Genomic DNA, 72089 nt, shown 5'->3' with positions numbered 1-72089 from the left:
CAGTCATATTGTCTGACTGGACTTTCACTGCTTTGCCCCGGATCTGAGGGGCAAAGTGAAGGAGGGCTAGCCGGATAGCTCGCATCTCGCGAAGATTGGAAGAAAGACGCCGCTCCAGAGGAGACCAAGATCCCTGTATTGGGGATCCGTCCAGGTGAGCGCCCCAGCCTACAAGGGATGCGTCTGTAGTCAATATGACCCAAACTGGTTGGGTCATAGACTTCCCTGGTGGTAGCTGAAACCACCATCTGAGGGAATTCCGGGTTTGACCGGACAGGGAGCACAGGGAATCTAGCCCCGCAGGGCTGCCGTTTCATAGGTGTAAGACCTCCGACTGAAGAGGACGGAGGTGCTATAGCACCCAAGGGACTGCATCCGCAGCCGCTGACATGAGTCCCAGCATCTTCATGAGAGTCCGGATAGAGACTCGACGAGGGACATAAAGGACCTTTGCTAGGTCCTGAATCCGCGCTCTCCTTTCTGGAGTCAACCGGAGGGACATCTCCACAGAGTCGACCACGAATCCTAAGTAATGGATTGAAGTCGATGGGCTCACATTCGACTTCTGCCAGTTGATAATCCAGCCTAGGCGGAAGAGAAAAGAGATTGCGACCTGAAGATGGTGGGTAAGGATCGGAACTGAAGAGGCTATGAAAAGCCAATCGTCCAGATAAGGAATAATAGTCAGTCCTTGAAGTCTCAAAGCTGCCACCACCGACACCACCACCTTGGTGAAGATAAGGGGGGCAGAAGAGATTCCGAAGGGAAGCGCGGCGAACTGAAAGTGCCTGCGAACCCCTGATATCTGGACCGCGATCCTGAGGAGTTTCCGGGACGCGGAATGAATCGGAATGTGAAGATACGCATCTTTGAGGTCCAGAGTAGCCATGACATCCCCAGGGTTGAGGATATGGCTGACTGACCTTATGGTTTCCATGCGAAACCTTGTTTTCCTTATAAATCGATTGAGAAATCTCAAGTCGATGATCATCCGGAGATCTCCCGTCTTCCCTTGATACACTCTGATCAACGTCCGTCTGGATACTGTTAAGCTTAGAGCGTAAATAGGCGGCTACCTCCGTGGCCGCAATAGAAGTTGATGCGGAGGCAGCAGCCGCCACGTAACTCCTCCTAAGGGTGCACTCTACCCTCCGATCTAGAGGGTCCTGCAGACTAGACCCATCGTCTGCAGGAACTAGAGTGCGCCGGGACAACTTGGCAATAGCCATGTCCACCTTGGGAACGGAACCCCACGATTCCACCAAGGGTTTAGCCATCGGGTACATCAGTTTGAATTTTCTAGTGAGAACTGGACCCTTCTCAGGCTTTCTCCATTCCGTGCGCATCACGGAGAGAAGGGTCTCATCCGCTCTAAAGACACGCTGTGTCCGTCCGGCGGGATTGGAGGACTCCCCCATGTCAACATCATGGTCCCCCGACCTGATGGACTTAAGTAACTTCTGCGTCTTTTCTGGAGGAAAAAAGCAAGAAGTAGATTCTTCTTCCTCAGAAGAAGACGACCCCGGAGAACAGGGGGTAGGTCTTTCGACCGGTGCGACCACCTCCATGGGAGTCTGAGAGGGTCCTGGTAGCCTCTCATTCAGCAGCCGCACCACTCCCTTAATGGAGTCGTCCACGTATGTCTTCGTCCACTGAAACATTTCCTGCATCGTGGGTTCCGTGGATGCCGTGCGACAACTCTCACATCTAGAGTACGGACAGCTGTCGTCTAAGGGGGTGTTGCATTCGTAACACGCCAGATGCTTCCTCTTGGCCCCAGCTTTACGCTGATCCGGATCCTTAGGGGAAGCCATAGTTCTGTAATTAGAAAGAACACAGGTCATAACACCTACAATTTTACCTGGAGGTGGTGAAACAAGACCTTATGGGGGCCCACCAGCACTAGCAGAAAATAGAGCTGTAAAAAAGGAAACCACAATCCCAAGCCAAGCAATACAAAATATCTCAAGGCACAGGGAACTCTGGAGCTAACTTGTGAAAGCGACGCAACCAGAGCACTGACTGACAGGCTCTGGGCGCTTAAGAGGAGGAAGCCCCGCCCCCTCTGGGCCTCAATCGTAATTAGCCCAGAGGGATAAACAGAGCCTAAACAGGCTCAGCAAGCCCTAAATGTCTCCCCCACCTAATCCTGGATCCCAGGGTGAGAAAGGGAGAAAGCTTTTAATAGAAGCAGTGAGGTTTACCCTCACGGCATCGCTATGAAAAAACCGTAAGTGACGTAGCGCACCTAGTGCGCGTCACTTCCGGAGATGGCGGCGCCCATAGCGCCGCCACATGCGGCGAGAGAACGGACGGGATACCGCAGCACTCGATGGAAGAAGAGGGGAGGGGACACCCCCCTCCCCGACAGTACCCCAGCGGCACCCGACGGCCATAGCGCCGCTCACATGCGGCGAGGGAGGACGGGATACCAAGCTGGATACAAGAAGAGGGGAGGGGACACCCCTCACCCTGACGGTACCCCAAATAGAACGCCGACCAGCCTATAATAAAGGCAATGAGGCCATAGAGGGCAAACTTTAGATTTAAAGAAAAATAGAGCCCCTAGAACTCTTCAGCTCCCTGAGGGGGAGCGACACCGCCAGTCCACCTGTCTAGAGGACAGAAAAAAACACGGTGGGCTGGGGGGTGATCTCCTCCCTTTCAGGGAGCTGAAGATCGTTTATTGGTTCTTGGGCTCATTAAAAATTCCGCCGGTCCTACCAGTCCACAGGGGCAGTTAACCCATCTGTGCTGCTGGTAGGACGTAAGGGAACATAATTTTTTTTCCGTATACGTTCCGTTTTTTGCGTTCTGTATACGGAACCATTCATTTCAATGGATCAGCAAAAAAAAACTGAAGGTACTCCATATGCCTTCCGTTTCCATATTTCCATTTTTTCGTTCCGTTCAAAGATAGAACATGTCCTATTATTGTCTGCATAACTAACAAGGATAGTACTGTTCTATCAGGGGCCAGCTGTTCTGTTCCGCAAAATACGGAATGCACACGGACGTCATCCATATTTTTTGCGGACTGCAAAATGCTGAAAAAGCCATACGGTCGTGTGCAAGAGGCCTTAGTAGTAGATTTTCTGTGGACTTTGGTATATTAGATGGATTATAATAAACTCCTATTAGTATTTTATTATTGTTTTTGCCTCCATGTATTTCTACCCACAGTGACTCCACATGTTCATGTCCCTCACTTATATCTTCTCAGAGTGTGGGCTTTAGGCAGGACTTTACATAAAGGCAACCCAACCCCCCCCCCCTCTTTGGTTTTGGCGATCCTTTCTAAGATTAGATTTATCACATAACCAGATATCAATGGCCAATTATTTGTTTTGTAATGGGTGACCCAATAGGATATAATTCACTACTTAACAACTTTTTTATTTTTTCGTTAACTTAGGGCTTGTTTTTTGTGGGACAACTTGTACTTTCTAATGCCATCTATTAATATTGCATAGAATGTAGTGTGGAAAAAATTCCAAATAAAAAATTGCTACAGCTTTATAAACAGTCTTGCAGAATTCATGTAGAGGACCAGGGGCATAATGATTGCAGTCGCAGAGAGTGCAACTGGCATCGGGCCTGAGCCTGGCAAGAGAAGGGGGTTTGATGCGCTCACAAGTAATGGGGTGCCGCCCAGTCACTGTACTTTATGCCGTGCCCCGTCAGAGCTCACCTGCATCACATGCATCTATTAGGCCCCAGCACTGCCCTACTAGAATTATTCACAAATTAAATGGGTGGGCAGAGCCTGACTAATATCGGTTAGGCTCTGCCCAACCCAAGATGCTGAAAGATGCTGTACTGCATGCGATGCAGGTGAGTTGAGCGCTCTGCGTGAAGTACAGGGGGCAGTGGTGGACATTGCTGGGGGCAGTAAGGGATATTACCTGAGGCAGTGAGGGACATTACTGGGGCCAGTGGAAGGGCACTAATACTATCAGCACTATAGGCACATTAGTGTGTGTGTGGGATAATTACTATTACCAGAGACCAGGGGTGTAAAGATCGTGGTCACAGAGGGTGCGAACGGGTACGGCGTGGTGCAAAGGGGGCCCTGTTCCAAAGTTTGCTCTGGGGCCCATAGAACCACTGTAGTGAACAGAGGTTATTTTCTGCTAATCCCTTCCATTTTTGTCTGATAAATGGCTGAGCAGGCTTCACATTTTTGCCTGTAGAAGGGGAGGCTCCTGCTGCAACCAGTTACAGCCGCACATAGGAACAATGGTTGATTTCCAGGGCAGCAGATTTTTTTATACACTGCTCAAAAAAATAAAGGGAACACAAAAATAACACATCCTAGATCTGAATTAATTAAATATTCTTCTGAAATACTTTGTTCTTTACATAGTTGAATGTGCTTACAACAAAATCACACAAAAATAAAAAAAATGGTAATCAAATTTTTCAACCCATGGAGGTCTGGATTTGGAGCCACACTCAAAATTAAAGTGAAAAAACACACTACAGGCTGATCCAACTTTGATGTAATGTCCTTAAAACAAGTCAAAATGAGGCTCAGTAGTGTGTGTGGCCTCCACGTGCCTGTATGACCTCCCTACAACGCCTGTGCATGCTCCTGATGAGGTGGCGGACGGTCTCCTGAGGGATCTCCTCCCAGACCTGGACTAAAGCATCTGCCAACTCCTGGACAGTCTGTGGTGCAATAGAGCGAGACATGATGTCCCAGATGTGCTCAATTGGATTCAGGTCTGGGGAAAGGGCGGGCCAGTCCATAGCATCAATGCCTTCGTCTTGAAGGAACTGCTGACACACTCCAGCCACATGAGGTCTAGCATTGTCTTGCATTAGGAGGAACCCAGGGCCAACCGCACCAGCATATGGTCTCACAAGGGGTCTGAGGATCTCATCTCGGTACCTAATGGCAGTCAGGCTACCTCTGGTGAGCAGATGGAGGGCTGTGCGGCCCTCCAAAAAAAATGCCACCCCACACCATTACTGAGCCAATGCCAAACCGGTCATGCTGGAGGATGTTGCAGGCAGCAGAACGTTCTCCACGGCGTCTCAAGACTCTGTCACATGTGCTCAGTGTGAACCTGCTTTCATCTGTGAAGAGCACAGGGCGCCAGTGGCGAATTTGCCAATCTTGGTGTTCTCTGGCAAATGCCAAACGTCCTGCACGGTGTTGGGCTGTAAGCACAACCCCCACCTGTGGACGTCGGGCCCTCATATCACCCTCATGGAGTCTGTTTCTGACCGTTTGAGCAGACACATGCACATTTGTGGCCTGCTGGAGGTCATTTTGCAGGGCTCTGGCAGTGCTCCTCCTGTTCCTCCTTGCACAAAGGCGGAGGTAGCGGTCCTGCTGCTGGGTTGTTGGCCTCCTCCACGTCTCCTGATGTACTGGCCTGTCTCCTTGTAGTGCCTCCATGCTCTGGACACTACGCTAACAGACAGCAAACCTTCTTGCCACAGCTCGCATTGATGTGCCATCCTGGATAAGCTGCACTACCTGAGCCACTTGTGTGGGTTGTAGACTCCGTCTCATGCTACCACTAGAGTGAAAGCACCGCCAGCATTCAAAAGTGACCAAAACATCAGCCAGGAAGCATAGGAACTGAGAAGTGGTCTGTAGTCACCACCTGCAGAACCACTCCTTTATTGGGGGTGTCTTGCTAATTGCCTATAATTTCCACCTGTTGTCTATCCCATTTGCACAACAGCATGTGAAATTTATTGTCACTCAGTGTTGCTTCCTATGTGGACAGTTTGATTTCACAGAAGTGTGATTGACTTGGAGTTACATTGTGTTGTTTAAGTGTTCCCTTTATTTTTTTGAGCAGTGTACATTTCTCAGGTTCAATTGCAACATGAGGGAAAATGGGATCAGAGAAAGGATGTGATTATTGGGGGTTTGACCACAGCTGCACATGTACTGAGAACATCACATACAATTCAGCTAAGTCATGTTACCTTCTTGCTCGCTATGGTCCCAAAAGGGCTGTTGATGGAGGGAAATGTAACCAGTCCAGTCAGTCAGTGGCCTCCATTCTCTTACACGAAGTACAGACATGTGCCCAGTCCATTCCCAGGGTAAGTGAATGTAGGCTACTGATGGACAGAACTGGTCACATGATCCTCCATCAGCAGTCCTTTTGGGACTGGAGCACCTCAAGACGACTGGATTAGGCATATTAAACTATCAAACATAACATCTATTACTGACTGCATGTATGTTCTAAGCTCTGCACATGCGGGTCAATGGGTTAAAATAGTTTTTGATGTGGGGGATGTATTGATAAAATGGCCCTTCAGTCAGAACTCAATAATGATATGCAAGGACCAGCTACCAGATATTTATTTTCTTTACATCTTGCTCCTTGGTGACTTTTTAGCTGTGACAGGGCTTAGTCTGAGACACACCCGCTACAACTGCAGCCTGCACCAATAATGAGACAGGGGGTCCTCCCAGGTACATAATGGCACAATACCCGTCACAGTCCTCATACAGAAGGGAGGAGAGCATAATAACTAGGCTGGTATGTTTGTGCGTGTATAGCCTGTTGTCAAGAACACAACAATGAGGGAAGTGTTGTGTTGGGATGTATTTGCCTCCTCAACCCTACTTATTGTTGGTGACAGTTCAGGATGGAATGAAGCATAATTCTGCCCTTAGGCTACTTTCACACTTGCGGCAGAATGATCCAGCAAGCAGTTCTGTCTGCATGAAAACGGACATCATTTATAGACGGATCCGTCTTAAAAATGCATTGCAAGAATGGATCCGTCTCTCCGGCTGTCATCCGGAGAAATGGATCCGTTATATTCTTTTTTCACATTTTTACCGGTCTGCGCATGCGCAGACTGGAAAGACAGATCCGGTATTGCGGTATTTTTAATGCCGGATCCGGCACTAATACATTTCAATGTAAATTAATGCCGGATCCGGCATTCCGGCAACTGATCCAAAATTTTGGACGGAGATAATACCGCAACATGCTGTGGTATTTCCCCCATCCAAAACGCCGTTCAGTGACTGAACTGAAGACATCCTGATGCATCCTGAACTGATTTCTCTCCATTCAGAATGCATGGGGATAAAACTGATCAGTTCTTTTCCAGTATTGAGCCCCTATGACGGAACTCAGTGCCGGAAAAGAAAAACACTAGTGTGAAAGTACCCTTAGGTACCTAGACATCACCCATTGTGGCTGTGACCTCTTCCCGGCCAGTCACCGTAACCCAACGTCTCCATCCACAGAATAAACAGTCTTCGCCTTTCTTGACCCTTCCTCCTTCTTTCTCGTGTCAGGATTGAAGCTCTTCTCTGCAGTCATGTCTTGGCCAATCATAAGGTATTCACCTATACCAAAGTCATCTTTTTCTGGTCAGACTCTGGAATGGCTTCTCCTTCATAGTCCATAGTTTGACCCATGCAACACCTCCTCTTGGGGTATGGTCAATTGTGGAATGGCATCCTTTCAGCAGCGGCATTACTTTCACCAGACACTTCTCTCTTACTAACTGACATTTAAACCATCTCTCACGAACTGAACCATTCCTAGGGTTGATGTGGCAAATACCTAATCGTGTGGGTACCTTACCTGTCCCTAGTGGTTTCTGCTCTTATAACCCCTCTGAGACAAAATACAGGTACATCCTTATCCACATGCAAACAACAAATCAATCCCCCAACACTAATTAAACTTCGTGTACACCCATAGAGACTCATGCAACAAGGCATGTCTCTCTACACCTCCAAAGACACAGGTAGGTCACAGACGCACGTGTCAAAGGGAAACTACTATAGGATGAAAATGTGTGTACACCCATATATTAATGCAGTACGGAGTAAGTTTCCCTGAGTATAGGCTGTCACACATTTGCACCTAGAGTGTCTATGGGGGGTACACAATCGATAAAAATAAATTGCCACACTTTCATAGGTCTGATTCAGAGTGAAGTCCTTGAACCCTGTCTTCATGAATAGATGACTTTCTGACTGGTCTTGTTCTAGTCAGTCCTTTATTTGACCAGTACTTTCGTCCGTTTGTAGAAGACAGTCCAAGGTATGACTGCCAGGATACTAAGGACGATCATGAGGTGGATAAGCAGTTCAAAGAGCAAAGTCCCTTTGAGGTGGTATCCAAAGCAGACTATCGCCAGGACACAGCGGAGTCTTTTTCCATGGCATGAAAAAGTTCCTGTAACCTTGACTCTCGGAGACTTGGCTTCTCTCTGAACCAAAACCAGGAGGGATCCTCTAGACTAGAGTATCTCAAGGGTATCTGGTCGGATTTCCACCTTCTTCTAAGGGCGTATTCGGGTTTCTTCTCTTCTGCTTCATTGTATCCATACCTAGGATGAAGTACCATGCGCTCCTGGGGGAGTCCTCCCCTCATGGTGCAATTAGTTTCATGCTGTCACCAATACCCTTTACCCAAGTGTAGAGGAAGGTATTGGGCTAACCTCACAGGACCCCTCATTATCCCAACACTAGTGTCTGAGCACCCAACCATTAGAGGATTGCATCCTCTGCTTCCAAATCCATCTGTACCAACAAATAAGGATATCCACCCTAATAGGTTAGGATATCCAAGGGGAGCTGTGGACAAAGCACCATCTTGTTCTTGATGGGACTGTATCCTTGTCTTACTCATGCTCATGTGTTCTTAGGCTGATTTTCCCTGTTAACCTGTAGCCAGCAGAATCCATACCATAGCTCACGCCCTGAACTCAACAAAAAAAAAATACAGGCCACACTTGCTGCTACCAATCACTTCGTGTCAAACCTCAATCAGAGCTGTGTTACCAGTCCGGACTTGCCCATTCCACAGAATAACAGCCCTACTGAAAACCTTGAGCAAAACGGTGTTACCTGTCCGGATCTGAGAGCTTGGCTACACAGTATAGCATCACATTGCACTGTGTACCAATGTTATCTGTCCACAAACCAACAACTTCCTCAGTCCACAGTATAACACAGTTCTACTCAAAGGAGACACAAGAATATAAAAAAAAAAAAAAATGCTGCGCCTAGACTCACAGCGAGGAATGCAAACTACAAAAATCAGCAGGGTTAACACATTCGGAAACAAGGACTACCGCCATCAACATAAAAAAACAGAGAGATAAACAAAACACATGACATGGAAATACATGGGGATCAAATTGTGTAAAAAATTGTACAGGGGTGTCGAGCATAGTTTTCTAGTCTAGATTGGCCATTTTGACCCCTCAGCACCTGATGAGGAATATGCCTCTGAGAGGTAACCCCTTTATGGCCACTGTACAATGTGTTACCTGGTTTCTACTACCGGACACATTACAAATACTTGCACAAGGGCAATTCCTTGCAATGTGTCCTTTGTTCCCACACCTGAAACACCTGACCTGGCTTCCTGTCCTTTGTGTTTGGTCATTAATTTCTTTGCAGTGTTTCGCTATATCACCTACGCCAGCACATGCAAAACATCTGATGTCTGCCCTGTATGGCTTAGGTCTGTCCACACTGCAGCCGTGCTCCCGTCTTCTAAATTGTTCCATCCTCAGTGACGCACTCTTCACGATATTCCTTTTTCCTAAAGTCATGGAACAATTTCTGGTTTTCTAGATTGGCCAAATTTGAGCCTATCACAGACTGATCTCCCCATTTTTGCCCTGGAGATTCTGGCCCCGAAAGAAAAAAGAAATGGCTGGCACCATTCTGGAAAAATTGTTAATGATCATCACTGTGCCACTGACTAGCAATACTCCAGAGAGGCATGACTAAGCAACTACCCAGATTTCACTAGCTCTGGAAGCCAGAGCAAGTTGCACTGGTGTCTCGGTCAACCAAGAAAATTCCTCTGAATGTTCATTGCCAGTGCTGTGCCAGTAATTTTAAGCAAGTTTCTACATTGTGGGCACAGATGGCAGAGAATGTGCAATCTACGGCTGACCAAGGCACGCAGATGAGTAGAATACTATATAATATACTATAGAATATAATAGCATGCAAAACATCTTAGAGAAGCGGTCCCCTACTACACAAATCACAGTACATTCAGCTGAAGAAGGCAGATATGTGATAAAGTCCATGACAATGTGTTGCCATGGAATATCAGGACAGGTAGGGGTAGCAACAGGCCTGGTGGTCGGGAGGCATCGGGATGTCGCAGGACAGGTGCAGATGTAAAGGATCTTTTTAATTGAATGAAAGCGGCATTCGCCCCTTTTTTTTTTTAGTAAGAGCGGATATCGGAGACGTTAGGGGGAAGAAGTTCAGAATAAACTGGCAATAGAAATTGGCGAATCCCAGGAATCGCTGTATAGCACGCAGACCCTGGGGGCGAGGCCAGTTCTTTACCGCATTCAGTTTTTCAGGATCCATCTGTAATCCAGCATCTGAGATGATGTATCCGAGAAATGGTACTGTCGTTCTTTCAAAGGGGCATTTCTCGAGTTTGGCATACAGTCTATTTTTCCTCAAGCAATGTAAGACTAGTCGTACATGCCTTCGGTGAGAGGTCAAATCTGGAGAGAATACCAGTATATCATCCAGATACACAATCACGCAGGTATAGATCAGGTCCCAGAAGACATCATTAACTAGCTTTTGGAATACTGCAGGAGCATTGCATAGACTGAAGGACATGACGAGATACTCGTAGTGTCCATCACGAGTGTTAAAAGCGGTCTTCCACTCATCACCTTTTCGAATGCGGACAAGATTTTATGTGCCGCGCAGGTCGAGTTTGATGAAGACTTTAGCCCCCCCGGATTCTGTCAAAGAACGGAAGAGGGTATAGGTTTTTAAACGTGATCTTATTCAGACCTCGATAATCGATACAGGGCCGCAAGGATCCATATTTCTTCTGCACGAAGAAGAATCCGGCCCCGGCTGGTGAAGTGGATTTCCGAATAAACCCCCTCTCAAGATTCTCTTTGATGTGGTCAATCATTGCCTGAGTCTCTGGAAGTGAGAGTGGGTAGACTCAACCACGAGGAGGAGTGGCACCAGGCAGAAGGTCGATCAGACAGTCATAGGGACGATGAGGAGGCAGTGTCTCTGCGTCTTTTTTTTACTAAAGACGTCTGCGTAATTGGCATATTGCTGCGGAAGTCCAGGCAGGTCTACAGGTACTGTAGGCGAGGAAGCCGGTCAGACCTCCGCTAGGCAGGTGGAGCGACAAGATGATCCCCATCGCAGGATCTGACCGGAGATCCAATCCACAATTGGCGAATAAAGACGTAGCCAGGGTAGCCCAAGAATAAATCGGATTCACAGAGACTGGCAGCACATAGAAAGAAATCAACTCCGAGTGCAGAACCCCAATTTGTAACTTAAGGGGCACAGTAACCGTGAGTACTGGTTCAGGAAGCGGTAGTCCATTTACGGAGGCCACAGATAAAGGCCTCTACAGTCGGGTGGTGGGAAGCCAATATTGATGGACCAGCGCTTGTTGAAAGAAGTTACCGGCTGACCCAGAGTCCATGAATGGTGGCACAGATAACTTAACTCCCTTGTGAGAGTCACCGGAAGTGAACGTTTCGGAGAGTACTTCTCCTGGTCTAGGACCACCTCTCCAACTGATCCTAGACAGTAGCATTTCCGGGCCTCTGGGAGCAGTTATGCACAAAATGGCCTTTGCTTCCACAATATAGACATTGATTCTGCGCCTTGCGACGTAGACGTTCTTGGTCAGTCAGACAAAGGCGTTCAATTTGCATGGGCTCCTCAGGTGGGGTGGACACCAGAGGAAGGACCGGCCTCTGAAAGGATGGAGCCAGACGAGGTGGTCTTCGGGTGTATGTGACCTGCTTAGAGCATTCCCTGAAACGAACATCAATCCTAGTAGCCAATGTGATCAGATCATTCAGAGTTGACAGGCGGTCGCGGCCAGCTAATTCGTCCTTAATGCGGTCAGAAAGGCCTTCCCAGAACACCGCCAGTTGAGCCTCATCATTCCATGCGAGTTCGGCTGCTAAGGTACGAAACTGGATGGCGTACAGATGCGAGACCTTGTCTAAGATGCAGCAGTGCTGAGGCAGCGGAGGACGTGCGACACGGCTCTTTAAAAACCATCCGAAGGTAGTCAGGAAAGACTGCAGATTAGTAGTTTCTGGACCTCTACATTTGCAAATAGGGTTCGCCCAGGCAAGGGCCCCATCCGACAGCAGGGACACGATGAAGGCAACCTTGTACCGCTCCGTGGGGAACCTCTGCCCATGTAACTCGAAGTGGATCAGGCACTGATTAAGGAATCCACGACACATTTTTTTTGGATCACCACCGTAGCGAATAGGCAGCGAGAGTTGCACACCAGCGACACTCTCATCCGGTATCACCGGTGAAGTTATAGCAGGGGCAAGAAAGACTTGCAGGAAGAGAAAGTGCATCCAGGCGAGCAGCAACATTCTGCATGAACTGCATCAATACGTCTTGTCGTTCACTCTGGCGTTTTAATTCCTGTAACAGGTCATGAATGACAGCCTTGGGGTGACCAGCGGGGTCCATGGCCTTAGTGTACCATCACGGAACAGCAGATGTGAACCCACTGTGCCACTGACTAGCAATACTCCAGAGGGGCGTGACTAAGCAACTACCCAGATTTCACTAGAGCCTCTGATAGTGACGATAGGTTTGACCGTTGGTAGTTGCCAGGGGCTACTCTGGAGCGTAAACCAGTTAGTGACAGCTGGCCCAGGCAGACCTGCGAAGGTACCAACAGTACAGATGTAGTAAACCAGGCAGGGTCGTGACCAGGAGGAACAAGACAGGAACCGGAGGATGATGCAGAGACAGTCAGAATCAGGGCCGTCTTTAATATTGATTGGACCCTGGGCAAGAATTTACCTGGGCCCCCTGGATCCCACCTTCCCACACCCTAGCAGGCAATCACACCCTCCACCACAATACACATACAACCTCATCAATACAATGCACAGGAATGTGCAGTGTGTGAGTATATCATAGCCAACCCACTGCTTTCCCATAGAGAAGCATTGGGAGGCTATTGCGCATGCGCGGCTTCATAGAGATGCTTTGAAGCAATGCATTTCTATGAGGAGTGTTTAGCGTGAATGCCAGTGTTGCAAATTGTACAACACTGGACTAGGAAGCACCTCTAGTGGTCGTCTGATGAGTGGCCACTAGAGGTTTTCCTTGGCAGTAAATGTAAATACTGCCTTTTTTTCTGAAAAGGCAGTGTTTACATTAAAAAGCTTGCAGAGACATGCTATAGACACCAGAACTACTACGTTCAGCTGTTGTGGTTCTGGTGACTGTAGTGTCCCTTAATATAGAGGGAAAAAAGAATCAGCACAAAAGTATCAACTAATATGGCTGCATCATTATTCTAAAAATTTAAAAAGCACAACTTCTGACACAAATATATATATATATTTTTTTTTACAATATTCAGATAATACTGTACTACTAACCCCTCCATCCACTCCTCCCCCCCCCCCTCACCCACCTTCTCCAACCACCCAGTACCCTTACTCACATAAAACAAGTAATATATATATAATATAGCTTACAGTGAATGACTGTCAATACTGAAGACTCCAGCGGCTCAGGATCAGTGCTCTGGGCAACTGGGCTCAGGCTGGAAGTGGGCATCGCTCTGCAGGAAGGAGACCGGGGCTCGGCTCACCCTAGCGTTGCAGTGCCTCTGTGCAGTGTGGGACTGGGGTACTTAGGGCCCACCAGTGTAACTGATTCTGGGGGCCCACCTTAGGGCTCCTGAACAATAACTTATTTTTTTTTTCCCCATGTCTGTACCGTTCAATTCACATCAATGGGGCTGAAAAAAAAAAAAAAAGACTCAGTGTGCATTCTGTGTCTGTATGTCTTTTCCATCACATTATACACAGCACGTATTCGTGGTTATTACCACTGTGTAATCCATCAGCGGTGGCCGTGCTTGCATACTATAGGTAAAGGTGTTCGCCTATGAGCACTTCCAGCCTTTCCCTATAGTGTGTAAGCACGGCCACCGCTGATGGATTACATGATGGTAATAACCACGGATAAGTGCTGTGTATAATGTGATGGAAAGGAGGCAATATGGAGTATCACAATACATTAGTAAGTGCCTTGTATTAACTGCATGATAAATGCCATTTACTGAAGTGAGACAAACCCTTTAACCCATTTAATGAGGACCTTTTATGGGTCCAGACATTATAAAATAAGTGGCACGTTAGGTAGGCATCAAACAGGGATCTAATAGAGCCTACTATTATTCCTGGGCGCGGCTCCGTTCGCCCGCTGTGCCCCTTTTTACTTATCGCACCTGTTATGCAAATTACTAGCATCGGAACAGGGAGCAGACGCCAGGGTTTCTCAATTTGCGTCTCCTTCTCCCTGGCTGTAGCCATGTCCAATCACAGCCAGAGCGTCACAGCCAGGGAAAAAATACCTTCAGAGACATTACATCATATGTGACTGATATCAGCCGCTCCTCTTATAATGCTCCAGCGCCGATATAACCTCCAGAGGGCAGGGGGAGATGTCAGAAGGTGAGATGGTTGGTGGGCAGGGATCTGTGATGGGGCAAGGGACACAGGGGAACACTAGAGTTTCAGGGGCTCTGTAAGGTCAGGGGGGCACAGAATTGGACTTGAACACAGGTTATAGGGAGCACCTTCAGGACTGACTGCCCCCTACAGTCAGGGCCGTCTTTACCAAGGGGCAAAAGGGGCAGCTGCCCTGGGCCCAGTTGCTCCTGGGGGGCCCAAGGCAGCTGCCTCTTGAGCCCTGCTAGCCACTGCCCCGGGTGTCAGGCTGTCAGCTCTACCAGGATTCCAGGCATCATGATCGTACTGTGTTAAAGTTGTGATTTAGGACCTTAATGACATCATCACCATGTGACCAGTAACCTAGCAATTACTGGTCACATGGCTATGAGGTCATCACAGGTCCTGTGGAGTGTTGCAGAAGTTAAAGAGGACCTTTCACCTATTCTTACCCTATGAACTAAGTATACAGCCATGTGGAGCGGCGCCCGGGGATCTCACTGCACTTACTATTATCCCCAGGCGCCGCTCCGTTCTGCCGCTATGCCCTCCGGTATCTCCGTTCCCTAAGTTATAGTAGGCGGAGATACCAGTCCCTAAGTTATGGTAGGCGGAGTCTGCCCTAGCGCTGGCCAATCGCAGCGCAGAGCTCACAGCCTGTGAGGTTATTTTCTCCCAGGCTGTGAGCTCTGCAATGCGATTGGCCAGCGCTAGGGCAGACTCCGCCTACCATAACTTAGGGAACGGAGATACCGGAGGGCATAGCAGGAGAACGGAGCGGCGCCTGGGGATAATAGTAAGTGCAGTGAGATCCCCGGGCGCCGCTCCACATGGCTGTATACTTAGTTCATAGAGTAAGAATAGGTGAAAGGTCCTCTTTAACTGTGGAGCTTTTTTGTGTGAAGATTACATCAGAAAAAGGTGACAGGGGCTGTTATGTTAATATACTGTAAACTACTGTATAGTGGGGTGCTGTATACTGTGGGGGATGTATACTGTGTGAGACTGTATACTGTGTGGGGGCCTGTATACTGTGTGGTGGGCTCTATACTGTGTGGTGGGCTCTATACTGTGTGGTGGGCTCTATACTGTGTGGTGGGCTCTATACTGTGTGGGACTGTATACTGTGGGGGACTGTATACTGTGGGGGACTGTATACTGTGTGGTGGGCTGTATACTGTGTGGGACTGTATACTGTGTGGTGGGCTGTATACTGTGTGGTAGGCTGTATACTGTGTGGGGGGCTGTATACTGTGTGGGGGGCCTGTATACTGTGTGGGGGGCCTGTATACTGTGTGGGGGGCTGTATAGTGTGGGGGGCTATACTGCTGTACTGTATACTGTGGGGGTCTGTATAATGTATACTGAGGGTGCGGTATAGTGTGGAGTGCTATACTGCTGTACTGTATAGTGTGGGGGGCTGTATCGTGTATTGTTTGGGGTGCTGTATACTGTGAGGTGTTGTATACTGTGGGGTGCTGTATACTGTGGGCTGCTCTACTATATACTGTGGGGTACTGTATAGTGTGGGGTGCTAAACTGCATACTGTGTGGTGCTGTATACTATAGGGTGCTATACTGCATACTGTGGTTGCTGTATACTATAGGGTGCTATACTGCATACTGTGGGGTGCACTGGAACACTAGGGTGAGCTGAGCCCTGGTCTCCTTCCTGCAGAGCGGTGCCCACTTCCAGCCTGAGCCCAGCTGCCCAGAACACTGATCCTGAGCCGCTGGAGTCTTCAGAACTGGAAGTATTTACAGTCATTCACTGTACTCTACCAGATGTGTGGATTTTTTGTGTGTGTGTTGTGGTGGAGGGCGTGATTGCCTGCTAAGGTGTGGGAAAGCGGAATCCAGGGGGCCCAAGTAAATTTTTGCCCAGGGTCCAATCAATATTAAAGACGGCCCTGCCTACAGTAACTTATCCTCCTGCTGCTGTATGTAAGAAGGAAGCAGGGGCCAGCGAGGGGACTTCATACTTGAACTTCCAGCACCACACAGTGACATGAGGCACACTAACGTTACCTGAGGTGAAGTCTCTGCAGGCCAGCTCTCATCTTTTCCTGCAGCCACTGAAGGTCTGGAGGAGTCCCTGCCCCCTCCTCACACGGACTATCACACTGCAGAGAGGAGGGGGAGCTGCCTTCTCTTGGGGTCAGTAAACTTTAATATGGGATGCCCGATGGGGGCAGCTGTGAGTGGCCCCTATTTTGCCTCTTTGCAGCAGCCAGCAGGGTCCCTGACAGCGCTCAGTTACTGACCTGATGGTGACCCTGCTGCGCTGCTGTCTGCTGACATCCTCTTGATGATAATGTGTACCTGTCTGCACTGACTACACAGACATCGCGAGCCGCCTGCCCCCCCCGCACGTTCTCATTATTATGGTGACATTGGTTGGTGAGACTAGCGCAGCAGTCAGTGTCACATAAGCAAGAAGTCCTTCACTATGCGAGCCATGCCGCTCTGCTCCTGCTCGCATAGTGAAGGATAGGATTAGGATCGGGACGGGACAGGGAGCTGCCTTGGGCCCCCCAGGAGCAACTGGGCCCGGGGCAGCTGCCCCTTTTGCCCTGCGTTAAAGACGGCCCTGGTCAGGATGAGCAAAGGGTCAAGGCAGGCAGCACAGGAGCAAGGTCAGACAATCCGTGTCGGCAACAGGAGAGGCGATGCAAGCAGGCTGGGATAGGAGATAAACGAAGTCCAGGAACGAAGCACGAAGTCAGGAACACGAGTGGTAAGCAAGCTCTTTAGCACAATATTAGGACCTTGACACTGAGGCGTCTGGCTAGAGGGCTGAGCTAATAAAGTACCTACAGGAGAGCCAGGATAGGTTAACGAGATCACCTGACACAACTCATCCTCACCCAGGGAGTGATGCTTACTGCCACAACCGAAGCCGAGTTCAAGCAGTGTTCAGGTTGAAGTTGTGGAGCGGAATCTTCAAAGGTAATACTAACCACACAGGCAGAACCCAAAGCTGCAGCATAGACAGGGAAGCACAGACCACGATCACAAATGAGTACAGTGCCCGGAACCGAGGCGGTAAACAGGGGGACAGCGTCGCACATCTACTCATCTGCGTGCCTTGGTCAGCCGTAGATTGCACATTCTCTGCCATCTGTGCCCACAATGCAGAAACTTGCTTCAAATTACTAGCACAGCATTGGCAATGAACATTCAGAGGAATGTTCTTGGTTGACCGAGACACCAGTGCAACATGCTCTGGCTTTCAAATGCTATCCTCAAAGGTGTACAGCAGTTTGGCTAGCATTTGTAAGCCATTTGGTCGCCTTATTCAGTACAGTCCGTTTGTTAATACAGAGCTTGTCATGGCTACAAGCCTGTGCCAACAAAGCAGACCACAGCATTTCTGCTGACTTGTATGTGGTGGGGTTAAAGGATGGAGGTTAAATGTGCTGCAGTGTGGAGAAGTCCATACTCACTTTTTGAGATCTTTTCCAGTGCCGTCTTCTTTTTCATCCTCTGCTTTCTGCTTGGAAAAGGTCCTTTAACTGTAACGCCTTCTCCTGACCAGCCAGACTTTCTTCAGATCAACAGCGACGGTGATAACTCTCAAAACGACTTTACTCAATGAGTTTCTTGATGGTCACCCACAAGTGTTTAGGAAGTGTGTGACGCATACAGAAAATCGTAAAAGATTTAGGTTCTCTGCTGTAGATTTTTCCCTGTGTTGAGCTCTGATTGAAAACCAAGTTACTTGTCCAAACTATCAGGCTCTGGCCACACAGAGAAATACAACAGTGTCCCATGTATAAATGTTATCGCTCTGTGTCTCTCCTGCCTGACTAGTTCACAGAATAAGCGACATTCTCATCAAAGCCAAACACAGAAACAAGATCTTAGCAGTGGGACTGGCTCTTATACATTCACACTTTCAGCACTATCAGCTTTCATAAGAACATTTTACACAGAGTGTATATATGTATATATATATATATATATATATATATATATATATATACACACACACACACATATACACAGTACAAACCAAAAGTTTGGACACACCTTCTCATTCAAAGAGTTTTCTTTATTTTCATGACTATGAAGGCATCAAAACTATGAATTAACACATGTGGAATTATATACATAACAAACAAGTGTGAAACAACTGAAAATATGTCATATTCTAGGTTCTTCAAAGTAGCCACCTTTTGTTTTTATTACTGCTTTGCACACTCTTGGCATTCTCTTGATGAGCTTCAAGAGGTAGTCCCCTGAAATGGTCTTCCAACAGTCTTGAAGGAGTTCCCAGAGATGCTTAGCACTTGTTGGCCCTTTTGCCTTCACTCTGCGGTCCAGCTCACCCCAAACCATCTCGATTGGGTTCAGATCCGGTGACTGTGGAGGCCAGGTCATCTGGCGCAGCACCCAATCACTCTCCTTCATGGTCAAATAGCCCTTACTTTCAAAGTTTTCCCAAATTTTCAGCTGACTGACTGACCTTCATTTCTTAAAGTAATGATGGCCACTCGTTTTTCTTTACTTAGCTGCTTTTTTCTTGCCATAATACAAATTCTAACAGTCTATTCAGTAGGACTATCAGCTGTGTATCCACCTGACTTCTCCTCAACGCAACTGATGGTCCCAACCCCACTTATAAAGCAAGAAATACCACTTATTAAACCTGACAGGGCACACCTGTGAAGTGAAGTCAGGGGACTACCTCTTGAAGCTCATCAAGAGAATGCCAAGAGCGTGCAAAGCAGTAATCAAAGCAAAAGGTGGCTACTTTGAAGAACCTAGAATATGACATATTTTCAGTTGTTTCACACTTGATTGTTATGTATATAATTCCACATGTGTTAATTCATAGTTTTGATGCCGTCAGTGTGAATCTACAATTTTCATAGTCATGAAAATAAAGAAAACTCTTTGAATGAGAAGGTGTGTCCAAACTTTTGGTCTGTACTGTATATACACACTCACATAGATAAGAACACTATATATATATATATATATATATACACATACATATACATACATACATTATGGGGGGTACATCTGTTTCAGCTTGCAGCGCAAAGGTTATTTGTGCTGAAATGTGCAACTTTTCCCCGCTCACGCCAGGTCTAAAAAAAAAGAAAAGGGCATGGCATGAGTGGGGAAGAGTGTAGGCCAGGATGCCCATCTCATTTATTATTTTCTACACCTGTTTTAGGCATAGAAAAATGTCTAAATGTACACCAGGGTACTGTGAAGTCTGGACATTTGCCTGTTTCCCCTATGCAAAGTTATAAACTTACTTTATTTCACTTAAAAGGGTTAACTTGCACTGTTTAATACTAATACTTTTATATGTATGTTGTGATATATATCCTGTTTATTTGCACTGTATTTGCAAGGCTCTATGGGAAGTGTTAATGAATACTGAGGGACTTTAAATGAGAAGCTGGTAATTATCCACAGCTGCTATATGGTTCAAATAAGAGCATGTTTTGGAGGGAAAAAGCCAGAGTTGTCTACCACCAAAACTAGACAGACTGACCTTTTGAATGTCTGGTTTTATCTATGTTATGTCTGGAAAAACTGCTGTGTCATTGCAATTGAGTATTATTGAAGCTCTAATGTAAGTCTATGCCAGACGGGAGTGGTAACTTTGTAATTGTTTGTGCTGAGCTTCTCCACTCCACCCCTCCCACTAGAAGGTTCCAGTCTAGCTAGAAACTGTATATAAGGAGAGCTGTCAAAGCCCCTAGTGTTCTGCAGTTAGGGACCAGTGCTTGGAAGAGGAGACTCTGTCAGACTACTAGAGTGACCAGAAGAAAACACTAAGACGGGGATAATATGTCACAGACCCTGGATCACCAGCCTTTGGCAAGGTTACCAGCCTTCTGAGAGCAAGGGAAAGCTATCTCAGGCCTTTCCTCGGCACCAAACCCATCTTCTGCCAGGAATGAGACTGGAGAAGCCAGCACTATACACACATGGGACGCCGAAGGAGAAAACCTACAGCACAAAGTCCTGAAAGGCGCATCGGCAGCTACAACCAGCGAAACTGACAGACTAACACCCTGTTAATAACAGTGACTGGTATACAACTTAAAGTAAGGCAACAATTTAAATATACTATTAACCCTCTAACCAACGAACTTATTGCATTGAAAGCCATCTGGGGTTCATCAACAGACTCATCACTTTAGAGATTACAGAGTGACACTTTATGACTTATTTATCTATTGGGGGATTTGATTAATGGATAGCAATATATGGTGGAGATGATCGCTGAATGACCATTCATTCTGCCACCCATATATTTGCACATTGACCATTCACAAAAAAACAATCTTACGCCTGATTATAGGCTACCACTGAGGAAATCCACATTTTTCATTGACGCGGCACTACAATTACGGGGGAGATGTGAGAACAAGCTGAGGCATTCTCTCCTCCTGGATTTGCTTCAATAAGGGAACTTGGAATATCTGTAACTTTACCTGCAACTTCATGTGTGACCTCCATTACACTGCTCACTGGTGAAAACTCCTATTGCTCAGTGCCCATCTTCGTGAGTCACGAGCCAATTTCGTGACACTGCCCTTCATGGCTTTGAAAGCCCTACCACCCTTGATCACATTCTCTGGTGGTGACAGGAGACACCATGTTATGGCAGCGGGCATACACTTGTAAGATAATGAAAGTGGCAGCCTGTGTTACAATCAGTAATACACATAGCAAGCTGCTGTCCCTGCTACACTCGTTTATTAAGATAATGACACACCAGGACAAAGTGCTCGCAACGTGTATTACAAACTGTAAGATTATCATTGCCCTGCAATGTGTTTTGGCTCCTGGTCACTTAAAACAGTGCGTCAAAAGTGAGGCAGCCGGCCAACCGGGAATTTTCCTGGAGAAGTAAATTGCCAATCCGCTCCTGAATTAAGGGTCATGTTATGGGTACACTCCACAACCAGTACACCTGGAACTGCAACTACTTTTACGTGTTCATACAGTAAGTTTGCCTTGACATGCAACTCTTGTTCCTAAGCTAGAACTGCTTGTATTGCATTTTTACAGTAGTCATTTTTTTTCCTCTATTGACGTCAACAGGAATGAACTTGTGGGCCAAACTACAGCTTAAAGAAAGCTACCTGTAAATAATACATACAACACTGTATGACTGATTTACATTAAATACCACAAACTCGCAGCAAAAATCACTGGCTGAAGCTTCTTTACACCATCCGAAGACGACCAAGACTTGCCTGGGGGATTTCCATAAGTGTCCAGATGGGAAGAATGTATGCTTCTCTTCTTCACTCATCCATGCAGAGAAAGTCTGCTTTAAGCAGGGAGGGTATATATATACAGGTAAGGATAATGCTAAAGAAATTCTCCCCTTAATTCAGTCAGCATGTAATAAAATAAAAATAAATCCCTTATTGTGTTGGGACCAGACACAGAAAAAGCCTCTTACAATTATTGTAATTACAATTTTTCTTTCAATTTTTGATATGTCATAGGGACATATCAGAAGTGTTGATTGGCAGGGGTCACAGCTCTGAGACCCCTACCGATCACTAGAGCGAGGGGTCAGAAGCACTCAGTCGAGCGCTGTTTCTCCTCACTGCTGAGTGCAAGACTGTGGACGAGCTCAGACTTTTAAAACCAACTGGTTTTAAACCAACTGAGAAGTTGCGCTTGGCTGAGAACTTCTGACCCCCCCCCTAGTGATCGGTGAGGGTCTCAGAGCTAACACTCCTGCTATGTCCCTATGACATATCAAAAATTTAAAGAAAGAAAGTGTAGTTACTCTTTAAAAACTGTACTCTTCCTATTACTTTTCATTAGAACTATTCACAAATACTCAATCCATTGCAATCAATTACAGAAACTTGTGGACGACTAGTTATCATGAACCCCATTTCCACCTTTCATTGAAATATCAAAAATCCAGTTACCCCTTAAGAAGGATGCACTCAAAGTATTTAGGCAGCAATATAAGCCTTAATAAGAAAAATCTGTTGTCTTTAAATTATATACCACTCTAAGCAAATATAACATTTACAATATAATATATAATGATCCGCAGCTATCCTCTCCTGGATGGGAAGGAAAAAGGGATTGTCCAGTTTCAGGATGAGATTGAGCCTGTGTAACGGAACGCCTAGCACCCCGACCGGGTACCTCCGTTGATAGATGCTCCTAGTGCTTTCCGAGGACTCCAAGCACTCCACTTGACACCGTACGCACTGCAGACCCCACGATTTGCCAAAGCTTGGTTGAGGTCTCGCCGTCTCCTACCCACCCTGGACCTACAACAAGGCTCCAGTGGGTGAACCTCTCCTAAAACCAGAGAGCAGGAACAGCTCTTAAAAGAGCTAGTAGTTATAGCCAGGGGAGTATAGCAAATCTCCCAGCGTATAGCAATCCCCCAGTGTTGATCAGTTACCCAAACACCAGCCTCAACATCATGAAGGATAAAACAGGCACACTGAGGGCTCCCCGCCCGTATTTATGCAGGTCCCCATCTGGTGGACACGCCCCTAGGGGACCAGAAGGAAGACTGTGACACAGGACAGATACGTAGCACTCAGGATACACAGACACAACACATCCCCACAATGCATCATGGTTTCCTCCTCTCTGCCCTGGAGACAACCGAGGAGCAATTCAATTATCTCTCAGGACAAAGGGAAATCGCCAATACACATGTGGAGACAACAGGACAGAAATCACCACACAAACACAGACATTTAACATATTCCCAGATAGCTCAAGTCTGAGTGCATATCATTAGGTGAATGGCACTCAGAATACACGAATACAATAAAATTAGCTATCTGGGTACCCTCACATAACAAAATACAATTCCAAAGACAGATTTAAGCTGTGCGGCCGGTCTGTCTTCTCCTTTAAAGTTAGTATGGGCCATAATCCTGAGGCAAGAGGCTGGTAAACAGGCCTCTCCAAAACTCAGTGGCGAGGTTGGTTTTGCCACAGCCTGCAATAAAGAAATGATATGTACCTACCTGTCAAATCCCGCGATGCCGCTCCAGTTCCTCCAGCTGGGATCTGTTTAGCCAGCTGCAGTGGTGACATAATGTGTTGTCGATGTGACATCACTTCTGCAGGCAGGTTAAACTGAATACTACTACTAAACCACTACCTGAAGTGGCGATGTGGGACCTAACATGTAAACAGAGGTTGTTTCTTTATTGCACTCATCCTCAGAGTTGTCCAGTTTCTTCTAGAAATGAGGCAACCTTTAAAACATATTAAACCTCTTAGGATTTTAAGTATAAAGGGGTTATCCAAACCATAAAACATGCCCCCCAATACCCAGCCCCTCATATAGATTATACTTACCCCGCTCCCCGCCACCCCTAATCTCCCCATTGCTCAGATCAAAACATCTGGCGACGGGTGAAGTCGCCAATTGCATGCTGTGATAAGGACGAGCACTCCTAATTTCACCCATGATGCTAGGGAGACTCATCCCCATTGCCGCCTGCTAGAATAGTGAAGGCAGTACCTTCTTGTCAAACAGCTGATCAGCGTGGGTGTCGGACCTCCACCTACCTGATCGCAATGACCTGTGCCGAGTATAGATCAATAGTAAAAAAGCGGACAACCCCTTTAAAAAAAAGAGTAGAAAAGAGGGAGTGGCTGTAAGTAAGGACTCCATGCTAAGTTGGGATGACCAAAGCAGGCTTATTATTATGAATGCAATACTTAAGATACCAACAGGGTAGCAGGCTAAGCCTTAGCAGAACAAGTGATCAAAATAAATCCCAAGAGAATGGTTACATCTTTGCAAATTTATTTTATTTTTGCATATAAAGTGTACAGAAGACTCAGTCAAGAAATTGACTGCACAAAGCTGTTTTAACAATGGTCTCCACTAAGTACTCATCCATAGATGCATATTGGCACTCTATGTGTAGCTCTAGCATCAGGAGAATCTTATTTAAAAGAAATATAAAATGCAGGTCCAAAGTGTAAATGTTAAAATCAGGTGCAGTAACTGATTATTTCTAAAAATAAAATAAAAAATTGGGAGTTCTGTGCAGATTTTTGCAATTGAGCATATTCTCTTAAAACAATGCATGATAAAATCATTAAAGCAGTAATATGGGACTGATGGCCTATCCTTAGGATAGGCTATTCACTTTAGATCAGTGGTGGTCTTGTTCCCCCAGTGTGAGATGGGGTTGTGGAATTCAAGCAAGCACAATTTCCCTTGAGCCGTGATCGGTAACCCACACGCAAGTGAATGGGGTTGAACTGCAACACCAGAAAAGCTCATGGATAAGATTGTCTACGTTTTCCCCTGGCAACCCCTTTATTTTGCTTGCATCCACATGATGGATCATCTTTAATCTAAATTGCTTATTATTGTACCTTAAGTGTGGATTCTTACTGTTAAAAAAATAATAATAATAATAATTGAAAACTCCTAGTTTCTCTGCAGTAACTTGATATTTGTCCTTTAGCTGTGTAGAACGTTCTCAGCAGAAGGCAGCAGGCAAGAAGCAGAACTGGAAATTATTTCCAAATATATTCTGTTCCTCTTCTATTTTCCACTGATTTTAGAATGGAGCACGAAGTATGACCACTGATATGCATAGTACTAAATTACAATATTTTGCCATCAGGGTGAAGTAGATCACTGCTGCCATTTCTTCATAAACATCATGGAGGATGGACAACAAACCGCGAGCACTGGTTGATTGCGCTAGAGAAATTCACGAACAATCTTTCCCTCAAAGAATTAGGAGACACTATTCCTGAGATGTTCTGCAATGGAAGCAAGCTTAGATCATTCTCTTTTACCATCCCAGGCAACTACATGACTTGAGCACATAAACCTCTCAGTGCTTTTTTCTTCTATGGTAGATGAAGAGTATTTCACTGGAATGCTCTGGCTCAGTAACAGTTTTCTCCGTAGCTGAGCCAAATACAGGTTCACAAACCACATTCTACATGTCTTGTTACCGCATGTTTCATGTATGCATAGGCCAGGGCCCAGAGCCTAAATTTGCTCCGGCATTAACTCCTCCTCCATCTGGGCCCATAGCTTGGGCCTGCTGGCTTTGCCACAGCTGGTGAAGTTCCTTAAATTGCTCCACCATCTTATCCTTAAGGTCTGGATGTGAGATCTGGAGCTTTATACTATCTGCAGACCAGGAGGATTCTCCTGTGAAGATTTCAGATAGTAAACGGGCAGCTACAGGAATAACCTGAAGGAAAAAAAAAAGGTGTTACCATAAGACAGTTGCTAATTTATATTCAGTTGAAAGGGGATTACCCACCACCCCCTATTAGGTCATACAATTAACACAGAGGGGGGAGTACCTCCTCAAACCAGAGCAGAGAGCTGCTTAAATGCAGTAAAATTACCACTTGTGGACTTGGGTTGTCCATCTCATTGGCCACTGTGTAATACTACATTAACTCTGCAGCATCTGCTGAAAATCAGCTGATCACCACCGTGGCTCTCATATTAAAAAAGCTAAGGGTATGGCTACATTCATAACAGTAAACATACAATACAAAAAAAATGTATCCCCAGGTAACACTGAAATCCACCAACCACACAGTGGGTATAGCCAGGACCACACTGAATAGGACAAGGCAAACAGGGAGTAATTTATCAAACTGGTATAAAGAAGAACTGGCTTAGTTCTCCATAGCAACCAGATTCCACCTTTTATTTTGGACAGCTCCTTAGGAAAATGAAAGATGGAATCTAATCTTTATACCAGTTTGATAAATGACCCCCATAATTCCTATAATAAAACTCTAAAGGATCCCCTTGAACAAGTGTGTGCACAAATAAATAGTGGCCAGCGGTGTCGGACTGGGGTACCTAGGGCCCACCAGTAAAAAAATTTTTGGGGGCCCACCATACGGATACATTCAAATATAAAAAATAATCTAACAAGTTTTTTATATAAACACCGGCTGGATGAGATGCTGTACATTAAATATATGTATGCAGTGCAGTAAATCTAATGTGTTATGTGCCACTTGTGCAAGGGGTGGGAGACTAGGGGCCCACCGGGGGATTCCCCTGCACCCCTGTGGGCCAGTCAGAGCCTGGTGGCCAGCCTTGTCAGGTACAATTTTTCATATAAAAATTGAAATTTCTCTGGCGTTGGAGGTGAAAGTTGAACGATATGCCCACCCCATCCAGGGACTATGTAACCAGCCCAGCATCCCTCCCTCCATGTCGGTCTTCTTTATACACATAACATCAAACATATCTTAAATAATGGAAGACTAGATTTTATCATTAACGTGTACATTACCTTTTTACCAAACTTTGCATTAATCAGTAGTACAGTGTGTGTACATGAGGAATTACACTATCTGACCATAATATCACTTGTATCTGGCATTTTTAGCAGTTTTCCCTTGTGATGCTAAAGGTCTAGTTTTCAGTTCTCCCAGATCAGTTGGGTGAAGACTAGCTGCCATCCACTGCACACAGAAAGTAAAGCAGTATACTTTCTAACCTTCTCAGCCATGTAGCTTCAGAAATCATCTTTTCTGTGCGAGTCTCACACAGGTCCTGCACACTCCTCTCCCCTCCCCTCTGCATAGGCTTATGAAATATGATCCTCCTGTGGAGCTGCTCCCGTCTTGGACGGAATTAAGAGTACAGCTACACGGCGGCATCGCAGGGTAGGTGTGATCCTATAGAAATGCATGCAATCAATGTGTGGCTCACACGTTTGCTGGATTTTTGCTGACTTGCATGTCAGGGGTCGCAGCAGAGTTGGCTTACCGCAAACATGCAAGCTTTGCCATAGCCGTAAAAGGGGTTGTCTTGCTTCCTTCTGATTTATTTTTCCATCACATTATACACCGCTCATTTCCATGGTTATGACCACCCTGTAATCCAGCAGGAAAAAGTGCAGGCCTCTCTGACGGCTAGGACCATGGGAGTGCATATAGGCCAGCACTTTTTTTCTATGGTATGCAAGCACGGCCACCACTGCTGAATTGCATGGTGTTCGTAACCATGTATAATGTGATGGAAAAACTAATCCAGCCAGCAAAGGAGGCAATACAATACATTAGTAAGTGCCTTGTATTAACTTCATCTACATTATAAATGGCATTTGCCTAAGTAACAACCCCTTTAAGCATTTTTCAAAGTGAAAAGCAATGGGGGGGGGGGGGGGGGGGGGGAGAGGTTAGCAGCTCATACCATGAGAACTAGACATTTCTCATTCATTGATAAGACATATTACAAAGTTTATGGTCATTTATGCAAAGTTGTGTGAAAAGTTAGTGACCAGCTAAGTCCCCAAACATTCCAGGTGAGAAATCTTAAAAGGGTAGCCCACTTATGTATCGATGACCTATCCTCAGCTGATCAGTGGGAGTGTCGGCAGACAGGCCCCCACAGATCAAATATTGATGAGTTATCCTGAGGATAAGTCATCAATATAGGACGAGCAGACAACCCCTTTACGTTGTTTTTAGCTTTGGTCCCATTTAAACAGTAAGAAAACCAGATACCACAGCAAAGACAGCATACCTAAACTATATGCACTATAGATATAGCATAGGAGACATCACCCTTAATTCTGAATGTAATTCTAATCATCTGATGAAACACAGATTTTGATGTGCTTGCCCATGCTTTCTTCCACGTTAAGTACCTGCACAGTGATGAGCTTTTTCTCCTTAGGTTTTCGATCTGGCCATTCCTCCCCAAAGCAGAAAAAGATCTCATATGGAGGCAGTGCATTGGTCTGTCCTTTCTGGCACGCAATGAGCTCTGTGGACCAAAAGAAAGAAAAAAAAACTCAAACACAGAATTATCAACATACATTCTTCTAGCTTTACTACTGGAACGTAACTTTCTTACATTTCAGAGCTAACAAATGGAGTGTTAGCACAGAAATGTTCTAATATATAAATGACATTTTAGTGTATTTAAGGCCGGTTTCACTTGACCACAACAATCCGCCTTTCTGCAGTTCTACCGAAATGAACTTTAAAGAGGACCAGTCTTCAACTTTCTGCTGCCCTCATTGATGGAGGCATAAAGTGGTGACAGATAAGTTTATGAGTGACAGACTGCAGGAATCAACATATCATTGCAACCCGTGCTGAAGAGTCCAGGGCTGCCTGAGAAGAGTCATGGTTATTCATTAGCCTCTGCTCTCACTGCCTACCTGCCGATAATGGCAGCTTCTCCCAAGGAGAAACCGTCAATCACTGGTGGTCTGTGGGAGAGAGGAGCACATAAATAACTGACTTAAAAGGCAATTTCTGTTTAGGATTGCATTTTACTCGTTTCTGGCCAAAAATCATACTTTCAATTGGCCTTTATTAAAGATATTGAGCCATTCTGTCACAAAGGGTTAACTGTGTGACCGGTACTTTCACTTTGTGCAGTCATCTAATAAACTTTATATCTAAACCACTAAGAAGTCATAAACACTTATTTAAGGCTCCTTTCACATCACCGTTTCTCCTTTCCGTTCTCCGGCTCCGTTGAGGAGTAGGAGAACGGAAAGGAGAAACTGATGTGAAAGGAGCCTAAGCCACATTCTTATTAGTAAGATTAGGATTGAGCTTTAAAAGGGGTTGTCTCACTTCAGTAAGTGGCATTTATCATGTAGAGAAAGTTAATACAAGGCACTTACTAATGTATTGTTATTATCCGTATTGTTTCCTTTGCTGGCTGGATTCATTTTTCCATCACATTATACACTGCTCGTTTCCATGGTTACAGGCCACCCTGCAATCCATCAGTGGCGGTCGTGCTTGCACAATATAGGAAAAAACACTAGCCTATGTGTACTCCCACAGTCCTGGCCCCCAGAGAGGCTGACTCTTTTTCCTATAGTGAGCAAGCACGACCACCACTGCTGGATTGCAGGGTGGTCTGTAACCATGGAAACGAGCAGTGTATAATGTGATGGAAAAATGAATCCAGCCAGCAAAGGAGGCAATATGGACAAATCAATGCTTGATTCTCTCATGTGACAAACTGCTGTCCACCCACAAAAAGGAAAAAGTCCTCCAGACTTGACTGCATGAATAATAGTTTTATATCTGTGGGAAAACCCCTTTAATTTCAAACAGTGAAGCGGGTGCAGTCAGATAAAAACCTCCTGAACACTGAAGAGTCATGAAAAGTGGAGTCAGGTGAAGGTAAAGAGTGGATGCTTCTCAGGATGTTTTCTGAATCAGTAGTCACACAGACATTGCTGTTCTCAATTTACTGTATATAAAGAAAGTGACACAGACGTAACAGTCTTATCCAGGGATGACCAACCTGCGGCCCTCCAGCTGTTGCAAAACTACAACCCCCAGCATGCCTGGAAAGCCTACAGCCAAACCTGATTGAGTTGTAGTTTTATAACAGCTGGATGGCCACAGGTTGAACATCCCTCCCAATTTGCTAAGAATTCAGCTTGGATGAACACTTCCATTAAAACTTTTAAAGTTGCGTATTAATCAATATGTGAATATTCTATGCAATTTTTTTATAAAATAAAAATGATTAGATGATTTTTTTGGATACTATTTTTGAAGTCACTCCACGATTCTACTACTTGTCCTGGATCTTTAACTTCCGTTTTGTTTGGACTTATACCACAACAAGTGACCTTTACTATGGTGAGAGACCCTCTCCAGTATAGACCGAAAGCATGACACATTACAGTAATCAGCGCTCTTCTGTGAGCATCTTTATCTAGACTTATCAACAGAACAATAGTGTTGGCACATATCCCAGTTCTACAATCAGGTAACATCTTACACAAATCCTCTAATGGGGCTAAAAATTTGTTAAAAATTATTTTAAAAAGTCTTAAAAAAATAAATAAAAACCAAGCATTAAATATTTTTACATATAAAAATAAAAAACATAAGATATTGCTGTGTCTGAAAATGTCTGAATTATTAAAGGGGTTGTCCAGGTTCAGAGCTGAACCCAGACATAAGCTCCCCTTCACTCATTTTCCAAGTACGAGTGGAGCATAGGAGAATTTCAAGCACAGATGTTCCCCCTTGCCTGCGCTCCATAGCGCAGGATAAGGGCTGTTTATTTACTGACAGTGATGAACCCAGCTTTTTCTCACTATGCTAGGCGGAGGCTTCCCGGTGACGTCACCGGCACTAAATGGGCGGTCTTCAGCCCTTTTGCTACCAGCGCCGTACATGTACAGCGCTGGTAGCGCTGTGCAAGCATGACGCCCGCTCGCGCATGCAGCGGGCGTCATGGCCGTTTCAAACAGCAGACAGCAGAGACCTGCAGCTAATTACCACAACCGGCAATAGTGCGGTAATTAAATCAAGTGAGATCACAGCACCTAAATGCGCATAAAACCCGACTGAAGCCCCCTAAGGCCAATCAAAGACTTTAGTACATGCGCTGAATGCTCAGAGTCTACGAAGAGACTCAGAGCATTCATTCTGCAATTCTTATTTTGGCCACCAGATGGCAGGCCAACATAAGAAATTAGCAAAATGCAAAGAAATTGTAAATTTTCAAATCCATGATAGGTCAAAATGAAAAAATTAAAAAACATTATTTATAAAAAGGTCATTTATGAGCCTTAAAATGATAAAAAAAAAAAAAAAAAAAATTGAATATAAAAAAAAGTTTTAATCACCCCCTTTCCGTATAATAAAAAAAAATAAAACTAAACAATAAATGGAAACATCCTGGGTATCACCACGACCGAAAAACGCCCATACTATTAAAATAAAAAAATACAATACGGTTAATGGCATAACGGAAAAAAGGGTCAAAATGGCTGATTTGCGATTTTTTTCATTGCTTCTAAAAATGAAAAAATGTGATCAAAAAAAGTCACACACAATGGTTTGAATAAAAACGATGGATTGTCCCGCAAAAAATTAGCCCCTAAACAGCTCAGTAGACAGAAGTATAAAAAAAGTTCTAAGGGTCAGAATATGGCAATAAAAAAAATATATAAATTCAACGTTTAAATAAATTTTTACACTATTTAGACATAAAAAAACCTATACATATGGGGTATCATAATCGTACTGACCCAGAGAATGAAGGGCATGGGTCAGTTTTGCCATAAACAAAACGCCATGGGAACAAAACCCGTAAAACAGTGGAGGGATTGCATTTTTTCCCCAATTCCATTTACCACTACATTTTATGCTATAATTAATGGTGTCATTAGAAAGTACAACTTGTCCTGCAAAAAATAAGCCCTCATACAGCTATGTGACTGTAAATATAAACAAGTTATGGCTCACGGAAAATAGGGAAGAAAAATGAAAACGCAAAAACAAAAAAAAAAACTCCAGTAGCCAAAGGGTTAGTGATGCCCTAGGCTGTTTTACAGGCTTAGGATACCCATGTGATGCCCGCTACATCACCTGTAATGAAGAAAAAGCCCAGATGCTCCACCCATACATGGTAAATGGGAGTTTATTTCTCTGTTCAGCTCTGGACCCTAACAACCCCTTTAAAATATCAAAATATTTTTCCTGCGAGGTGAAGAGCATAACAAAAAAATAAAAATACACAATTTCCCATTTTAGGTCACCTCATCCCCAAAACACTGAACAAAAAGCAATCAAAAAGTACCAAAATGCTAACAATAAAAACTACAGCTAACCCTGCAAAAAAAAACAAAAAAACAAAAAAAACCCTGACAGTTCTGTAGAGAATTAAAAAGTTATGGCTGCCAGAAAATGGTGATGCAAAGATTATTTTTTTTTTTAAAGGTTTGTATTTTTTTTTTTAAGTAAGAAAACTGAATAAAAAAGTATGTAAATTCAGCAATGCTTTATTTAGAATAAAGACGTCATGTCATTTTTAGCGCACTTTGCATGCTGTAATAACAAAACTCCCCAAAAATCTTGGGTGCCATTAAAAAATACAAGTTGAATGGCATAGTAGTGCCAAAAGAAAAACAGCAAGAAATTTCTATAAAAATTAAAAAAGACCCCTTTTTGATGAAAGTGTCACTTTAAAGGAGAGTGAAGAGATAAGGGTTACAGACTGAGGTTTTGTGACTGCAGAAGGCAAACTGTTGACATTTTTTAATAAAAGCTGTGCCACAGTAAGAGGTTTCGTCTAGGAACACAGGTATTTTCCTCCCAGCATGTGCTGCTGGGCTGATTTACAGCTAGGTGAGGTCAAATGTCGGTCCGGGTTTTGGCAGCACCTGGCTGTCCTTAAATAGGCAGCTGGGCTCAGAAGCCATGTCTCTGTGTTGGGATCTGGGAGCCTTGTGTCTGGATGAAGGCTTGCTACCTGTTTGGTGTAAAAACAGGTTGATGATGCTATGATCAAAGACTCTGAAGCAGAATTGCCGCATGGTGTGAATTACCACCAAAACCGCAAGGTGACTGTTTGAATATGACTGCTTGTTTTGTCACTTGCCTAAAGTGTGACTAAAACACTGAACTGTTTGATCCAAAGAACTTGTTGTTGCCTCTATACTGCGTCCACTAACCCTGTCTACCAGAGTGAGTCCCCACAATTGGTGGAGGATGCGGACAAGAGCAGTGAGGCTGGCGTGAACGTCAATATTTTTGGTTTCTGCATTTTTCAGGCACGATTGTATGTTGTACATTAAACCAGCTGTATTACAACCAGAGCACCACAACAAAATGGAGGCTGTTGTGAAGGCCCTCATGGAGGCTAATCTGCAGCAGCGAGAGACAAACCTGCAGCAATGTGAGGCTAATAAGCAGCAGCAGATTAACCAGTTGCTGCTACAAAACGTGATGGCTTTGCAGACAGCAGGAGCAACTCAGAGCGTCCACGATGCCCGGAAAGCAGTCCGTGCCGCGATTCCTAAGATAACCTCCGCAGACGACATCGAAACCTACCTGGCGATGTACAAGAAAATGGCCATCAGGGAAAAGCTACCCCGCCCCGTGGGCTGAGGTCGTCTCTCTATTCCTGGCATCAGATTCCCAGCAGGTGTATTTCGACTTGCCGGACGATCAAGCAGCCGACTACCAAAAAGTAAAGGGTGAGATTTTGGCAAGACTGGGTGTGAATGTGTTGGTCCGGGCCCAGCGGATACATCAGTAGGGGTTTAAGCCAGCTGAGCCTGCGAGGACCCAGTATTATGACTTACTCCACCTGCAAAAGTGGCTACAGCCTGATGTGCCGAGTTCCCCAGCTATGCTGGATAGACTATTAGCATATATGTTCTGGAGGTCTTTGCCATAGCCTCTCCAGCACTGGATCGGTCAGGTATCTCCTGGCAATGCCCTTTAGATGGTGGACCTGGTGGAAAGCTATGAAGCTACCAGGAATCTAAAGGAGGGTTCTGTCAGGAGGGGAATCTGCAAACCCCCGAAATCTCCACCCCAGGCCCAGAGATTTGAGCCGATAAAACCCGCCCAGGATGTACCCATGGCGGACTTGGCTCCGATAGTCTGCTGGCGGTGTCAGGAGCCTGGCCATGTAAGGGCTGACTGTCCCCATCCGGTTGAGCCCATGGACACTAACTATGGCTACCATCAGTCACTATATGCCAGGAGGCTGTGTGCAACAGGTACCCCAGAGTCTCTAAATCACTTGTGCCAGGTGGAAGGTGGGAGACACTCCGGCGGAGGATCTACTGGACTCGGAGTCTGGTGACCCTAGTAAGGGCTACCTTGGTGCGGTCCACAGAGTATACTGGCCGGAAAGTCGGGGTGATGTGCATCCACGGAGACTTAAAATAACTACCCCACTGCACTGGTGTCTAACCACGGTGGCCGGTAGATGGTCGCCACAAATCTACATTATGAACTCATAAAGGGGAGAGACTTCTCGGCACTGTGGCCTGCTATGAGAGATGAGAGTGACTGATACCCATGAGACAGGGGTAACCCTAGCAGAGTGGCCTGCGTCAGGTGGGAGACTAGAACCCTGGGAACCTGAGACCGAAGGGCCAGCGGTAGGGGTGACCACCACTTCGGTGGAAGAGGGGGAGACAACCCCGCTAAGTGTGATGGTGGGAGACGTGAAGGACTTGCCGCCGGGTCCTGAATTGGCAGACCTCAATGTCTCCAGGGATAATTTTGGTACCTCCCAAACATCGGGACCCAACCCTATCCCACGCCTGGGAAAATGTGTTAATAGTAGATGGTGAACCACAACAACCTGGGGGCACAGTCAGCGTTTCCCCGTTTTGTGGTTCATCAAGATATGTTGTATAGGGTAAACCAACTACGGGGTGAGCCTATTGAACAGTTGGTGGTCCCCAAGGCTAATCACAAGCTTGTGTTACATCTAGCCCACCAACACGTTCTTGGGGGTCACCTGGGGCTGCAGAAAACTCAGGATCGTATTCTACAGCGGTTTTCCTGGCCCAGCATATTCAAAAAAGTGGAAGAGTTTTGTATGTCTTGCCCAACCTGCCAGATAACTAGCCCCCAGCCACATTTTTGTAGTCCCCTAGTACCTGTCCCGATTATCGAAGTACCGTTTGACCGAATAGCTATGGACCTCATAGGCCCAGTACCGAAGTCCGCCAGAGGGCATCAACACATCTTAGTCATTTCTAGACTACGCCACTCAGTACAACATAGCTAAGGAGTTAATGGAGATGTTTTCTCAAGTAGGACTACCTAAAGAGGTTCTGACAGACCAAGGGACCCCTTTTATGTTCAAGGTGATAAGGGAACTCTAAGTTGCTGCACATAAAACTATGGACGTCAGTTTACAATCCGCAAATGGACGGTCTGGTAGAACGGTTTAACCAAACATTAAAAAATATGTTGAAAAAGGTAGTGTCTAAAGATGGGAAGGACTGGGACCTCCTTCTGCCCTATCTGATGTTCGCAGTGCGAGAGGTACCCCAGGCCTCTACTGGGTTCTCACCCTTCGAACTGCTATATGGCAGACATCCTCGCGGTCTCTTGGACGTGGCCAAAGAGGCGTGGGAACAACAACCCACTCCACATAAAAGTGTCATTGAGTACGTTACCCAGATGCAAGATTAGAGACAGTGTTGCCTCTTGTTAGGGAGGCAGCTCAGCGAGCCCAGAGTCGGGTCTATAAAATCGGCAGGCTCGGGTCCAGATCTTTAACGCGGGTGATCAAGTTTTGGTTCTGGTGCAGACCGTGGACAGCAAGTTCCTGGCTAGGTGGCAGGGACCCTATGAGGTACTTGAGAAAATTGGAGATGTAAAATACAAAATACACCAGCCGGGGCGGCGAAAGCCGGAGCAGGTTTACCATGTGAATATATTCAAACCGTGGAAAGATAGGAAAACCTGTACAGAAGACAGCCCGCGGCCGGGTTTTTTAGGAGAAGAGGTTCCGGCCCCTCTGTCTAAAGCAAGAGAGACGGCTGCCACAGTAAAAATTGTTGACAGCCTCTCCTCTAAACAGACTCAGGAGGCCAGGGAATTCGTTAGTCGGAACACAGATGTGTTCTCGGACCTCCCTGGACGCACTTCCATAATCCAGCATGACATTGTCACTGAGCCTCAGGAAAAAGTCAGATTAAAACCATACCGGGTACCCGAGGCTTGGCGACAAGCCATAACGGAGGAGGTGCAGCTAATGTTGCAGCTAGATGTCATTGAGGAGTCAAAAAGTGAGTGGGCCAGTCCTATAGTATTGATATCCAAGCCGGACAGGACATTGGAGTTTTGTAACAACTTTCGAAACGTTAACGAGGTTTCCAAATTCGATGCATATCCCATGCCCCGGGTGGATGAGCTCTTCGAGAGGTTACGACAAGCCCGGTATTTTTCTGTTTTGGACCTCACGAAAGGGTACTGGCAGGTGCTCTTAACGGAGGCTGCCAAAGAGAAAACTGTCTTCATCACGCCTGAGGGGCTGTATCAATATAATGTCTCACTGTTTGGTCTGCATGGTGCCCCCGCCACTTTTCAGCAACTAATGGACATTGTGCTTTGTCCACATCGTCGGTACGCTTTGGCTTACCTGGACGATATTTTCATCCACAGTACCGACTGGGAAAGTCACCTACCCAAAGTGCAGGCTGTAGTGGACTCCCTTCAGAAAGCTGGCCTAACCGCTAACCCCAAAAAAATGTGCGATAGGGTTAGAAGAGACTAAGTACCTGGGGTATGTCATTGGGCACGGAGTCATCAAACCCCAAGTGAACAAAATAGAGGCAATACAGAATTGGCCCCGACCTGTCACCACTAGGCAAGTAAAGTAATTCCTGGGAATGGTGGGCTATTACATGAGGTTTGTTCCCCACTTTCCTAATCTAGCCGTGTCCTTGACAGGTCTCTTGAAGGGACACAAGTCAATGATGGTTCACTGGGATGATCGGGCAGAAGAGGCTTTTTCCGCTTTGAAGTCGGCCCTGTGCTGGTCCCCGGTTTTGGCGACGCCCTACTTCAAAAAGGGAGTTTATAGTACAGACAGATGCCTCCGAAGTAGGCCTCGGTGCTGTACTGTCTGAGGAAGTCAACGGGGAGTAGCATCCTGTTGTCTTCCTCAGCCGTAAGCTCTCCCCAGCCGAAACCTGGTATAGTGGAGAGACAGTGCCTGGCTATCATGTGGGCACTAGAATCTCCCCGCTATTTATTGGGGAGAAAATTCCACCTGGTGACTGACCACTACCCTCTCACATGGATGAGCCAGGCCAAGGACAGAAATGCCCGGGTCACCCAATGGTTTCTCTCCCTACAAAACTAAGTTTTCGGTGGAACACAGGGCAGGCCGGTTACAGGGAAACGCAGATGCCCTGTCGTGGGTGCACTGTCTGGCGTGTGTTCACCCCTTCAGGGTTGAATAAAGGGGGAGGGGTATGTGACACAGTGAGAGGTTTCGTCTGGGAAAACAGGTATTGCTGCTAGGCCGATTTACAGCCAGGTGAGGTTAAATACTGGACCGGATTTTAAATGCCGGTCTGGGTTTTGGCAACATCTGGCTGTCCTTAAATAGGCAGCTGGGCTCAGAAGCCATGTCTGTGTTGGGATCTGGGAGCCTTGTGTCTTGATGAAGGCATGCTACCTGTTTGGCGTGAAAACAGGTTGGTGCTGCTATCAACAAGGACTCTGAGGCAAAATTGCCGCATGGTGCGAATTACCACCAACACCGCAAGGTGACTTTTTGCTTGATTATGACTGCTTGTTTTGTCACTTGCCTAAAGTATGAATAAAACACTGAACTGTTTGATCCAAAGAACGTGTCGCTGCCTCTATACTGCATCCGCTAATCCTGTCTACCAGAGCGAGTCCCCACAAAGCCTACTAGAAAAATAAAGTACAAAGCAATACAAAATGTCTTATATAGTTGATATGTAGCATCAGGTCTGAATGAAGCAGCAATGCTTAACGGAGGACAATTGATCTGTTGGCACTTAGACAGCACAAGAATTTGAGAGGAATGGGAGGCAGGGATTCTTTCTTTCTACAACAGAAGATGCTGACTTGACCCTTTTCATTCTCCATTAACACATTTTACAATTTTCAAACCGAACTCTCACCATTTAAAAAGGTCTCTAGGCTGAAAACTTTGATTCTTTTCTCTCTTTCTATAGGGTTGGGTCCACCTAGGTTGTTTGCACATGGTCCAGACCAGAACACTTTGCACTGGCACAAACGGATGGCATAGATATCCTGCCCTTGCAGGGTAAGGATAAGCCCTCGGTCCATAACATCCAGAAGATGGTTAGTGTAGAACTTCTGTTTCTCGTTGCTAATTTCATCTGTTCCAGGAAACCGAACTTGTTCCAGAGTAGTAGGACCAAACAGTTCCACTTGCTCTGGTGTTGGCTCAAGGTTACTGTAAAAAAGGCGGCAGCCATGCGGGTTACTAACAGTCATCGCTCCTGCTTGCTTCCCTCTGTATAGGAACTTTATTTCCAAGTCAGTCACTGCGAAAAGAAAGTAAATGAATAATAATAATAATGTATATAAATAATGGAGCGTCACCTAACTTCTTCATGATGTGCAAAGGTACTAAGAGGCTGCAATGTAGAGCGACATTCATCATGGCTTCAGGACTCTTAATGGCCATGTTTCTAAACCACGTATGCACAACATGTGGCCCTTAGTAACAATGCACTATTTCTCTGCCCTGATTTCTTGGTCTACTGTGTCGGACTGCATCTCACCTACGTAATGTGTGCTCATAATAAGAACCCCAAAGTTGTGTGTGTAGTCTCTAAATTGTGCAGCTCAGCTCGCTCAAAGGTTATAAAAGGATGATTGTCTACAGCCCTAGCTGTTTGACACTAGGCATGCATCTGTATTTTAATATTGATAACCTATCCTCAAGATAGGCCATCAACAATAGATCGGTGAGGGCCTGACTCTCGGCACCCCCGCCAAACAGCTGTCTGAACAGGTAGTGGTGCTCCTGTAAGCGCTGTCCGCTCTCCACGGTTTACAGTACCTCATACACTCAGTACGCCATACACACTATCTTAGCAGATGTGCTGAATATTGTAGCATTGTCCTATCCATTTGAATGGAACAGGTCATCAGGGTCATTCAGCCCTTTTAATAAAAATCCTCCAATTACTTACATAATTTATCATCATTAAAAATATGGTAGGACAACCATGTTTGTCAGTTGAAGACTGGGGTTGCCTTGGCCCTCCTGAGAAGGTTATTCTCAGGGCCCATCACCTAGATCATCTGGTGTCAGAATCTGGGCCCGATGGAGGATCCTCTGGTACGCCAGCCTGACCCTGATGTTAGCCGTTCTGTTGATGCCGGTTTTTACTTACATGGCAGCATTTGTGGACTAATAAGTAACTCAGGTATGCCTTGTTCAATGGGGGCTGTCATCACGCCTTGTATAGGAAGTGCAGGATCTTGAGCTGGTTCCATACTCTCTGCAAGAACTAGTTCTGGAGGGGGAAGAACTACTGGTTGTGGCACCATGCCTTGGGGAGATAATTCCACACCAGGGTACCCTCCGGGGGCAGTTGGTTTTACAGCAGCTTCTGTTGAGGTCAGGTTATGCTGTAAGAGGTTTCCACATGAACTAAAAGTGGGCTCAGATTTAGGCCAGATGTAAGGCGGCAGTGGATCTAGACATATAGAAAAAGATTTTAGAATGGAGGTGCTATTGGCATTACAAATGACAAGAGTAATCTGCTTTAAACATGAAAGGGAAGCATAATGAAGAGGTGTTGAATGAACAACAAGATGAACTCGTTGGAATATTATGAATTGTAAAATCACTGACATTGATCATATCTTGTTGTACAGTAGGTAAGCAAGCAGATACTGGAGGCTGCACGAGTTTATAGCTTTATACATCTCTCCAGCTTATATAATGTGTTTGAAATATGGAAAAATAATTCTTAGTATTCAAGCAATTCAGTTTATAAGAGTCAAAGGGAACCTGTCAGCTACAAAATGCACCATAAACTGCAAGCATTACCTTAGGCCGAGTTCACACAAGAGAGTGTCACGCTCCGGACTCGCAGCGCAGCACCCATCCTGAACTTCTAGCACTGATCTACATACTGCTGTCAGTGCTATCCAATACATTCCAGAACTGTGAGGGTTACACAGCATCATAAATCAATATAATGCTATGCGACCCTGGCAGTGCTGGGGGTTCAGGACGGGAGCTGTGTTATACTCACGCTGCCAGTCCGGGGCGTGACACTCGTTTGTGAGAAACCAGCCGCACAGATTTTGTCATCATGTTTCTATAGATGTTTTTGTCTCAGATGTCAAATGCACATGATTGCTGAAAAAGGACTTTAATTCCTCTGGAGGCTGTATGTAAAGGAGGTACTTAAAGTCAAGCTCACCACGTCCCCTATCCACCTCTTTGCATTGGATTGATGGCCTTTGGTATACTTTCAAATGCGATTTTAAGGCCGTCAATCAAATGAAAAGGGTGTGACTAGTTTGCCTTCAAGAATCTCATTTACATACAGCCTGTGGGGGATAAAAGCATCAGACAACCAAGACAAAAACATCTTTAGAAATGTGAGGACATGGTTGATGGCGCAATTTGTAGCTGACAGATTCCCTTTAAATCATCTTTCCTAGTATAAGCTTACATGAACTATCACCGATATATTAATTCCTATTTACTCCTGGACTTACCACCAATGTCCAGCATTGGGAACATGCGATCAATCTGAAAATGTAGAAATAGTACACATCAGTAACTAATACAGCTTTCACTATATATTTTATATACATGGTGACAATGATGACATAATAATTTGCAAAAATGTGAACATATTGCAGCCAACCCTGGAACAAGCAGCCTGCAGAATAAATGTATTCTAGTAACACAATAATAGAACTAATGCAAGGAAACTGATCCGGAAGTGGAGCTCTCCTGCAATGCAAGACCAGCTTCTATGCGGACTGCCCCATACCACAGCCCTGTGCACGTGGACAGCAGTTCTGTCCCTATTCTATTTTCTTACAGTATGGAGGCGAGTCACTCTGCATCACTTGTCTGTGCCTAGAGGATGATGCAGTGGATTGTGGATTCTGTTCCGATATACATCCTTGACATGGAAAAGGACCTAGGAATTTTAATAAACAGCAAACTAAGCTGCAAAAACCAGTGTCAGGCAGCTGCTGCCAAGGCCAATAAGATAATGGGTTGCATCAAAAGGGGCATAGATGCCCGTGATGAGAACATAGTCCTACCACTTTAGAAATCGCTAGTCAGGCCACACATGGAGTACTGTGTACAGTTCTGGGCTCCTGTGAACAAGGCAGACATAGCAGAGCTGGAGAGGGTCCAGAGGAGGGCAACTAAAGTAATAACTGGAATGGGGCAACTACAGTACCCTGAAAGATTATCAAAAATAGGGTTATTCACTTTAGAAAAAAAAGACGACTGAGGGGAGATCTAATTACTATGTATAAATATATCAGGGGTCAGTACAGAGATCTCTCCCATCATCTATTTATCCCCAGGACTGTAACTGACGAGGGGACATCCTCTGCGTCTGGAGGAAAGAAGGTTTGTACACAAACATAGAAGAGGATTCTTTACGGTAAGAGCAGTGAGACTATGGAACTCTCTGCCTGAGGAGGTGGTGATGGTGAGTACAATAAAGGAATTCAAGAGGGGCCTGGATGTATTTCTGGAGTGTAATAATATTACAGGCTATAGCTACTAGAGAGGGGTCGTTGGTCCAGGGAGTTATTCTGATTGCCTGATTGGAGTCGGGAAGGAATTTTTTATTCCCCTAAAGTGGGGAAAATTGGCTTCTACCTCACAGGGTTTTTTTTGTTGCCTTCCTCTGGATCAACTTGCAGGATAACAGTCCGAACTGGATGGACAAATGTCTTTTTTCGGCCTTATGTACTATGTTACTATTGCCAGGGTTGTCTCCTGCCATATTAGGGACAACAGTGGTAGCAGTTTACAGTCTAAAGACAACTGCCATGCTGCCCTAACCACGCTATGCTTCTCCACAGCTTGACCTTCCTTATATGTGCTGAATATGAAATGCATGTATTTATGAACGTCATGTAAACTACATAGGGGCCGTTACCTCTTCCTCTTCATCACATCCATTGTCATCCGCCAAGGGCTCTGTGGAAACAACATTGTCGGAGTAGTTACAGAAATGCAAATAGCAGGAATGAAAGGAATACAAATGTATGCGAATGGCACATTGGACCCGTACCTTCACTTTGTCCGGGGAGATCACATAGCTGGTAGATCTTGAACGGTTGCATGGGAGTTTCTTTGGTGCCATCATACAGAAGTTTGAACTCTCTGCTTTTGTTCAGAGCACAGCGCAGATTTGCCTTCCATTTTGCAGGGTCCGGCTCATCCTTGCCCTCTTGGTATTTTCCAGTTTCCACGGCCCAGGCCTTTATAGGATGAACAAAGAGGGAGAATGGCAATTTAAAGCTGTGAAAGCCATCCACATCTCTCCACAATTCCACATTCAGAAACTTCCATAGAAGTGGAAGATATTGGCTTTGTCACAGGGATTATTACAGGTCAATACCACACAAAACATGGCAAGATCTAGATTTCCTCTACATTCTGTAGGTTCCATGAAGGAGAAGAATGAGCTTCAAGAATAAAGCCATTAATATGATATTGCAACACAAATGGGGTCATTTATCAAACTGGTGTAAAGTAGAACTGGCTTAGTTGCCCATAGCAACCAATCAGATTCCACCTTTCACGAGCAGTCACAAATGAAAGGTGGAATCTGATTGGTTGCCTTGGGCAACTAAGCCAGTTCTTCTTTACACCAGTTTGATAAATGACCCCAAAAGTCTGTGAATGTTGGAGTTATCTGGTTCTTCTAATTAAAGCCAATTTTTATCTTCCAGCACAAACCTTAAATATGGTGTTTTCATCATCGTGTGTTGGTATGTGGCGAGTCGCATGACGCCAGGGGATACGGAACAGCTTGTGGTCCTGATCTTCCCAATGTAACCCTGGGTATTTTCCACTATCCACCTGTGCCACCAACCATGGCTTAAGACGAATTCGTCGAGGGTGCGGGTTCATGTCCACGTGCCACACAATGGGTTATGATATCAGGATGGAAATGGAATGTAATAACCGCATCCTCATATTGTGTCCTAAAAAGCAGTAAAATACAGATTGAGACTGCAGCCATTCATCCAGCCATTAAAACCCCTGAAGTATCCATGATTTTATTTCTTGTATTCTAAATTGATCCAAAATTATGTACGTATAAAATTTCCGAACATATCATTAAAAAGGGATGCAATGCGCTATTTATGGATGCAGGCTTCCCTTTTCACATCAACAAAGACAGACCTGATGCACCTGACCACAGGACAGCTGTGCCCGCGTGGCAGACTGCCAACTGTGGGTCTGCAACACATGCGGTTAGCGATGGCAGCAAATAACATAGGCAAGGACACTGCAGTGATAGGGCACATATATTGAGGCTGCGGTGCTGAGATTAGTTGGGGGGCATGGAAGCTCACAGTCTTAAGGAACACCCGTTGACCTTACATGCAGAGTCATTTATTGTAATACATAGGTACTCAGACGCGTTATAATAAATACATAATATTAAGAAGTCCTTTTGTGGGACGAAGAAATAAAATGTAATATAATAATTTGAAATATATATATATATATATATATATATATATATATATATATATATATATATATATATATATATTATATATACATACCTAAAAAATTAAAAATCATAAAATGAATTATTTCCTGACAATCACATAAACCTACAGGTACACACAAATGTGACCACTTAAAGCAAACTTAACCACTTCAGTACCGGAGGGTGTATCCCCTTTATTACATAATATATTTTGTAGGATTTTTTATTTTTATTTTTTTAAGTCCCCACATTCAGAGGGACAATTTTTTCTATTAATATAAGAGCTTTTCACAGGATGAATTGTATTCTTCTGTAGCACCATTTTTAGGTTACATATAGCTTATAGATTCATTTTTATTAGAGAAACTAATTTTTTATTTATGATATGTCAAAGGGACATAACAGGAGTGTTGATCACCGGGTTCTGGGGCTGCAGCTATCGATTATTTTAGTAATCAAGTATTCTATCAATTAATAGAGTACTCTAATAAATAAAAACTAATTAAAAGAACGTTTTCTATAAAAACTCATCAGGAATGTGGCGAGTTTTAGAGACAGAGTGCCCAAACTGCAACCCAAAGCCCACATATTTCTTGCAAAGTGCCAACACGGCAATGTAACCTGAATACCAATATAGTATATCTTCCATGTACTTTATCATTTAGATATAATATCCTGCCTACATCCAGTGCGCTGCCTGTGCTGTTCATAGCGCGCCCTGCGCTGATGAATGGCAGGAACAGTCTACGGCATATTGGTACACTGTAGACTTTTTCCAGGGCGTGGGTGCCCACAGAGAGGGCTCCGAGTGCCGCCTCTAGCACCCGTGCCATAGGTTCACCACCACTGGTCTACAGTCTCGCATTCAGCAGCGAGGAGATGTTTTACTACTTTAGTACAATAATCGTGCATTTAAAGGGGTTGTCCGAGTTATGGAAGAAAATATATAGCACTGTAAATCTGATGTCAGCAATATATAACTAAGCTAAGCAAGTTTTAGGCAAAAAAAATAATAATTATTTTCCTCATTTCCCCAGTTCTCTTCTTACCCTTTGTTTACCTGCAATAACAACAATATCTGATTTTTTTCTCATGAATATTTGCGCCCCTCCCCCTGTTCTGCAAAGGGAGTGAATACAAGTGCTGCTCTTAGTGAAATGTCTGACTGCTGGGTTACTCAGCAGCATGTTGTATGTGTAGGACTACAAGTCCCAGCTGTACAATGACACCGCTGATACACACAGGATCCTCCCCCTACCTGTTCTTGTGCAATGCTCTGCAGAACTGCGCCAGTCTGTCAGCTCTGTCTGCAGGACGAGGAGGGAAGATCCTGTCTCTCCACAGCAAAGCCTTCAGCACCGAGTCTGTGCTGCAGAAGGGGTTCAAGTTTCCTGAAGAATCCAGGGAGAAGACAGCAGCAGCCGGCAGTGCAGGGGGGCATGACCAGGGGGGCAGACACACATCTGCTCTCAGGCTTGTGCACAAATCATCAGAGCAGGGAGAGAAGCCGACATCACAGGTCATGTGACCCTCAGTGAAACATGAGAAAGGAGCCACTGCAGATAAAGTAAGTGCATTGTAAAGCCCTTACATTTGCCTAGTTAGAAACTTACAAAGAACAAAAAAATAAAAATAACTTGGACAACCCCTTTAACGAAAAAAATAAAAAATAGTTCAGACAGTCAACTTTTTTATTTTTCTGTCCATTCAGCAGTATGTGCTTTTTTGCTGGAAAATGCATTTTTTAATAAAACCACTTTGGGGTAGCAGTATTTTTAGTCAGTCTGCCTCTCACTGTGCCTCCGCCCCCATTACAGTCAATGGGGACGGAGTGGCAGTCCGGGGGCACACGTGAACTAGCGGCAGGACGGATCCGACAGGCTGTTCACCCACCGGAACAGCCTGCAGGACTCCCCTGCCGCTAGTGTGAAACTAGCCTAATAGGCATATAGCCATGGCAGGCTTGAGGCCTTTTGGGAACCTGTCATGGTGTCTGACCTGAAGGAGCTGAGCCGATTGATATATTGTTTTATGGGAAAATATTCAGTGTAACTTTTATTTTATACATTTATATCCCTGCTCATTTTGGCTTTGAAGGAGATGGTCCTATCAGTGATTGACGGCCCTCCCTCTATGACGGTGTATACAGAGCTAGCTGTCAGTCACTGATAGGACCGTCTCATTGACTTCAAAGACCAGAATGACCAGGGATTTAAATGAATGAAATACAAGTTTTACTGAATCTTTTCCCATAAAACTATACATCAGTCTGCCAGATCCTTCTGCTCTATAACATGCTGCCTGCAGATTATTTTGAATTTTCATGGTGACAGGTTCCCTTTAAGCCCCTGCTGTGATGACTAGTATCAGCACCCCTCGATTGCACTGCTGGACACCACTGGAGTGACAAAGGGACCCCTCTCCCTCTGTCTAACCACTTGGATGCCACGGTCACAATGAACTGTGGCATCTAAGCAGTTAATGCAGGAGTCCTACTGCTCAGTCTTCCTTCTGAAAGCTGCAGAATATTACAGCAATGTTCACAGCACTGACATACAGAAACATTAGTCAGCGGTTACTGAAAAGATAACAGGGAAGTGCTCAGGAGTTAGGTTATTGAGCAATCCTTAAGTGGTTAAGGCTCATTTACAGCAGGCGATAATTGTCCAAAAGTATGTTCACAATCATCAGCTAGTGTGTCAGGGCACGGCCACACAGTTAGGTTTCCTACTGCAATTTTGGAAGCCAAAGCCAGGAGTGAATTCAAAAAGAGAAGTTGTATCTGTCCTTTATACTTTTTCTCCTTTTGTGACCCACTCCTGATTTTGGCATCCAAAACCCCATTAGGAAACCTGACCGTGTGACTGCACCCTAAACATCATATACAAGTTCAGTGAGCAACAGTTCTGTCCCCAAACTGAGCCAATCCAGATCCTGTAGGAAAGTCCACAAAGCCCTAGTTCATACTAATAAAATCTGGGCTACCACGTATTCAATATTAGAAGCACAATACATCAAATGGTGACTCCCAACCACCTACCAGGTAGGGGGTGGGTCAGCAGGTCTCCTTGACAGTCCACGTGAACCTCCTATTCTTCCACTATGGTCCTATTAATAACCCAGACAATACTGAACAATCCTCTCTTCCGCAGGTTCTAATATCCCGAACCTCTCACTTCATTAGCTAGAAAGAGGTAAAGAAAATAGGAGGACTTTTACGGCACTATTCCGACGTTGAAGTGTCGCAAGTGTTGTCGCACTCTGTAGTTGCACCAAAGTTTGCTACTTTTTAGCCCTCATGCCACTTTTCATAAGTGGTATGTAAAGGGGAGAGGCCAGAAGGGCAAACTCCGCTGTCTTTTATTCACATCAGTTTTCTGGCGTAAATGAAGGTAGAAAGGACGCTTTAAGTGTCGCATAGCCTGCCGGAGAATGCATAAAGTCTACGCCTCAACATTAACTTGTTGCATCTTCCTGCAGCACAGAAGGAAACAAGACCGACACTTAAACCGCTGGTGTTGATATATGTCCGCCATAGCATGGACCACAAGGAAAGGTTTAAAAGCTGAGAAGTTTAATCAAAATACTCACAAAACAAAAACTTTTAAAAGTGCTTCAATAAAAATACATGCTGAACGCTGACCTTATCGACCGACCAAAGGTTTCGCCTACTTCTGCTTGCTTCCACATTTAGGACAGATTTAGTAATCTGTCCTTGAGGCTGGTTTTAAAGTCAGTATAAAACTGAGTCTGCTTGTATAGAACCTACCATTAGCCATTTGGCTCCAGGAGAAGTATATGGTGGGTTCAGCATGCATGTTGGTACTTGCATCCCTGGATCCGATGAAAGCTGTAATGGCACCGGACGGGGTTACAAGCAAAGTGTACTTGGCTTGCATGCTGACCTGCATTCCCTGGATTTTATGTGGCTGTCATGGCCCATGAACAGGTAGGAACAAGAGTTAGGGACCACTCATGAGACAGCCTTGACGCGGTGAGTGGCTTATTACGCTTTGGCCAAAATATAAACCAATGTCTCATCCAGCATGGAGGGCAGAGTGCTGGATGTAGTGTGCGATCACATTTGCATTTTCCGTTAATATTTAAAGAATGTAGCGCAGGGTAAACTTTTTTTTTCTATGTTTCAGTATAATTTAATCGGTTTCTGACGAACTGGAAGTGATGAAATTTTCTATCTACTCACATGACCACTGCTGGCCAATAAATGGTCTCAGTAGTCATGTGTACACAAGCAGCTCATGAATGACCGCAGAAAGTAAGCACTCTTGCTCCTGAAGAAGCCACCTTTCATGTTTCAGAGCTCCGTAGGCAAATGAAAGGTGGAATCTGATTGGTTGCTATGGGCAACTAAGTCCGTTTTCCCTCTTTCAATCTGATCTACTGACAGACTGGGGATAGATTGCTTGGGTGGTCAGAGAATCAACTGCATTTTTAGTAGGAACATAGTGGAAGGTTAAGAGGTTTAAGTGGACTTTGTGGCCTGATGAGAAGACCTGAGACCCTCCCCCTACTGGTTTTCTGTTTGGGTGATGGCGAGTCACTATTAGGCCGCATGCACACGGCCGTGAACGGTCCGTGATAACCCGGCCTGGCATCCAGCTGAGAGCAGGAGCGCACGGCGTCACTGGTTGCTATGACGCTGTGCGCTTCATGCCGCCGCTGCTGTACAGTAATACACTCGTATAGATCATACTAGTGTATTGCTGTAGTGCAGCGGCGGCATGAAGCGCACAGCGTCATAGCAACCAATGACGCCGTGCGCTCCTGCTCTCAGCTGGATGCCAGGCCGGGTTATCACGGACCGTTCACGGCCGTGTGCATTCGGCCTTAGATGTACTGTGCTTATTGTGCTTTCTTCGTACTCAAAACATGTCTAGCAACTGAACAACAAACCATAATTTAAATCGCTTGTCACGGATCGAAATCATAGTTGTCAGCACATTTCCTTCTGTAAACGGGCATCTTCCTGTCACATCAGAGGGAGAAAAACCAATGTTTGTACAAAAAAAAAAAAAAAAAAATCATTGTTACATGTGGTATAACATACTATAAGCACAGACTTGGCACTCGTACTGGGCAACCTGACCATCTAAATACACCCTTAAGAGGCACATTTATTAGGACCGACCTCTACATAACTTCGGCGTATCCAGTCACTTAAAAATGTGAGAAAGCTTCCTAGCCGTCTTACATTTAGACCATTTTCTATGCCCAAAACAGGCTTGGTAAATGAGACGTGCTACTGGCCCGTCCCCTTCCCTGTTCACTTTTTTTAGCTGGCGTGAGCAGGGAAAGTCGCAGATTGAGGCGCGAGTAACCTTTGTGCTGCAACCTGCACCAGAATAATAAACGACCCCCTTAGTTTGCAATGAACCGGTAGTTGAAAGGAAACTATTCAAAGTGGCAGAAACTGGTAGTACCCGTTTTAGTGGAGTGTAGTCTACCGTATGCTTCACCGATTACATCCATCTATAAAACCTCACAGAAGGACCAGATCACGTGGATCAGTTTCATCATGCGTCCTCTTGGGTTTCTCATTGTACAGACCAACAGTAATTATATACCGCTTATATTACAAGGCAGCAAGTGTAATCTGCGGTGAAACAAGAAGAGGAAATAAAATACAGATTTACTCTTATTGTAACCTTCAACAGAATACTTCCTTCTTATTTTGGGGTCTTGAGAACGTAGTACTGTAAACGTCTAAATTTGTATATTTCAGTATAATTTAGTCTCCTGTTCCTGCCGGACTGGAAGGGATGACATTGCGCACCTACTCACAGGACCACTGCTGGCCTCAGGGGTGACGCATGACAAATATCCCATGACTGCAGAGGTGTGGAATGGGAGCCGCAGAGCCTGAACAACTGGACTTTCCAGTTTTTTTAGACACTTTCCAGCCATGGCTCATTGTTAATTGATGTCAGACAACCCAATGCACAATTAACCTCAAGGGACATAATTAAAGAGGATCTGTTACCTCTCCTGACATGTATCCCTCATGAAGTAACTGAAACAGCTTTTTGGGAACACCGCTGACCTCCTTTAATGGGGTTATTGCACCAATAACATTTACCATGTAGCCACACAATGGGAAAAATGATTGCTGCAGCCCCCAAAGATCACTAGAAAAGGGGTCCCTAGTCCCCAATTCCTCCTCACCTTAGTTGTATACTGCCACTCCATTCAACTGCAAATTGGAATTACAGAAACAATGGATTGCTGCAGTGGGATTCTGGAGTCCCAGCAATCATACATGTATCATGCTGGCTCAGTGGTTAGCACTGTTGTGTTGCAGAGCGGGGGTTCTGGGTTTGAAATGGAAAACCTTTCCTTTCTGGGTCTCACAGAAACATGGCTGACACCCTCAGACACCTCCTCCCCTGCTGCACTCTCTTATAGTGGATTTCAATTCACTCACACCCCCCTCCCCGGCTGCAAACATGGTGGAAGAGTTGGTCTTCTCCTATCAGACACCTGCTCCTACAGCCCAACTCCACTGCCACCCTCCATTACGCTCACCTCATTTGAAGTACACTCTGTTTGCATCTACTCTCCCTCCAACCTTCAAGTAGCCGTCATTTACCGCCCTCCAGGCCCAGCCACCATCTTTCTTGACCACTTTAACACCTGGCTACTACACTTTCTTTCTGCCGACATCCCCACTATCATCATGGGTGACTTCAACATCCCTATTGACACATACCACTCAGCCGCCTCTAAACTCCTGTCACTCTCTTCCTCTTTCGGCCTATCACAGTGGTCTTCAGCTCCCACCCACAGAGATGGTCACACTCTGGATCTCATCTTTACCCACCTCTGCTCCCTATGTAACCTTTCTAATTCGCCTCTCCCCCTATCCGACCACAACCTACTCACCTTCTCTTCACTGGTCTCTTTTGCAGCTCCCCCGGTCCACACACTAGCATACCCCCGCAGGAACCTCAAACATCTCGACTTTCGCTTGCTTTCTGACTCTCTTCTCCCACTCTCTACCATCTGTTGCCTCCAAGACCCAGATGCTGCTACCACCCTATATAACACCACAATAAGTACAGCTCTCGACACTGTTGCCCCCCTCACACACAACAAAATCCGGAAAATCAACAGACAACCCTGGCACACCAACCTGACCAAAAAACTTCCAGGGCTGCTGAGCGGCGATGGAAGAAATCCCATTTAAATGATCATTTCACCGCATACAAGCAATCCCTGCTCATATTCAAATCCTCACTCGCTGATGCAAAACAGGCCTACTTCTCATCTCTCATATTTTCCCTGTCACACAGCCCTAAACAACTTTTTAACACTTTTAACTCCCTTCTCCGTCCCCCAGCGCCCCCACCCTCTCCACTCTTCTCAGCTGAGGACTTTGCCAAATATTTCAAACAAAAGATAGTCCACATCAGAGAAAGCTTTACTGCACAGTCCCCACAGACCCTCTACACAACTGCTCGGTCCTCTTCTCCCAAAACCCGCTTCTCCACCATTACAGAAGAAAAACTCTCCACTCTACTCTCCAAATCTCATCTGACCACCTGTGCACTTGACCCAATCCCATCCCACCTCATCCCTAACCTCACCACAGTGTTTATCCCAGACCTAAATTATCTCTTCAACCTATCACTAAACTCTGGTGTCTTCCCCTCTGATTTTAAACATGCTACCATTACACCCATCCTCAAAAAGCCTTCACTTGACCCATCTTCCTTGTCCAGTTATCGCCCCATATCACTTCTTCCGTATGCCTCAAAGCTACTTGAACAACATGTCCATTCTGAACTGTCCTCCCACCTCTCCTCCTGCTCCCTCTTTGACCGCCTACAATCTGGCTTCCAACCCCACCACTCAACCGAGACTGCCCTTACCAAAGTCACCAATGACCTACTGACAGCCAAAACCAAGAAACAATACTCTGTCCTCCTTCTCCTTGACCTGTCCTCTGCCTTCGACACTGTTGACCACTCCCTTCTGTTGAAAACTCTCATCTCTTGGCATCACTGACCTGGCCCTCTCCTGGATCATATCATACCTCACAGACCGGATGTTTAGCGTCTCCCACTCCCGCACCACCTCCTCGTCTCATTCCCTCTCTGTTGGTGTCCCGCAAGGCTCTGTCCTAGGACCCCTGCTCTTCTCTATCTACACTTTTGGCCTGGGACATCTCATAGAGTCCCATGGCTTTCAGTATCACTCCTACGCTGACGACACACAAATCTACCTCTCTGGTCCAGACATCACCACCTTACTATCAAGAATCCCACAATGTCCATCTTCTATATCATCCTTCTTCGCCTCTCACTTTCTTAAACTTAACATGGATAAGACAGAATTCATAATCTTTCCCCCATCTTGTTCAACCCCCCCCAACAGACCTATCTATCATGATCAATGGCTGCACACTCTCCCCAGTCAACAAAGCCCGCTGCCTTGGAGTGACCTTGGATTCTGCCCTTTCCTTCCGACCGCACATCCAAGCCCTTTCCACCACCTGCCGACTCCAACTCAAAAACATCTCCCGCATCCGTGCTTTCCTTAACTTTGAATCTGTGAAAATGCTTGTACATGCCCTCATTATCTCCCGACTAGACTACTGCAACATTCTCCTCTGTGGCCTTCCATCTAGCACTCTCGCACCCCTCCAATCTATCCTCAACTCTGCTGCCCGAATAATCCACCTCTCACCCTATTACTCCTCTGCCTCTCCCCTCTGCCAATCCCTTCACTGGCTCCCCATTGCCCAACGAATTCACTTCAAAGTACTAACAAATACATACAAGGCCGTCCATAACCTGTCCCCTCCCTACATCTCTGAGCTACTTTCCCGATACACCCCCACACACACTCTCCGATCCTCACAAGACCTCCTTCTCTCCTCTCCTCTTATTGCCTCTTCCCACAATCGACTCCAAGATTTCTCCCGTGCATCCCCCATACTCTGGAACTCGCTACCCCAACATATCAGACTCTCACCTACAGTGGAATCCTTCAAAAGAAACCTAAAAACCCACCTCTTCAGACAAGCCTACAACCCGTGACCCTGCTGCCTCTATACCGCCATGACCAAATTAACCCGCACCTACTGTGTCCTTCTCCCATACCATGTAGATTGTAAGCCCTCACGGGCAGGGCCCTCTCTCCTTCTGTACCAGTCTGTAACTAGTCTTGTTCCTGCTTAGTGCACTTGTCTGTATTATGTATGTGCACCCCTTATCATATGTACAGCGCTATGGAATGAATGGCGCTATAATAATAATAATAATAATCCCTAATGATTCTCCTGGACCTCCCTGCAGCACCTGACACAGTAGACCACCACGTCCTACTCAGTATGCTCCACCCCATCAGCCTCAGGGACACTGCTCTCCTGGCTTTCTTCATACCTCTCTGACCACTCTTTCAGTGTTTCATTTGCTGGCTTTACTTCTTCTCCCCTTTCCCTTGGGGTTCCTCAGAGTTCAGTCCTTGGTCCTTTTCTGTTCTCTCTGTACGACGACACCGTCTCTACGCTAATGATATCTAATATATAAAGCTGAGTATGTATGTATGTATGTCTGCTAAAGGAATCCGCACAGTCGCATTTACAATCACGAAATTTGGCACACAGGTACATCAGGTATCCAGGAAGGTTTTAGACCAGGTCTCAGCTGTCTAGGACGTACCGTTTGAGATATTCCCAAAATATGCATTAGCTAATAGAAGCTTGGTCACATGACCCTTATCAGGCAATAGAAGCTTGCAGGCCCTTAGTCTCCACATACACACAGTTTTACACCAGGTATCCATAACAACGTAGCCATTTTTCTTCACTGCTGTAGGTCAGCTTTAAAGGGGCAGAGCGCTGTGGATGACACTGTTAAAGGGGTTATTCAAGTTCTCCAACAGCCCCCCTCACAGGTCGGGGGGTGTGGGTAGGGAGCAGCCAATGGCAGTCGGGGACGAGTCTCCCTAGCGTCACCCGCGATGCTATGGAGGCTCGTCACTGACTGCCATTGGATGCTCGCCCCCTTCCCCCCGACACCGGATGTTTTCATATGTGTACAGGAAGAAGCAGCAGCAGAGGTGCATGGAACCAGGAGTGGTGCTGGGAGCAGGGCAAGTATATTACTTGAGGGGCCCGGCACATGGGGAAAAGGGGCTGTTGGAGAACTTGGATAATCCCTTTAAGGGAGCGGAGTACTGTGGAGGTCACAGTTAAGGGGACGGTCCGCTATGGAGGTCAGTGTTAAGGGGCGGGTGCTGTAGAGGTCACTGTTAAGGGGGCAGGTTGTTGTGGAGGTCAAATTTTAAGGGAACGGAGCTCTGTGGAGGTCACTGTTAAGGGGGAGGGTTATTGTGGAAATCACTGTTAAAGAGACTGGGTACTGTGGAGGTCCCTAATAAAGGAGCAGCCGCTGTGGAGGTCATGGTTAAAGGAGCGGGGTACTGTAGATGTTCCAGTAATAGTGGATACTATTGATACCTTCTGCTAGTCCAGTTATATACCTCAGCCACAGACATCAACCCTGCACTACTACAGAACACCAGTGATTGTCCGCTGTCTGTAACATCACATTCTCCATTTCTGAAACTAAATATCTCTAAGGGTCCATTCACACGTCCGTTGTTTCTTTCCTGATCTGTTCCGTTTTTTGCAGAACAGATCTGGACCCATTTATTTTCAATGGGTCCTGAAAAAAAAAAAAAAATCTGACATTTAGCTGTCCGATTTTTTTCAGGACCCATTGAAAATGAATGGGTCCAGATCTGTTCCGCAAAAAACAGAACAGATCAGGAAAGAAACAACGGACGTGTGAATAAGGCCTAAAACTGAGCTTCTGTTTTTCCTCCATCTACCAGCTTATCTAAATGTGATATTTTGATCTGAGTGTGGCACGACTATAACTCCTTGGCAGCATTCCCGCTGTACTGGGGTTATGTTCACCTCAGACCTTTCCATCGCGCCCCCCCACCATCCACGCACCTGCCATCTGCACCTTGTCTGAATGGTTGACTTTTCAATCTGTATTATCTACTTTGATTGCACATGTTCCTTCAGAATTGTAAATCGCTGTGGAATATGTTGGCACTAATATATTATTAGGGCCCTTGCACACAACCATATGCGGTCCGTGAGCGGGCCATATGCCCCGGAGCAGCATTGATCATGCACACATCATAGATCACAATGATACTGTGCATGTCGGGACACCTGCACTGCTATTGTCCTACACTCCTAAGATCATATGAGTGCAGGACAATAGTCCCTTGGGCGACCCGACGTGCACACGATCGATGCCGCTCCGGGGCATGTGGCCCTTAGACTGTCTGAGGGAGCATGACTTCTTTATCCTTCTGTCCTACTGCAGACAGGGCACAGAAGGGAGGCTCCTGCTCCAGCCACTTGTTATGTAGTTTGACACAGGGCTGTGAGGAGGAGGAGGAAGGGGGACATGCCTGAACTTTAGGTATACAATGAAGAGGTTTTTGTTTAGATTTCTTTCAGTTTTAACTTTAATCTGAGACCATATAAAATTTATGGAATGTAGATTAAGGGAGGAAATGATAGGATTTATTCTCATTTTCTGTATTTGCTTTTCCTTTAAATGTACCCATCATGAGTCTGACAAGACATCCCTCATTTTTTTTTGCATAGCATGCTGTTATCTTTATTGTCAAAAAAAAGAAAAGAAAAAAAGGCTCTAAACTGCTGTTGTGAATGAAATCTTAACCCCTTCCAGCACCATGATATAACTACGTCGGTGAGGCCGTACTTTGTACAGTTATGTCACTGGGATGGGGCAGCCACAATAGTTGTACCGGCTCCATCGGCGGCAGGAGCCGACTATAACATACAGCTAGTGTCCTGCTTCAATAGTCGAGATAAGAGCTAGCACCAATCCCGACTGTTTAACACCTTAGATGTCATCAATAGTGATCAAAGCACTTATCAGGTTAACCAGAGGAAGGGGATTGCGTCTGTCACTCTACTGTCCCACCCATGACTTGATCACAGGGTGCAGAAAATTGCTATGGCAGCTGGGGATCTTGTACACATGCCTATTAGGGCTCTTTCACACTTGCGTTGTCCGCAAGTATACTGAAAGCATTTGAAGACGGAGCCGTCTTCAAATTGCGTTCAGTGTTACTATGGCAGCCAGGACGCTATTAAAGTCCTGGTTGCCATAGTAGGAGCGGGGAGGCGGTATACTTACAGTCCGTGCGGCTCCCGGGGCGCTCCAGAATGACGTCAGAGCGCCCCATGCGCATGGATGACGTGATCCATGCGCTTGGGGCGCCCTGACGTCACTCTGGAGCGCCCCAGGAGGCGCACGGACGGTAAGTATACTGCTCCCCCGCTCCCCACTCCACTTTACCATGGCTGCCAGGACTTTAGCGTCCCGGCAGCCATGGTAACCATTCAGAAAAAGCTAAATGTCGGGTCCGGCAATGCGCAGAAACGACGTTTAGCTTAAGGCCGGATCCGGATCAATGCCTTTCAATGGGCATTAATTCCGGATCCGGCCTTACAGCAAGTGTTCAGGATTTTTGGCCGGGGCAAAAAGCGCAGCATGCTGCGGTATTTTCTCTGGCCAAAAAACGTTCCGTTCCGGAACTGAAGACATCCTGATGAAGACATCCTCTCCATTCAGAATGCATTAGGATAAAACTGATCAGGATTCTTCCGGCATAGAGCCCCGACGACTGAACTCTATGCCGGAAGAAAAGAACGCAGGTGTGAAAGAGCCCTTAGATTCTAAGTGTATAAAAGGTAAACCCCTTCCAAAACATGCATTAAGGGAAAAAAATAAAAAAATAAAAATAAAAATAAAAAATAAAAAAAGCTTTATTGTAGGAAAAAATGTCAAAATAAAAATTTGGAAATGCAAGGTCCATAATGACATGTCCTATCAAGTTAAAGGGGTTGTCTCACTTCAGCAAGTGGCATTTATGATGTAGTTAAAGTTAATACAAGGCACTTACTAATGTATTGTGATTCTCCATATTGTCTCCTTTGCTGGCTGGCTACATTTTTCCATCACATTATACACTTCGTTTCCATGGTTACGACTAGAGATGAGCAAATTTCAGGTTATGAAATTCGTTCACGCTTCGTTTGGTAGTAAAAGCAGAATTGCATTATGGATTCCGTTACCACGGACCATAACGCAATTCTATGACGGAATGCATAACGGAAAAGCCTTTAGAGGCATTTCCAGAATTGTATTGTTCCACAGAATAAACTAAACGTGTCAAGCACAGAACACAGTGAGCAGCATAAAAAGAGAAAATCCATAAATGCCGGTTTTTGCTCATCCCCTTATAAAATCCCACCAGTGAAAACTAGATATCGTTCCACTAAATGCAAACACTCACAACTCTGTAAAAATAAAAAAATATATATATGACTCAGCATAGGAGGATCCATTTTTTTTTGTACAAAATAATAGAGCTCTGTGCCACCAATGAATATAATTTACCTCTAGATACAAATGTAGGTGGTGGGTGCTGGCCATATCACAAACCCGGCCTCAATGATGACGCAGAGATGGCCTGAACAGCGGGAATTAACCCCTTGTATGTGATATGGCAGAAAACAGCAAATCCCAGAATTGTATTGATCAGGGTGGAAAAGTATTAAATGGGTATCGAAAATCCGATACCCGATGCAACCCTAGGGCCATCAACATACAGTGTCTCAGACTCTGATCCAACCAATCAACATGACCGTTTCCCTGGAAAACCCCTGTATATCTAATCTATCCTCTTTACAGTACAGTGCGGTATTACATTTTATGTATGGCTCTCAGGCGGTACTAGGATGAGCTGCTCCTTTGGATATTAGGTGACAGTGGCTCCATTTTACTTTCCTCGCACACTCTGTGCTATACAGGACCCTGAAGAAGCTCCTTTCCTCATCACAGAAAGGGATTACAGCTTCCAGCATATATTAATGGCTGTTATATGTAAGGCACTGCTTTATCTGTCTTATCTGATTATTTTATTTAAATCTAATTTTTCTCATATCTTAAGATGACATTTTAGGGCTTTGGAACCAATTACTAGTTTTCCGCAGCTATGGACTCCACTTACAACGGTCATTTTGGAACCAATTAATATTGTAATTTGAGGGATCACTGTATATTCAACAGATACGACTGCACAAATTGCAGAATTCAGGACCAGCACGCCAGTAAAAAGGGACTTTACAACCATATTTATAGAAACTCTATAGGAAATGAAACTGAACATTGTGGATTTGAAAGCATAAAACCCAGCAGCCCCAGCAAGAGTCATGTGCAGAGGGATGTGGTTAAAAGAAACCGCCTCAAAGAAAATCATTTTATTAAAAGGGGTTTTTCCATGACTAAGGTCCTGCAAACCCACCTTAAAAGGGGTTATCCAACCCCTATAATGCCCCTTCTAATGTCTGGGCCCCTCACATAGATTATACTTACCCTGCTCCCCGGCACCAGCGTCTCTACTGATGCCCGCACGGCCGCCGTTGCATCTCCCAGTCGTGCGGATCAAAACATCCGGCGCTATGTTGCGACGGGGCGAGCCTCCCCAACATCGCAGGTGATGCTAGGGAGGCTTTTTCCCATCGAGCCTGCTATTGAGTGCTCCCCCGTTGCCGGATGTTTGGATGGGGAGATGCAGCAGTGGTCGTGCGGGGATCAGGAGCGATGCGGGTGCCGGGAGTGGGGTACAAGGTGTCCGGACATTAAAAAGCTTGTTCTCATTTTTTGTCCGCAGTTCCCTATTGTGTTGGTAGAAGCTGGTAGAAAACCGCCAGTTTCTAACTATAAACCATGCTCATACAGCTATGGAGACATAAGGGAGTCATTGCACTAGATTAAAGACACCATTTCTGTTTGCACAATAGTCCAGTAGTCTACAGGTTCAGTTTCTGCCTCACACACTGTACAATATGAGCAATCACGGAATTCTTACTACACCTCCATGCTGCAGATCCTGGCTATAGTGGTGGACAAATGCTTCATTGATAGTACAGTGGCAATAAATTATAGAAATTTCAACAAATTAAAAAATATAAAAAGCTCCAATAAACCTCTCAGAATGTCTAAAATGACATTAAAGGGGTAACCCCTATAATGACCCCCCAGTGCCCGAGCCCACCTTATAGATTTTACTTACCCCGCTCCCCGGCAACTGTGTTGGTCCTGATCAAAACATCCGGCAATGGGTTGGGGGTAGGTCTACCACCTGCGATGGTAGGGAGGTTCGTCCCCATTGCAGCCTGCTATTGGCCAACAACCACGCCAGATGCAGCGTCGGCCGTGCAGGGTAGGTAGTATCTATATGAGGTGCCCATGCATTTGGGGGGTGGGTGGTTCATTATAGGGATTGGATAACCTCGTTAACCCTTTCGCTACCAGCATTGATATGTGTACAGTTTTACCGCAAACAGAATGCCGTGAGAACAATACCCAAAAAACGGTGGAGGATTGCGTTTTTTTTTTTCTCCCAGTTCCACCCCATTTGGAATTTTATTCCCGCTTCCCACTACATTGAATGCTATATTAAATGGTGGCATTAGAAAGTACAACTTGTCCCGCAAAAAAATAACCCCTCATACAGCTATGTGATCGGAAAAATAAAATAGTTCTGGCTCATGGAAGATAGGGAAGAAAAATGAAAACGCAAAAAAGGGTTAGGGTACTTTCACACTAGCGGTTTTCTTTTCCGGCACTGAGTTCCGTCAAAAGGGCTCAATGCCGGAAAAGAACTGATCAGTTTTATCCTAATGCATTCTGAATGGAAAGTAATCCGTTCAGGATGCATCAGGATGTCTTCAGTTCAGTCATTTTGACTGATCAGGCAAAAGATAAAACCGTAGCATGCTACGGTTTTTCCTCCGGCGAAAAAAAAACTGAAGACTTGCCTGAATGCCGGATCCGGCATTTTTTTCAATAGGAATGTATTAGTGCCGGATCTGGCATTCAAAATACCGGAATGCTGGATCCGTCCTTTCCGGCCTGCGCAGACCGAAAAAAAAGGTAAAGAAATAAATAAATGCCGGATCCGTTTTGCCGGATCACTCTGCCGCAAGTGTGAAAGTAGCCTTAACCAACCAAAATGTCTGCCTAAGGGTTAACCGACCAAACGATATGCCTGCCATTACAGCTCTGTACTGTGTATTCACACATGGGATACATATTGCAGAAATCCATCCACATGCTGAGAACACAACCCAGTTTAGAGGTATGGAATCTGCTGCGGTGAATATAGTTTCCTTTCCACCAGTCTGCCCTACTGTAGAAAACAATCTGCCCGGACGTCATGAATAAATTGACACGGGGTGCGGGATTCAAATTTAAACTGAGGATTTTACCCTTTGCAGAGCAATTACAAATGTACAGCAAAGTCTACATGAAACTCGTGCAGATTATTTTCACATATTTTTCAGCAGCAAAATATGTTGCAATGTCCAATACTTAAGGGCTCTTTCGCACGAGTTTCCCGTGCTGACGTGATGCGTGTAGTGAAAGCCTAGCATCCGGACTGAATCCTGACCCATTCATTTCAATGGGTCTGTGCACATAGGCGCCATTTTTCACACACCAGCTCTGTGTTCAGGAAAAAAAAAATAAAAAAATCGCAGCAGGTTTTATATCGTGTGTTTTTCACACAGCTCTAGCCCCATAGACGTGAATGGGTTAGACAAAGCTCCCTACACAACTACAAAAAGTTATAGGGGGTCAGAATATGGCGATAAAAAAAATAAAAGATTTTTATCAAGTTTATTATTTTATCAGTATCAAAATGTAAGAAAAACTACACACAAGGTATCGCCGAATTTGTACTGACATCGAGATTTGAAAGTAACTGATCAGTTATCGCACATCGAACGCCCGAAATAAAAAATAAAAATAAAAACAACCTTGGCACAAAAACTGTGGCAGAATTGCTTCCCCCCCCCCCCCCCAATTCCACCCCATTTGGAATGTTTTTCCTGCCTCCCACTACATAATATGCAATATGAAATGATGACGTTGGAAAGTACAACTTGTCATGCAAAAAACAAGCCCTCATACGGCTATGTGAACAGAAAAATAAAAAAAATTAAAAATAAAAGTTACGGCTCTGGGAAGGCAGGGAGCGCAAAATAAAAAAGTGAAAAAACCCCCCCAAAAAAACTCCAGTGCAGAAAGCGTTAATGACAGCCATGCTAATTTCACCCAGCTTTACTGGCAACAGATAATTTAGGCAGTATTCCAAATAAAGAAATTCAAATATCCACAGGATGCCATGTCTGATAGGTCTCTACGTGAAGAACGGTGGTCTCAATCCAAAGTAGGCACAAAGAATGTATGTGTGCCCATCTACTACATTTTTTGGGGGACATTTTGCAAAAAGATTCTACCACCTTAAAGAGGACCTTTCACCTGTATAAACTATGTGAACTGAGTATGCTGCTATATAGAGCGGCGCCCGGGGATCTCACTTCACTTACTATTATCCCCGGGCGCCGCTCCGTTCTCCCATTATAGGCTCCGGTACCTTTGCTCTGTAAGTTATAGTAGGCGGGTCTTCCCTTGTCCTGTGGGCGTCTCCTTCTTCTAGGCTGCAGCGCTGGCCAATCGCAGCGCACAGCTCACAGCCTGGGAGAAAAAAACCTCCCAGGCTGTGAGCTGTGCGCTGCGATTGGCCAGCACTACAGCCTAGAAGGAGACGCCCACAGGACAAGGGAAGACCCGCCTACTATAACTTACAGAGCAAAAGGTACCGGAGGGCATAACGGGAGAACGGAGCGGCACCCGGGGATAATAGTAAGTGCAGTGAGATCCCCGGGCGCCGCTCTATATAGCAGCATACTCTGTTAACATCGTTTATACAGGTGAAAGGTCCTCTTTAAATAAATTCTTAGAACTGTGACTAACCAGAATGCCACAATGCAGTGAATGCCCGCTCTGCTGTGACGGCACTGGTACATAAGGAGACCCATCCATATGATATCTCCCATACCGCTTGGAGGTAACATGCCATCTGCAGCTCAGTACATGCCGGCTTCTCCCATAAATCCACTACTATACCCCGATATGTTGTCCCGAGAAGCAAATGGTCTACGGTAAGGAAATTCAATGCGAATCAAATCCTGCCACTAAAAATGAGAGAACAGGATGACTGGCTCTTAAAAAGGAAGCACTCAACATCTAACCCTATGGGCTCGCACACACGACCGTTGGCTTTGTCCGCATTGCTCCCACATTTTTAGCAGGTTGGGTGCAGACTGCAAAAAAATATATATATATTACGGACAAGGATACCATTGTTCTATCAGGGGCTGGACGTTCCGTTGCGCAAATTGCGGAATGCACACAGCCGGTATCTGTTTTGCTGACCACAAAAACGGCTACGGCTGTGTGCATGAGCCCTAATAGTCATAGGGGCACATTTATTAAGACTGGCGTTTTAGACACCGTGCGGCATCGCAGATGTTATGTAGAAGCACAGTCCTCTACACAACTTCGGCGCATGCGGCGCCAGTCTAAATGCAAGCCAGCTTCGTTGCCAAAACCAGCTTCTAAACCAGGCGTAGAAAATGATGAATGAGAAGGCCGGCCGGCCCCCTTCGCTGCACACTTTTTTAGACCTGGTGCGATTGGTGAAGTGGTCGCAGATTCTGCAGCAACATAACGTGCGACAGAATCGGCAGCAGATATATGCCACAAAAGTGTCATATCTGGACATAAATGACCCCCAGTGTCTATCTGCTCAGGGAATACAAACCAGTTCTACAATATGGCTATGTACACCCTATTCAGGTCCATGAGGGACCCCTCTTTAAATTTCTCCTGGTTAGCTGCAGCTAATATCAGCGGAGGCCAGGTAAACCCTCTGCCGCCAACCCTAAGGACTTAGAAAGGACCCCCGGACTAAGTCCAGTAATCCTGCTGTTAGGGGGCATTGTGCCACAGAGTCAAGGGGATGATGTGTTAGCATAAAGAGGACGATCATACATTATAGGTATACAATTCTTTTGTAATACAGGGATTTATAAAAATATATAATAAAAGATGTTAATTAAAAAATGTGATTATTTTACATAAAAATGATTTCTCTACACATACATTACAAAAAAAATAAAGGGACTTTTTAGGTCTTTCTTTTAACAGGTTATTCAGTATGAAATATGTACAGTATAATCAAGTAAAAAAGTCAAAAATGGGTTTTTCTATATTGCAATGCACAATTTTTTTTTAATATAATTCACAAAGTAATTTATATGTACTGTCAAGAAGCAAGAAAAAGAATGCAATATCCTCTACATAAGGCTACATGCCCATGAACGTTGTTTGTTTCCATTCCGTTTTTTTTGCGTATAGGATGCGGACTGCTGTCTCCATCAGTATGTCTGTTCCGTAGCCCCACAAAAAAAAAAAAACATAGCATACAGATGTCATCTTTTTATTTTTTTTGCAGATCCACAATTTGCGGACCGCAAAACACATACGGTCGTGTGCATGTAGCCTAAAATTAGGCCTTAGGACCCATGCACACAACCGTTGTCGGCTGGTGCCCGTATTGTGGCCTGCAAACAGCAGGTCCGCACCGGCCGTTCTATACACGCACCGTCCGTTTGGGCACAGCATCATGGATGCAGACCCATTCACTTGAATGGGTCCGCAATCCGGAAGATGCGGTGCGGAACGGAGTAGGGATCGACCGATTATCGGTTTGGCCGATATTATCGGCCGATATTGAGGATTTTGAACGTTATCGGTATCGGCATCTATTTTGCCGATATACCGATAACGTATGGGAAAGACAGAACGCGCTGCTCTCAGCGCGTTCTGTGTTCCCTCCGCAGCACAGGGGAGAAGGAAGCAGTGTCTCCTCCCCCTGTGCTGCTGCTGCCGCCAATGACAGAAGAGAAGACAAGAGGAGGGGAGGGGCTGTGGCCGCTGCGCCACCAATGAAGATAAGCCTTTCATTCATTCATATACAGGAGGCGGGAGCTGGCTGCAGAATCACATAGCTGGCTCCCGGCCTCTATGAGCGATAGCTGCGATCCGCGGTAGTTAACTCCTCAGGTGCCGCGGATCGCAGCTACCGCTCATAGAGGTCGGGAGCCGGCTATGTGATTCTGCAGCCAGCTCCCGCCTCCTGTATATGAATGATTGAGAGACTTATCTTCATTGGTGGCGCAGTGCGCCCCCCCCAAAATTAATCATTGGTGGCGCAGTGCGCCCCCACCCCAATCCCGGCCAATAGTAAAAACATTGGTGGCGCAGTGCGCCCCCCCCCCCCCCCAGTATTACTCATTGGTGGCAGTGGCCACAGGATCCCCTCTCCCCTGCTCCTCCGATCGGAGCCCCAGCTGTGTAAGCTTGGGGCTCCGATCGGTTACCATGGCAGCCAGGACGCTATTGAAGCCCTGGCTGCCATGGTAAGCTCCATGCTGCTGTGTGCACAGAGCACAGAGCAGCAGGGACAGTGCGAGCTCCTATTCACCCTGATAGAGATCTATCAGAGTGAATAGGACAAGGGTTCTAGTCCCTAAGGGGGCTAAAAGTTAGTAAAAAAAAAAACACCACAAAAATATTAAGTATAAATGAAAAAGACTTATTAAAAAAAAAAATACACATTAACAATAAACATATTAATTTTCAGCAGATTTGTGTAGGAATTTTTTTTTTTTCTCAAAAATGAAAATTCCCAGAATATCGGTATAAATTATCGGCTATCGGCCTGAAAGTTCACAAATTATCGGTATCGGCCCTAAAAAAATCAATATCGGTCGATCCCTAGAACGGAGGCACGGATCTCCATGGAAGCACGGAACCCCATGGAAGCACTACGAAGTGGACAGTCTTCTGATTCCACATTAAAAGGGGTTTTCCACTAAAGTCCCATTCATACGTCCGTGCTCAAATCAGTGAGCAAGTGGTCAGTGATGCATCCATGAAGCTGTCCGTGAGGGATCAGTGTGTCCGTTTTTGCTGTCCGTGTTTCACTGACATTGAACCGCTGAAAAATAATTTTCATGCATCTCTTCATGATCCATTAAACACGGATGGCATTCGTGGTTTTCACAGACCCATAGACTATAATGGACGTGATGGATCCGTGAACACAGACAAAATAGAGCATGCATCCGTGGTAAAAACACTGACCCACGGACCGTGCTAAAACACATCTCCGAATACACACATTAAAATGAATGTGGACGTGTGCTGTCCGTGAAACGTGTGATTGAGGCTTTACACTGATTTTTAAGCCTGTTCTCTGAAATAGAAGTTTCGTACTTACCACTGTCCGCTGCCTCTGCTTTCTCCGTATTCTGGTCCCAACCTATTTACATCCAGCCGAGCGTGGCCATAGTCAGATGCACCACTCCAGCCAATGACTGGCTTCAGTGGTGATGTGGCCACATGAGACACCCCACAGCTGAAGCCAGTCATTGGCTGCACTGGAGCCGGAGACAAATGAAACAAGCCCTGGACCAGAAGACGGACACACAGGAGCCAGCGCAGGGGATCAGGTAAGCATGAATCTTTTAATAGCACAGGTAGGCTGTGGGCATTAGTTAAAACTTAGCTATTCCCAGACAATCCCTTTAAAGGGGTTGTCCCACGAAAAATATTCTACAGTTTTCAAACCAGCACCTGGATCTGAATACTTTTGTAATTGTATGTAATAAATTTTTTTGTAAAGGCTCTGAGTTATTCAATAAAATCTATCTGTATAGCACCACCTGATGTTTGTTCTTTTTCTTATTTCTTCGTCCTGTTCTGCGAGATGGCCGAACATGCTTAGTTTCATCCTTTAACTGCTTCCTGAGCTGATTGGGAGAGCATGGACACGTCCCCTTAGCTGCAGCAGAAAGGACACTCCCCTTGAGCTCTCAGCTTGATATAAATCTGAGATCTCTGGATCCATGTGAGGTGCAGGGCTGGTTCTAGCTTTGTAAGCCCTCTTGCATACGTTTCCGTTCCGTTTTTGGCATTCCGTATACGGAACCATTCATTTCAATGGGTCCGCAAAAAAACTGAATGTACTCTGTATGCATTCCGTTTCCATATTTCCGTTCAAAGATAGAACATGTCCTATTATTGCCTGCAAATCACGTTCCGTGGCTCCATTCAAGTCAATGGGGCTGTAAAAAAAAGGAACGGATACGAAATGCATCCGTATCCGTTCTTGCTGAACCATCTATTGAAAATTTTATGCCCAGCCCAATTTTTCTATGTGCCATGCTTCCGATTGCGATCCGCAAAAAAACGAAAACCAAACAGAAAAATGGAACGGAAGCGGAACGGAAAAACTACTGAAACAAAAAACTGAAAAATGGATCCGCTTAAAACAGACTGCAAAACACTGAAAAAGCCATACGGTCGTGTGCAGAAGACTGAAGATTCTCTCCCGGCCGGGCAGTGCAATGTCCTAAACGCGCACGCGCCATGATGACTTCTTCCTGGCCAGTATAGTACAGATCCGCGAACGCGCACGCCGGCTCTGTACTATACAGGCCAGGAATAAGTCACCATGGCGGCGTGCGCGTTCAGGATATTGCACTGCCCGGCCGGGAGAAAATCTTCAGTCTTCTGCGCAAGCGTGGCCCGGCGAAGAATCCAGGAAGTGAACGTCGCGCTCAAGGAAGGCAAGTATGAAAAGGGAATATGAGAATACCCCTTTAAGGCTACTTTAACACCTGCAGCACTACGACCCGGCAGACAATGCTGGGAATTGTCCGGATACAAATTTGCATGCGGCAGTGCTTGATATGGAGAATTCTCTGCCAGAAATCACACCACAGGTGTAAAAGTAGCCTAACCTCTGCCCCACTGGTGCCAGGTGCACAACTATTATCATGTAGAGAAAGGTAATACAAGGCACTTACTAATATATTGTTATTGTCCACATTGCCTCCTTTGCTGGCTGGATTCATTCTTCCAGCACATTATACACTGCTCGTTTCCATGGTTACAGACCACTGCAATTCAGCAGCAGTGGTCGTGTGTGCACCCTATAGGAAAAGGGCCAGCTATGGGCATTCCCACGTTGCCAGCCACCAGGGAGGCCAGTGCTTTTTCCTATAGTGTGCACTGTGCAGGCATTTGTTTTAGGCCTCTTTCACACTGGCGTGTGCGCCTCGTTGCCGTATTGCGGACCGCATTTGCGGATCCACAATACACAGGTGGCGTTCCGTGGGCATTCCGCATCACGGATGCGGACCCATTCGCTAGAACATGTCCTATCTTTTTGCGGAACGGCCGGATCGCGGACCCATTCAAGTGAAGGGGTCCGCGATCCGCTGTGGCTGCCCCACGCACTGTGCTCATGTATTGCGGCCCGCAATACGGCAACGGGGCGCACACACCAGTGTGAAAGAGGCCTTACTCCGTTTTCTTTATTGAAAGCCTGGGTAAAGCAAACCCTCCGATCGATAATTGCTGCCCAGCTTTCCCGAGGTCCTGAATGGCATTTCAGTTTACAGTAAACTGTGGAATAAAGGGACAGATTTGCCCTTCAGAATTCCGTTCCCGAAAAAATAGAACATGCTGTACGGGTGCATGGCAGGGCGCAGAAGAAAATGAGCGCAGTATGGTTTTTGGAGGGCAGATTTTAGGCACCATGCCATGTTTGGAGCACCCTAGATGCACCCCTACAGTAGAAACTCGTGACCCCATTTTGGAAACTACAGGATGTGACAGTTTTATTTATACTATTTTGACATAGGGCTCTTTCACACCTGCGTTATTGTCTTCCGGAATAGAGTTCCGTCGTCGGGGCTCTATGCCGGAAGAATCCTGATCAGGATTATCCTAATGCATTCTGAATGGAGAGAAATCCGTTCAGGATGCATCAGGATGTCTTCAGTTCCGGAACGGAACGTTTTTTGGCCGGAGAAAATACCGCAGCATGCTGCGCTTTTTGCTCCGGCCAAAAATCCTGAACAGTTGCCGCAAGGCCGGATCCGGAATTAATGCCCATTGAAAGGCATTAATCCGGATCCGGCCTTAAGCTAAACGTCGTTTCGGCGCATTACCGGATCCGACGTTTAGCTTTTTCTGAATGGTCACCATGGCTGCCAGGACGCTAAAGTCCTGGCAGCCATGGTAAAGTGTAGCGGGGAGCGGGGGAGCAGTATACTTACCGTCCGTGCGGCTCCAGAGTGACGTCAGGGCGCCCCACGCTCATGGATGACGTGTCACATGGATCACGTCATCCATGCGCATGGGGCGCTCTGACGTCATTCTGGAGCGCCCCGGGAGCCGCACGGACTGTAAGTATACTGCTCCCCCGCTCCCCGCTATTACTATGGCAACCAGGACTTTACTAGCGTCCTGGCTGCCATAGTAACACTGAACGCATTTTGAAGACGGATCCGTCTTCAAATGCTTTCAATTCACTTGCGTTTTTCCGGATCCGGCGTGTAATTCCGGCAAATGGAGTACATGCCGGATCCGGACAACGCAAGTGTGAAGGAGGCCTAAATTGTGTTTCATTACTCTTTGTGAGGCAAGGTAACCAAAAATGGCTTTTCTGGCACAGTTTTCATTTTTTTTACAGTGTTCATCTGACAGGTTAGATCATGTGATATTTTTATAGAGCAGGTTGTTACGGACGCGATTATACAAATGTCTACTTTCTTTGTGTCTCCATTTTCTGAACGCCATGTTTTTCTGCACAACGATGCTAGCAAGGAACTAACGGTAAGCACCGTTTTAATAGGGGGGATGCCGTGGACATAACACTATTAGAATCTGCGTGAAAGACTCCCTTTAAACATGTTCTATTTTTTTTGCAGTGCGGAGGCGCGTAGAGGAACCGCACGAAAGCACTCTGCATTGTTTCCGTGCCTCCGTTCCGCACCGGACCCATTCAAGTAAATAGGTCTGCAGCAGTGATGCGGTGAGCACACGGCCGGTGCCCGCATATTGCAGACCTGCTGTTTGCGGGCCACAACATGGGCACTGCCGGGCAACGGTCGTGTGCATGAGCCCTAATAAGGCTGGATCTCATAGGCTCTCTATGGAAGGCATTGGGCTGCTTTTCCAGCCATCTGGTGCCCGTCACCGCAGAGCAGGGACCCAATAGGGATGGAGCCGCTGTATGCCACAGTCAGCTTTAACCACAGCATACAAGGGGTTAAAACGGCGCCATTGTTTACTGCGATGCCGGTGGATAAAGCCGGGCCCTGCAGTGATCGTGTGAGGAGGTGGTATGTCTTAGGCCTCTTTCACACTTGCGTTGTCCGGATCCGTCGTGCACTCCATTTGCCGGAGGTGCCCGTCGGATCCGTAACAACGCAAGTGAACTGAAAGCAAGTGAACTGAAAGGACTTTAGTGTCCTTGCTGCCATGGTAACCATTCAGAAAAAGCTAAACATCGGATCCGGCAATGCGCCGAAACGACGTTTAGCTTAAGGCCGGATCCGGATTAATGCTTTTCAATGGGCATTAATTCCGGATCCTGCCTTGCGGCAAGTGTTCAGGTCCGGAACTGAAGACATCCTGAACGGATTTCTCTCCATTCAGAATGCATGGGGATAATCCTGATCAGGATTCTTCCGGCATAGAGCCCCGACGACGGAACTATGCCGGAACACAACAACGCAAGTGTGAAAGAGCCCTTAAAACGGGCAGCACCAGACTGGCCCTACAGAGTAACAGAGGATCCTCTGGAGGGCCCAGGCTCTGATACTATAGAGGGCCCCAAAGGTCCAGGAGTAGTGTTGAGCGAACTTGTGTTTTAAGTTCTGCGTCCAAAGTTCAGGTTACCGAAGAATCCCGTTATGGATTCCGCTACCACGGACCATAACGGAATTTGGAATCCATTACCCGAACTTTGGACGCAGAACTTAAAAACACAAGTTCGCTCAACACTATCCAGGAGAAAACAAACATTTGGAGCCAAGGGTCCATTTCCATTTCATACTGACTTCTAATGCTGTGTGTCTCTGCCCGCTCAGCGTATGGGATGTCAGGCAGGAACACACAGCATTATAGCAGCGTTCACCACAGGTCGGATACTAGCCTTCATTGGTAAGGGTGGAACCTGGCAGCAGGGGTGGTGGGTGCCCACCAACCTGCCACAAGGCTAGGGCAGCAAACTGAAGGAGATCCGAGCTCCAGAGGATGTCCTAGTGGTAGAACTCCCGAAACCCCTTACCTGGCCAGGTGACTCGGCAGCGGGGGCCTCTAGTAGTTCCTCCTGTCAGTCATACTGGGAGGACGTGCGCACCTTCACTGAAAACACTGACTGCGATAAACAAAAAAGCAGAAGCTGCATGTGAAAGCAGAAGGAGGCGCCACTTCCTGGTCAGGGAGAAGAGCAGCAGGGAGGCTACAGGTGATAGAAACCCCTCCCCTCCGGAAGTGGTAGCGCCCGAAACTCCTGTGCGCGTCCATCTAGCGACTTGTGTGCGCCGCTCGTGAGGTGTAGGATTAGACATGCACCTGGCACCCGGCACCCCCGCCGATAAGCTGTATGATGAGAAGGTGCCCGCAGTGTGCGGCTGTCCTTCATGTTTGCTGGTGTCTATGGCAAAGCAGCAGTGAGCCGGACGGGAGCGCTAGTGCGCCTGCGCGCCTCTCCTCACACAGGTGTTCGGCCATCAATAGTAAAAGCGGAGAGAACCCGGGTATGACCACTGCACATGTACCCAGGGTTACCAATCCCAAAGGGGGGTGTGACTGTGGGGGCGTGGCTTAATATGGTGAATTAGTGACCCCCAGTAATAGAAATGCATCCAGAATGAATCATGCCCCCAGAATTAATAATGACCCCATTAGTGCCCCCCAGTAATAGTAATGCCCCCCTCATCCATTTGATGGCTGTGAACACCCGCTGCACACGAAGCTCAGGACAGGACCTGTGAAGCCTCCACCCGCTGTCCTGAGCTTCCAGTGAGGTGTGGGGGAGGGGCGGGACTAATGAGCGCTCCACAATGGAGTTCATATAGGAATCCTGGCAATTATTATTACCAGCAGGGGCACTACCCTACAAGCATGTGTGCAGCTTGTGTAGTGACTAGTGTATATATGTGTATAGTGATCGGTATACAGTGTGCAGCCTGTGTAGTGACTAGTGTATATATGTGTATAGTGACCGGTATACAGTGTGCAGCCTGTGTAGTGACTAGTGTATATATGTGTATAGTGACCGGTATACAGTGTGCAGCCTGTGTAGTGACTAGTGTATATATGTGTATAGTGACAGGTATACAGTGTGCAGCCTGTGTAGTGACTAGTGTATATATGTGTATAGTGACCGGTATACAGTGTGCAGCCTGTGTAGTGACTAGTGTATATATGTGTATAGTGACAGGTATACAGTGTGCAGCCTGTGTAGTGACTAGTGTATATATGTGTATAGTGACAGGTATACAGTGTGCAGCCTGTGTAGTGACTAGTGTATATATGTGTATAGTGACCGGTATACAGTGTGCAGCCTGTGTAGTGACTAGTGTATATATGTGTATAGTGACCGGTATACAGTGTGCAGCCTGTGTAGTGACTAGTGTATATATGTGTATAGTGACAGGTATACAGTGTGCAGCCTGTGTAGTGACTAGTGTATATATGTGTATAGTGACCGGTATACAGTGTGCAGCCTGTGTAGTGACTAGTGTATATATGTGTATAGTGACCGGTATACAGTGTGCAGCCTGTGTAGTGACTAGTGTATATATGTGTATAGTGACCGGTGTGCAGCCTGTGTAGTGACTAGTGTATATATGTGTATAGTGACCGGTATACAGTGTGCAGCCTGTGTAGTGACTAGTGTATATATGTGTATAGTGACCAGTATACAGTGTGCAGCCTGTGTAGTGACTAGTGTATATATGTGTATAGTGACCGGTATACAGTGTGCAGCCTGTGTAGTGACTAGTGTATATATGTGTATAGTGACCGGTATACAGTGTGCAGCCTGTGTAGTGACTAGTGTATATATGTGTATAGTGACCGGTATACAGTGTGCAGCCTGTGTAGTGACTAGTGTATATATGTGTATAGTGACCAGTATACAGTGTGCAGCCTGTGTAGTGACTAGTGTATATATGTGTATAGTGACCGATATACAGTGTGCAGCCTGTGTAGTGACTAGTGTATATATGTGTATAGTGACCGGTATACAGTGTGCAGCCTGTGTAGTGACTAGTGTATATATGTGTATAGTGACCGGTATACAGTGTGCAGCCTGTGTAGTGACTAGTGTATATATGTGTATAGTGACCGGTATACAGTGTGCAGCCTGTGTAGTGACTAGTGTATATATGTGTATAGTGACCGGTATACAGTGTGCAGCCTGTGTAGTGACTAGTGTATATATGTGTATAGTGACAGGTATACAGTGTGCAGCCTGTGTAGTGACTAGTGTATATATGTGTATAGTGACCGGTATACAGTGTGCAGCCTGTGTAGTGACTAGTGTATATATGTGTATAGTGACCGGTATACAGTGTGCAGCCTGTGTAGTGACTAGTGTATATATGTGTATAGTGACCGGTGTGCAGCCTGTGTAGTGACTAGTGTATATATGTGTATAGTGACCGGTATACAGTGTGCAGCCTGTGTAGTGACTAGTGTATATATGTGTATAGTGACCGGTATACAGTGTGCAGCCTGTGTAGTGACTAGTGTATATATG

General features: G+C 45.7%; 1 protein-coding gene across 1 annotated transcript; it reads right to left on the bottom strand.

The window, feature by feature from the left end:
• Nucleotides 1-24254: 24254 nt before the first annotated feature.
• Nucleotides 24255-69836, bottom strand: IRF5 (interferon regulatory factor 5). Its single transcript, XM_040413499.1, has 9 exons — nucleotides 69609-69836; nucleotides 42698-42945; nucleotides 42027-42216; nucleotides 41892-41932; nucleotides 40474-40507; nucleotides 39132-39437; nucleotides 37884-38273; nucleotides 28122-28240; nucleotides 24255-25688 (listed from the first exon to the last, which is right to left on the bottom strand). The coding sequence occupies exons 2-9, from the start codon at nucleotides 42869-42871 to the stop codon at nucleotides 25452-25454; spliced, it is 1491 nt and encodes a 496-aa protein (XP_040269433.1). The 5' UTR covers nucleotides 42872-42945; nucleotides 69609-69836; the 3' UTR covers nucleotides 24255-25451.
• Nucleotides 69837-72089: the final 2253 nt, after the last annotated feature.

This window comes from Bufo bufo, chromosome 1, assembly GCF_905171765.1.
Source record: "Bufo bufo chromosome 1, aBufBuf1.1, whole genome shotgun sequence".
NCBI lineage: Eukaryota > Metazoa > Chordata > Amphibia > Anura > Bufonidae > Bufo > Bufo bufo.
The sequence above is the reverse complement of the archived record's forward strand: the minus strand, read 5'-3'. Positions and strand labels throughout refer to the sequence as shown.

Coding starts and splice junctions, on each gene's coding strand:
- IRF5 (XM_040413499.1), bottom strand. CDS start 42,871: ATGAACCCGCACCCTCGACGAATTCGTCTTAAGCCATGGTTGGTGGCA. Junction 41,933..42,026: donor TCTCCCCGGACAAAGTGAAG/GTACGGGTCCAA, acceptor TTGTTTCCACAG/AGCCCTTGGCGGATGACAAT. Junction 25,689..28,121: donor AAAAGCTCATCACTGTGCAG/GTACTTAACGTG, acceptor TTTTTCCTTCAG/GTTATTCCTGTAGCTGCCCG.